Source organism: Balaenoptera musculus, chromosome 10 (assembly GCF_009873245.2).
Source record: "Balaenoptera musculus isolate JJ_BM4_2016_0621 chromosome 10, mBalMus1.pri.v3, whole genome shotgun sequence".
In the NCBI taxonomy this organism is placed as follows: Eukaryota; Metazoa; Chordata; class Mammalia; order Artiodactyla; family Balaenopteridae; genus Balaenoptera; species Balaenoptera musculus.
The window spans coordinates 61,470,068-61,542,156 of NC_045794.1; positions in this window are offsets into that span (position 1 = coordinate 61,470,068).

Sequence of the window (72,089 nt, forward strand, 5' to 3'; positions counted from 1 at the left end):
GTGCTAAAAGGAATCTCAGAATAACACTCTGCCTAACTTTCTTATTTTATGCTTTATTTTGTTTGATAAGAGAGCAGTAGAGAAACAGTGGATAATGAATAGTACAAATAAGGCTAGCTACAGGTCTCCAAACCCCTTGGCTATTACCCTTCCTATCATACTTCTCAGCATGCATATTTTGTAGAGTAGCTTACAGTATTGTCATATATGCTATTTCATTATATCTTCACACAATGTACGATGTCAGAAAAAGCACCAGTGCATTTCAAAGATGATGCATGTACTTAAATGCAATTAGTTATAGAAAGTTTAGTGTCCTAATATTAGATACATAGGTAATGATTCAAATAAGAACAAACCCCAAGCCTCCAGCTTTCCGGTCCTATATTCTTCCTACCGGCTCAGATGTCCCAGGTAAACAGAAATACTTATAACATTCATGTGAGAGCTACACTGGAGATTAAATGACTGTGCCCACTGAACATTACCAAGTACAAATATTTGTGACACTGAATTCTGTACAGTGATACCTTGGAATAATGTTCTTTTATAACAAATTCCTTGGAAAGAAGGCCATGATAGAAAACAAAACAGAGGCGCACAGCAGCAAGATTTCACAGGTAGCAAGATTTAAAACCAACCAACCAACAACTTAATTTTTTTTTTTGTCCCGACTGTTTTAAGGAAAGTATAGTGATTCAAGTTAAGGAAAAGATTGCTCCCTTCATCTTCAGCCAGCACACTTTTTTCCAACTATTCTCTTCATCACTTTCTCTTGTTAGAAAAGGAAGGGCTTCACTCATTCATTCATCTGTCCATCTGATCATCCATTCACAGCTATTTACTGAGCATCTATTCCAAGCTAGTACTATGGGAGGGGTGGGGGATACCGTGGACAACAAGACATGCCCAGAAACTCCAACCTAGTGGGAGACGTAGACAACAAAACAGCTTGTACAATACAGGGCACTAAGGGCTGTGTTGAGAACCCAGCACGCCTAGGCTGTCTCTAACCCCTGTTGGGAGGTCAGCAAAAAAGCCCCTGGAGAAAATTACTCTAAGCTGAAACCTAAAATCAAGCAGGGTGGGGAACGAGGGGAAAGCTTGTTTGAAGGAGCAAGAGGTATGAAGGGGTGGGAACAAAGGGTTTCCTGTTAAAAGAACTGAAAGAAGATGGTGGAAGAGGAGCAGGGGAAACAGTAACAACAGATGGGATTAGATTGGGAGGCTCTCTGAGTGTCAAAGGCTTAAGGGCAACTGGAGGACAATGAAAGGGCTTAATTAGGGAAGACATGAATAGATATGAGTTTCAGAAAAAAAAATCACTCAGGTCAGTTAGGGGACAGTTGGGAGGTTGTTACTGTAACCCAGGTGAGAGATAACAGTGCCCTCAAAATAGCTGTACAAACAGTTTGACTAATAGGACAGAACTCAGTAGCTTCAATTCCACACTTTGATTTTACATTATTTATCTCCTGTTGTGGAGGATTTATTCCCTGTTGAAAAATGTAAGACATAATCAAGCAAATGCAGAGGTGTTTAAGGGGCAGAAGCCCACTCCCTTGAATCCCATTAGCCTGAAGATGATGTGCTGGGAGAGTTTTCTTCGCTTTCAGCCCTGTTTTCTGCCCATTTCTTGACACAGGGCCCTTTTCCACTGGACTCATTATTTTGACCTCTGCTTTCTGAAAAGGAAGCTTGACAGAGATGTGCATTCTCTTCATTAACAAAGGAGTTACTGATCACGAGCTTGTTGGTGCAATATATTTAAAATTGCTCCTTGAACTTAGGTCTGCAAGTTTATCCTCTTCTCTTGGGCTCACACGTACCCTCTGTGCCCCCTGGAGAGTCTCTTGCTCTGTATCCACATAGCAACAGCCTTGAGCAGCACAGCTGGTCTCAGAGCTCATGTTGGCAGGGATATTCTAGAAGGAAGTTAAGTGTCAGAAGGAAAATGAAGTGGATGAGCTCTAAGATCCTGTGCTCTCCACTGGAGCGTTGTTTCCTAAAAATCCATCAGACCCCACATTCCACAGTAAAAGTCATCCTACTTTGAAGATTATGAATGTAAATTTGCCTGATTTTAACCAAATTCACATTCTACCATAAAGGACATGAAAATAGCTTTTTATTTTTGATAATCAGAATGATTTTTGGCAATATAACAATGGAAAAAAACTGCAGTGTTTGGGGCTGATTAACTCATGTTCTGGGTATTGTTAAAGGTTTCGTGGGTAAAACTAGATCCCAATACACTTTGACTCTTTGATGAAGAGAAACTGAGAAAAAACTAAGTCTGAACAAGTCCCATCTGGACTGAACTTTTAGCATCCCCAAATGGTGTTATTTATGACATTACTCTGACATTGGGAAATGCATGTGCTGAACATACCCTCAGGGTCTTAATACACTGCAATGGGTGAGAGTGACATTTCCCTGGGGGAAAAAAAATTGATGTTCCCACTGTCAATCATCCCACAAAGAGGTCAATCCTAAAACAAGAAAGGAGGGCTTGGGAGATAATATCACAGTCCCCGAGGACACAGGAAACCTTTCCATTTTTTAGATTTGGGACTTACCTTAGCAAACACTGAAGCCTAAATACATTAACAACAATTCTAGTGACTGGTTAGGGGGTGAGGTGTTCCTGGCTACCAGAAATGAAGCGAGAACCTGCTCACATAAGAAACTCCAAGAGCGACAGAGGCAGTAATTTCAAAATGTTCTACATAGGCTGTACTTCCCTTTCTTTATCCTCAAACTAAATTCTTAAAATGCTCAAAATCCGGGCTTCCCTGGTGGCTCAGTGGCTAAGAATCCACCTGCCAATGCAGGGGACACGGGTTCGAGCCCTGGTCCGGGAAGATCCCACATGCCAAGGAGCAACTAAGCCCGTGAGCCACGACTACTGAGCCCACGTACCACAACTACTGAGCCCACACGCCTAGAGCCGTGCTCCACAACAAGAGGCCACTGCAATGAGAAGCCCGCGCACCGCAACGAAGAGTAGCCCCCGCTCGCCGCAACTAGAGAAAACCCGCACACAGCAACGAAGACCCAATGCAGCCAAAAATAAATAAATTAAATAAATTAATTTTTAAAAAAATGCTCAAAATCCTAAAAATCTTAAAATGATGAAATGTACTTCCTGGCCTATGTTTTACTAAGGGAAATTAAGACAAAGAATAGCACTCACAGTTGGAGTGCTCTGGTCCAATAGAGTAGTCAAACTTTTCCCAAGACCAATGGCAATGGCAGCAGCAATCACGGTGGAAGAAAGCTGTGCCCACAGAGTGATGCTCTCACAGAGGTAGTGCAGCAGCAAAGACCAGCTGTAGATTCCAGAGCAACCGGCATCTGAGCCGTGATTGTGGTTGCCCTGCCACGAAGAGGGCTCCTGCTCCACCAGCAGCGCGAACAAGCTGGATGCCATGTTGAGAATGTTAAGTGAGCATGCGTAATGGTTCACAAGCCAGACCTCACCCAGTGTATCATCATCAGAATACCATCCACAGGCAGTTTTTTTTTTTTTTTAAATTATTTATTTATTAATTATTATTATTATTATTTTGGGCTCTGTTGGGTCTTCGTTTCTGTGCAAGGGCTTCCTCCAGCTGTGGCAAACGGGAGCCACTCTTCATCGCGGTGCGCGGGGCTCTCACTATCGCGGCCTCTCTTGTTGCGGAGCACAGGCTCCAGACGCGCAGGCTCAGCAGTTGTGGCTCACGGGCCTAGTTGCTCCGCGGCATGTGGGATCCTCCCAGACCAGGGCTCGAACCCGCGTCCCCTGCATTAGCAGGCAGACTCCCAACCACTGCGCCACCAGGGAAGCCCCACAGGCAGTTTTGACCATTATGCAGTTCTCAATAGTTTTTGCTCATGTTCACTGTTTAATTTGTATCCGTGTTGTATCATCAGTTAAAGACAGACAGCTAAAGAAGACTGATGTTGAAATACAAATTCACAAGGAACATTAAAAAGATATTCTATACGTTTCCTTCAGATTTTCTTTACCAAATCCACAGGTTGTTAACTGACCAAAATATTTATACAGCACATCAAGGTATCTCTAGTCCCACAAAAAAAAAAAAAAAAAAAAAAAAAGTGGTTCTGAAGAACCTAGGGGCAAGACGGGAATAAAGACACAGACCTACTAGAGAATGGACTTGAGGATATGGGGAGGGGGAAGGGTAAGCTGGGACAAAGTGAGAGAGTGGCATGGACATATATACACTACCAAATGTAAAACAGATAGCTAGTGGGAAGCAGCCGCATAGCACAGGGAGATCAGCTCGGTGCTTTGTGACCACCTAGAGGGGTGGGATAGGGAGGGTGGGAGGGAGATGCAAGAGGGAGGGGATATGGGGATATATGTATACGTATAGCTGATTCACTTTGTTATACAGCAGAAACTAATACAACATTGTAAAGCAATTATACTCCAATAAAGATGTTAAAAAAATAAAATAAAAAAATGATATTCTATATGTTTCCTTAAGATTTTCTTTACCAAATCCACAGGTTGTTAACTGACCAAAATATTTATACAGCACATCAAGGTGTCTCTAGTTACACACACACACAAAAAAAGAACTGTTAAAAAAGAAAACAGTTTACCAATAATACGGAGTTTGTTTGTTTTTTATTGCGATTAAAGATTATCCATGACAAAACGTCTCATTTGAGAACAAAGGCTGGCAATAGCAACACAAATCCTTTCTCTCAATTCATCTTTTAGGAACAAAATATAATTTTGTAAATAAAACACTTCACAATTTTAAGAGCAAAATACAAGAAGTTCAATCTTATAAAATAAACAGTTTTGTTGATGTTGCCACATAGAGTTAAATTTATATCTTCATTTTAATGTACAATTGGTCCCCAACTAAACATGATAGATATCACTTTACATTTCTGGCCCCTTAATAATGTGTTCAGTTACATAATTAATTTTTAAAAATTGAATAGCTGGTATTACTTGTTAAATTAGAAAAAGCTTAAATGTATTTTTTATAACTATTATTAAGATTGTATTTAGACAACCAAATAATTAAAGAGTTTGTCATCCAAATTGGAAAAGTTTGAGAATGATAGGTGCTACTAATAATCACCAGGATAATATATAAAATCTAGGGCTATCCTGAAGAAACCAGGACTTTAAGTAATAATGCCAAGCTTATAATCTGTAATAATATATTAATTTTTTAAATTTATATTTATTTATTTATCATACAACACAAAAAATGATGAAATGATTTTTAAAAACCTAAGGAAGTTAGTGAGATCATACATTACTATAGAAGGAGTTTATGACCCAAAAAATGGATACCTAAGGTAGATTCTATTTTAATCCAATCCCTTCATTTCACAAATGAGGGTCTTACACATAAATAGGCTATAAGACATGACCAAGGTATCACAGCTAAGCTAGAGGAAATGTTTATGACCCTAAATTATACCTGTTTTCTGGATGATGGATTCTAATTATGGGCAAATCCACAATCTTGCTCCAAAGAGTGAACAAAGGAAATAAAAACCTATTTTAAAAAGTACTCTATAAAATTCTTAACAATGTGAAACAACTAGCCTTTTTAATAAAAAATCATGAAAAATAATATTCTAAGGTTTTAAACCACATTTATTCATAGAAACTCTCCTATTACTCTCAGTGGCAGAAAAGATCACCAAAGGCATCAGAGGTGAGAAGGAAAGGTCTAGTTGGTGACCTGGACAGTTTCTCATCTGGAGACTTATACAGAAAGCAGACTCTAACAGAATAGACAACTGAGGCTGCAAGCTCATCCCCACCCAACCCCTCTTACATGAATGGTCCACTTAAGTAGTAATAGTTGAGCATGAGAAAGTGCACTGAAAGGACTGTAATCTAAATGTAGAAGATCCAAGATCTGGGTGAGCAGCACCAGTCCACAGCAGTGGACAAAAGCCCACCTGATTTGTGGAAACAGTTTACAACAACTGAGACAGAGGCAAATGCTGTGGCCTTTAGTGGCCAGATTAGACTTTAGTTCTCATTCTGCCTTCCATTTACAGACTCAATCCCTAAGAATTCAGGAAACCCCAGAATCCTTTGGCAATTTCAAGGAGGAGTGCAATGGAGGTCTCAATAAGAAGGCATAGGATATTCTTCTGAAGGGCAGAAGCAGCGTCTTCAGGAATTAATTAAAAAAATAAGGCATGATTATATTTGTACCCCAGGTAGGTGATCAGGTTTATACCAGTTACACAAAAACCATTCTAAAGTGGTATTTTTCATTACCTTAAATTTAAATTTTGTGAAATCTAGTGGAAATAGAATGCTAATAGGTAAATGTGGACATAGATCATTTATCTGGATAATTGAATTATTCCTACATAACTCCAGGATATTAGCTGGAAAACTGGAAAAGAAAAAGATGAAAAAAGAAAAGTTATGTCAGATTAAAGGCAAGAAATGCGTAGAATAATGAAGAAAAGTGAAGTCAGATGAGGAAAGCCAATGAGGGCATCTGATGGGGGAAAGTCCTTCCATTGTTATTTATTTAGTGGCCACTTTTTTTTTCCACATTTATTTTGTCTTTACAGTAAACATTTAACATAGCGCCTTGAGTTCTCTAGAATGAAGAACACAAGATTTGAAGACAGAAAACTTGAACTCAAATCCTTGCGCCACGCTGAGCACATCACTTAGCATTTTTTGTCCTCGTTTCCCTTTGCTAGAGAGGAGTAGGAAGCACTTACTCACAGGTCTTGTTGAAAGAATAACTAAGATGACCATGTGAGCATATTTGACATATAGAAGACCATCAAATATATATATATATATTTTTAATATATCTTTATTGGAGTATAATTGCTTCACAGTACTGTGTTAGTTTCTGTTGTACAACAAAGTGAATCAGCCATATGCATCCATATGTTCCCCATATCCCCTCCCTCTTGAAGGCCATCAAATATATTAATTTTTCCAAGAACATTTAAAATTATCTCAAAGAGTACTTGTTAAAAAAGAATGTGTAGAAAAACAGGGAAATAATAAAGGAAATATGGAACCTTAGAAAGCCTTGCAGTGAATTAACAAGCCATTTAAAAGGGCTCATTAGCACTTGATAACTTTTGCAGTTGGTAAAGTGCTGTTCTGAAGATTCTATTATTATACAAGTTGCAATTAATGAAATAAGAAATAATGAAAACTCAGTCTATCAGAAAATTGCCAGTTAGCAGGAGGAGGATTAAGAATATAATTGTAATTTGAGAAAAGACATTAATAATTAAAAGGTCAAGATGGTCCACCCCTTAGAAACTCATGTAACAGGAAGTTTATAATTAGCTATACAAGGGGAAAACTTCAGCTTTGAGCATCATGCAAAATTCTAAAAGAAGGCAGGCCGTCTGTTTTTCCTACCTGAAAAGATGCCTACCTCTCTGCCACTGGGTTTGATCATCACCAATACCACCATCAGACATATAATGAATGTTCCAGGCCCCAAGAATAAAAATGTGTAAATAATTGTCTCTGTGTTAAAATTAATAATAAAATTTTAAAAAGGACATCTAAGTAGGAATTCAGGACTAGATATGAAAGAATAAACAAGAAAAGCCAAATTTCCCAGGTTATATCAGGGTCATCATTGTTATCATCAGCATCATAGCATTTATTGTATCAACTGTTATAAAATGTAGAGCATTTCTTAAAATTCCTCCTAACAAATTCCAGAAGTCCCCAGAGATTATTTTAAATATGCTTAATATTAGCTTCATAGATACTACTTAGTGTCTGTCACTCTGCTCTAACCCTGTTCCAATAGCTATGGTAATGGCTGCTGGAGAAACTGCAGAATTTAATGAGCACTAGCCAAACAAATGCCAGGAACAATTACAGTGTATTGTGTCCTCCCCATTTCAGGTCAGACTCAGGCTAGTTCAGCTCATACTCCAGCTCTCCAACAGACAGAGAAGAGAAAACATTCCCTACTGCTTATAAGACAAAACTATAATTCAAAAGATACATGCACCCCTATGTTCATAGCAGCACTATCCACAATAGCCAAGACATGGAAGTAACCTAAATGTCCATCAACCGATGAATGGATAAAGATGTGGTACATATATACAATGGAATACTAAGCAGCTCAGCTTGAACTGCTACAACAAAATACCATGGGCTGGGTGACTTAAACAACAGGCATTTATTTCTCACTTTTCTGGAGGCTAGGAAGTCTAAGATGATGCCAGCAGATTTGATTGTTGGTGACGGCCTTCTTTCTGACTTGCACATAGCTGACTTCTTGCTATATCCTCACATGGGAGATGGTGAGAGAGAGAGAAACTGCACTCTGATCTCTTTTTCTTCTGAAAAAGCTACTAATTACATTATGGGGTCCCACCCGTATGATCTCATCTAAACCTAATTACCTCCCAAAGACTCCACCTTCAAATGTCATCACATTGGGGGGTTAGGGCTTCAATATATGAATTTGGTGAGAATAGAAGCATTCAGTCCAAACAGGTCAAATCCAACACATCAGTAACCCTCTAATATGGTAAGGAATTCAATAACACAAACCCGGTTTTTAAGTATCTCTTTTGATAATCTTGTATCATATTTTCCCACCTTGCTTTGGATCATTGTATATCCATGGCTCCATGCTTTAGGCAGCAATTTTAAGACTGTTACGTAACATATCTGTTGCAAAGACCCCTTTCCTACAACTGAGAATGGGATTAATGAAGGCAGGGCTAGAGCAATACTGTCCTCAATCCAGGCAAGCAAGGACTTGCCTCAACTCTTGTACTTCAGGGATTTGAAGTACAATTTAAAATGCTATCCTTCCTTACCTGGAGATGTGTGTTAGACTCCACCTCCCTCCTTTCCTAGGCAATCCATAGAATACAATATCCTAGACATTTCCAAAGTCTGAGCTATGCTGAATAGGATAATACAAGGACAACAGGTAGAAGACTTCAGTTCAATGTAAGGTTTATCCTCTGAGGTGGGCCATGGTCAAGTTTACCAGGCTTCTAGGACTTTTGACGTGGCATATCAAAGATAGTGTAATGACTATTGGTGGGAAAGTGAGTTGGTGCAGCCACCATGGAAAACAGTATGGAGGTTCCTCAAAAAACTGAAAATAGAGTTGCGATATGATCCAGCAATCCCACTGCTGGGCATGTATCCAGACAAAACTATAATTCAAAAGATACATGCACCCCTATGTTCATAGCAGCACTATTCACAATAGCCAAGACATGGAAGTAACCTAAATGTCCATCAACAGGTGAATGGATAAAGATGTGGTACATATATACAATGAAATACTACTCAGCCATAAAAAAGAACAAAATAATGCCATTTGCAGCAACATGGATGGACCTAGAGATTATCGTACTAAGTGAAGTCAGAAAGAGAAAGACAAATACCATATGATATCACTTATATGTGGAATCTAAAATATGACACAAATGAACTTGTTTATGAAACAGAAACAGACTCACAGACATAGAAAACAGACCTGTGGTTGCCAAGGCAGAGGGGAAGTGGGGGAGAAATGGACTGGGAGTTTGGGATTAGCAGATGCAAACTATTATCTATAAAATGGATAAACAACAAGGTCCTACTGTATAGCACAGGGAGCTATATTCAATATCCTGTAATAAACCATAATGGAAAAGAAAAAAAAGATAGTATAATGAATATTGCCTATGTGTTACTTAGTCACTACCATATAACTTGAGACCAAAGACACAATATGCACTTGTGATATAGAAAAAAAATGAAAGTAAAATTTGAATATTAAATCTAAGTGAAAAGATTTGTCAAAAGCAATTTTTTCAATCACTTAAATAATTATTCTTTAATTTTAGAGTGACATGACTGCGGCCTAAAAAGCTCAAAAAGATCCTATTTGGAACTTCCTTCAACCTTGCAGGGTGACCTCCCTCATGAAACTAAAGACAGTAGCCAAGGGTCAAGCATGTCTTTCTTGAAAGAACCAGAGAAAACCTGAGAAGTTGTACTCATGGAGCAGCCCGTAATTGATGTTATCTTGTAGCCTTCACTGAGAGCTATACACTTTAAGCTAAATACAATAAAGTATAATTCACATACACTCTATGTATTTCAGTTCATTCTCTCTCATCTTCAAGTCCAGCCTTCTGTACACTTAATTCACAGTCCAGGTCTTTACTGTTCTGCTACATCATCCAATGGATTACTGTTGAACTCCAATGGGTTACAAACACACACACACACGTACACAATGAACAAGATTTAATTTTTATAGTCAGCACATGATGTTCATTTTACTATGACCTAATAAAAACACACATACGTAAGAATAACTGAACAAGTGTTTGACACATAATACGTACCCTAACACATATGATGTATTTTGATATTTGCTATTTTATTATTAATGCTAATTTTCATAAACTGATTAGTTGATCTAATAATGGGTTTCATCCTGCAGTTTAAATCCATTTTGCTCTACATCCAATTTTCAGATTATACCCTGGAATCCATTAGTGTACACTCAATGAAATTCATTACAGAATTATCTGCTTTTCTGGCTTACCACTCAGCTTTTTTCTTTCTTTACAAAAATGTCCCAAGTGACATAATTGTGCCAAGTATTTTACAGTTTTCTCAATTAATCTCTGAATGCAAAAGGGAAGAATATATCCTCACTTTCAAGTAAATTTAAGAGTGAAAGTCTTCTCTAAGAAAGATAAATGTGCACATGCATACACACACACATATACGTAGAGAGGGATATTATTATTAATTATAGTGATATAGATTTTTGTCCTTTTTCACTTAGTATTACAAGGAAGGATATTTACCTATGTTGTTAAAATTCCTCAAAAGGATAACTTTTCATAATTGCTTACAGTTCATCAAATATGTATTTCATAAAATAGAAAAGTAATCATTTATTATTAAGGTTATTTCCAGAATATTTAATAAAATATTTGAATAAATTATAAGCCACCAAATGAAAGAAAAAATTATTAAATGTCTACCACAATACTGTGTAATACAAAAATTAACCCAAAGCACTTGTATATGGTTAAAACCCAAATAATCATTTAATATGAAGTATGGTTAGTATCATTAAACATTTCTCATCCAGAGTCAGCTCTACCCACCACCAGAGCCTCCCATCAAGTCTCTTAGATAGCCTCAAACACCAGAGGGCAGCCAGCAGAAGCAAGAAAAACTACAATCCTGCAGCCTGTGGAACAAAAACCACATTCACAGAAACATAGGCAACCAGAAAAGGCAGAGGGCCATATACCAGATGAAGGAACAAGATAAAACCCCAGAAAAACAACTAAATGAAGTACAGATAGGCAACCTTCCGGAAAAAGAATTCAGAATAATGATAGTGAAGATGAACCAAGACCTCGGAATAAGAATGGAGGCAAAGACCGAGAAGATACAAGAAATGTCTAACAAAGACCTAGAAGAATTAAAGAACAAACAAACAGAGATGAACAATACAATAACTGAAATGAAAACTACACTAGAAGGAATCAATAGCAGAATAACTGAGGCAGAAGAACGGATAAGTGACCTGGAAGACAGAATGGTGGAATTCACTGCTGCGGAACAGACTAAAGAAAAAAGAATGAAAGGAAATGAAGACAGCCTAAGAGACCTCTGGGACAACATTAAATGCAACAACATTTGCATTATAGGGGTCCCAGAAGGAGAAGAGAGAGAGAAAGGACCAGAGAAAATATTTGAAGCGATTATAGTCGAAAACTTCCCTAACATGGGAAAGGAAATAGCCACCCAAGTCCAGGAAGTGCAGAGAGTCCCATACAGGATAAACCCAAGGAGAAACATGCCAAGACACATAGTCATCAAATTGGCAAAAATTAAAGACAAAGAAAAATTACTGAAAGCAGCAAGGGAAAAATGACAAATAACATACAAGGGGACTCCCATAAGGTTAACAGCTGATTTCTCAGCAGAAACTCTACAAGCCAGAAGGAAGTGGCATGATATACTTAAAGTGATGAAAGGGAAGAATCTACAACCAAGATTACTCTACCCGGCAAGGATCTCATTTAGATTTGATGGAGAAATCAAAAGCTTTACAGACAAGCAAAAGCTAAGAGAATTCAGCACCACCAAACCAGCTCTACAACAAATGCTAAAGGAAGTTGTCTAAGTGGGAAACACAAGAGAAGAAAAGGACCTACAAAAACAAACCCAAAACAATTAAGAAAATGGTCATAGGAACATACATATCGATAATTACCTTAAACGTGAATGGATTAAATGCTCCAACCAAAAGACACAGGCTTCCTGAATGGATACAAAAACAGGACCCATATATATGCTGTCTACAAGAGACCCACTTCAGACCTAGGGACACATACAGACTGAAAGTGAGGGGATGGAAAAAGATATTCCATGCAAATGGAAATCAAAAGAAAGCTGGAGTAGCTATACTCATATCAGATAAAATGACTTTAAAATAAAGAATGTTACAAGAGACAAGGAAGGACACTAAATAATGAGCAAGGGATCAATCCAAGAAGAAGATATAACAATTATAAATATATATGCACCCAACATAGGAGCACCTCAATACATAAGGCAACTGCTAACAGCTATAAAAGAGGAAATCGACAGTAACACAATAATAGTGGGGGACTTTAACACCTCACTTACACCAATGGACAGATCATCCAAAATGAAAATAAATAAGGAAACAGAAGCTTTAAATGACACAACAGACCAGATAGATTTGATTGATATTTATAGGACATTCCACCCAAAAACAGCAGATTACACTTTCTTCTCAAGTGCGCATGGAACATTCTCCAGGATAGATAACATCTTGGGTCACAAATCAAGCCTCAGTAAATTTAAGAAAATTGAAATCATATCAAGCACCTTTTCTGACCACAACGCTATGAGATTAGAAATGAATTACAGGGAAAAAAACGTGAAAAACACGAACACATGGAGGCTAAACAATACGTTACTAAATAACCAAGAGATCACTGAAGAAATCAAAGAGGATATCAAAAAATACCTAGAGACAAATGACAATGAAAACACGACGACCCAAAACCTATGGGATGCAGCAAAAGCAGTTCTAAGAGGGAAGTTTATAGCTATACAAGCCTACCTAAAGAAACAAGAAAAATCTCTAGTAAACAAGCTAACCTTACACCTAAAAGAACTAGAGAAAGAAGAACAAACAAAACCCAAAGTTAGCAGAAGGAAAGAAATCATTAAGATCAGAGAGGAAATAAATGAAATAGAAACAAAGAAAACAATAGCAACGATCAATAAAACTAAAAGCTGGTTCTTTGAGAAGATAAATAAAATTGATAAGCCATTAGCCAGACTCATCAAGAAAAAGAGGGAGAGGACTCAAATCAATAAAATCAGAAATGAAAAAGGAAAAGTTACAACAGACACCGCAGAAATACAAAGCATCCTAAGAGACTACTATAAGCAACTCTATCCCAATAAAATGGACAACATGGAAGAAATGGACAAATTCTTAGAAAGGTATAACCTTCCAAGACTGAACCAGGAAGAAACAGAAAATATGAACAGACCAATCACAAGTAATGAAATTGAAACTGTGATTAAAAATCTTCCAACAAACAAAAGTCCAGGACCAGATGGCTTCACAGGTGAATTCTATCAAACATTTAGAGGAGAGCTAACACCCATCCTTCTCAAACTCTTCCAAAAAATTGCAGAGGAAGGAACACTCCCAAACTCATTCTATGAGGCCACCATCACCCTGATACCAAAACCAGACAAAGATACTACAAAAAAAGAAAATTACAGACCAATATCACTGATGAATATAGATGCAAAAATCCTCAACAAAATACTAGCAAACAGAATCCAGCAACACATTAAAAGGATCATACACCATGATCAAGTGGGATTTATCCCAGGGATGCGAGGATTCTTCAATACACGCAAATCAATCAATGTGATACACCATATTAACAAATTGAAGAAGAAAAACCATATGATCATCTCAATAGATGCAGAAAAAGCTTTTGACAAAATTCAACACCCATTTATGATAAAAACTCTCCAGAAAGTGGGCATAGAGGGAACCTACCTCAACATAATAAAGGCCATATACGACAAACCCACAGCAAACATCATTGTCAACGGTGAAAAACTGAAAGCATTTCCTCTAAGATCAGGAACGAGACAAGGATGTCCACTCTCACCACTATTATTCAACATAGTTTTGGAAGTCCTAGCCACGGCAATCAGAGAAGAAAAAGAAATAAAAGGAATACAAATTGGAAAAGAAGAAGTAAAACTGTCACTGTTTGCGGATGACATGATACTATACATAGAGAATCCTAAAAATGCCACCAGAAAACTACTAGAGCTGATTAATGAATTTGGTAAAGTTGCAGGATACAAAATTAATGCACAGAAATCTCTTGCATTCCTATACACTAACGATGAAAAATCTGAAAGAGAAATTATGGAAACACTCCCATTTACCACTGCAACAAAAAGAATAAAATACCTAGAAATAAATCTATCTAGGGAGACAAAAGACCTGTATGCAGAAAACGATAAGACACTGATGAAAGAAATTAAAGATGACATCAACAGATGGAGAGATATACCATGTTCTTGGATTGGAAGAATCAATATTGTGAAAATGACTATACTACCCAAAGCAATCTTCAGATTCAATGCAATCCCTATCAAATTACCAATGGCATTTTTTAAGGAACTAGAACAAATCATCTTAAAATTTGTATGGAGACACAAAAGACCCCAAATAGCCAGAGCAGTCTTGAGGGAAAAAAATGGAGCTGGAGGAATCAGACTCCCTGACTTCAGAGTATACTACAAAGCTATATTAATGAAGACAATATGGTACTGGCACAAAAACAGAAACATAGGTCAATGGAACAAGATAGAAAGCCCAGAGATAAACCCACGCACCTATGGTCAACTAATCTATGACAAAGGAGGCAAAGATATACAATGGAGAAAAGACAGTCTCTTCAATAAGTGGTGCTGGGAAAACTGGACAGCTACATGTAAAAGAATGAAATTAGAATACTCCCTAACACCATACACAAAAATAAACTCAAAATGGATTCAAGACCTAAATGTAAGACCGGACACTATAAAACTCTTAGAGGAAAACATAGGAAGAACACTCTTTGACATAAATCACAGGAAGATCTTTTTTGATCCACCTCCTAGAGTAATGGAAATAAAAACAAAAATAAACAAATGGGACCTAATGAAACTTCAAAGCTTTTGCACAGCAAAGGAAACCATAAACAAGATGAAAAGACAACTCTCAGAATGGGAGAGAATATTTGCAAACGAATCAACGGACAAAGGATTAATCTCCAAAATACATAAACAGCTCATGCAGGTCAATATTAAAGCAACAAACAACCCAATCCAAAAATGGGCAGAAGACCTAAATAGATATTTCTCCAAAGAAGACATACAGATGGCCAAGAAGCACATGAAAAAATACTCAACATCACTAATTATTAGAGAAATGCAAATCAAAACTACAATGAGGTATCACCTCACACCAGTTAGAATGGGCATCATCAGAAAATCTACAAACAACAAATGCTGGAGAGGGTGTGGGGAAAAGGGAACCCTCTTGCACTGTTGGTGGGAATGTAAATTGATACAGCCACTATGGAGAACAGTAGGGAGGTTCCTTAAAAAACTAAAAATAGAATTACCATATGACCCAGCAATCTCACTACTGGGCATATACCCAGAGAAAACCGTAATTCAAAAAGACACATGCACCCGAATGTTCATTGCAGCACTATTTACAATAGCCAGGTCATGGAAGCAACCTAAATGCCCATCAACAGACGAATGGATAAAGAAGATGGTACATATATACAATGGAATATTACTCAGCCATAAAAAGGAACGAAATTGGGTCATTTGTTGATACGTGGATGGATCTAGAGACTGTCATACAGAGTGAAGTAAGTCAGAAAGAGAAAAACAAATATCGTATATTAACGCATGTATGTGGAACCTAGAAAAATGGTACAGATGAACCGGTTTGCAGGGCAGAAGTTGAGACACAGATGTAGAGAACAAACTTATGGATACCAAGGGGCGAAAACCACGGTGGGGTGGGGATGGCGGTGTGCTGAATTGGGAGATTGGGATTGACATGTATACAATGATGTGTATAAAATTGATGACTGATTAAAAAAAATAAAAAAAAAATAAAAACATTTCTTATCCAGTTTTCAGGTAAAACAGTTTACAGAAATGTTCAGCACTTTAAAGCTATGATCATTTAATGTGGCTTAGAAAATGTGCAAAGTAATCAGAATCTAGTGAAGTTTAATAAAGTTTATAAAGTTTTTTAATAAAGTTTTTTACAATAAAAGTTTCTTAATAAAGAAAATTAAGTTTCTCATATAGATAAGAAAAACAATACCTTCCTATTAAATGGGGGGGAAAATCTAGAAAGACTATAGGTTTAAACACACTGCACTTGAGGTACCTGTGAAAATCTTGTGATAATATATACATAGACAGTGAGGGCTGTACCTGTTAAGCTCAAGAGGTAAAGCGGTCAGACTGTATGTTTAGCAATAAGGCTAAAGCCATGACTAGTGAATGAGACCAGATAAATATAGAATGTGGAATGAAAGGAGAAGACCACGGTCACATAGAAAAAGCAGGATCAGGTCCTTAGTGACTCCAGTACACCCTTAATTCTCTTCCCTTTAGCTTTAGATATTTTCCATATGTATTCTTCCTTTAAATCTACATCACACACTTTGTATTCCTAAACATACTGGGAGCTTTTCAAGGACAGATACTTCTTCAATTGTATGTAGTGCAGAGTTAGATGCTAAAATAGCTCCAGACTTACATTTGTAGTAATGAGAGTCCATAATTCAGACAACCTTGTGCAAGATGCAAACAAGCATTTGCTTTAAGGCACTGGAGACTCAACAAGATAGTAAGTAATTAGCAATCCATCATCCAGAAGAAGAGAGAAATCAAGAGATACAAGGTCAGGATTTAGGCTCACTTTCCCCCTGGGGCTGCTAAGGGACCAAGAGGCTGAGCAGTGTTCTCGACAACATCCCAGGAATAGGTAGACAAAAGCTGGACTCCAGGACCTATGTGGGAGTACAGGGAGGTGCTGATCTATTCCACGTACTTTGGGTTAGGACTCTGAAGAGTTGTCCCTGAGGCGTAAGAGTGAACCAAAAGTGGTCCTTCATTGGAACTATAGCCAAGCTTTCAATCCTCTCAGTCCCAGAAATTAAATGGAGGTGATCCCAGATTGCTAGTGCCCAGAGGCCACTGTTGAAGCAAAAGAAATAATCTCTAGAGAAAGACTTTATACTAGGTCTCAATTTCTACAATTTTTAAGTACAATGTCTGTGTTGAAATCAAATACATTCACACATGTGACAGTGCAAGATAAAATAAATGAGAGCCAGCAGAAACAACAGGCAATTTAAAAGGCCTACAGGGGCTGCAGATGTTGGTGTCATCAAACACAGACTTTAAAATAACTATGATTACTATAATTAAGGCTATAAAGATACAATTGAGAATTTCAATATAGCTGGAAACCATGAAAAAGGACATGGTACATTCTTAAACACACACAGAAATTCTAGAAATCAAAAATACAGTCAACAAAATTAAGAACCCAAGGATGGGTTTAACACAAGATTAGAAGTAATGAAGAGAGAATTAGTGAAGTGATATATAAATCAGAAGAAACAATTTAGAAAGAAGGAGAAAGAGAAAAAAAAGATTAAAAAATAAAGAAGAAAGGTTAAGAGGACTGGAGAATAGAATGAGAAGGTCTAAACTGGGTGTAAATCATAGTCCCAGATTAAGGGGGTGGGGGGCGGGAGGAGAATATGGGTCAGAAGTAACATTTGAACAATGGTAGAAAATAGTCCAAAACTGAATATTCTAAGACACAGATTCAAGAAACCCTAAAAACTCAAGAAGTTCAAATAAAAAGAAATAACATGTTTAAGCACTTCTTAGTAAAACTGATTATGGTCAAGAACAAAACAGGAGAGAAAAAAACACAGATTACCTTAAAAAGAGCAACAATTACACTGAGTGTTGACTTCTCAAAACAAACAAACAATAAAAATAAACACCACAATAAAAGCTAGAGATAATGATATATTTACAGTGCTGAAAGAAAACAAGTGCTAATTTATAATTCTAATGAAGGTGAAATAGAAACATTTTTGGATAAGAATTGAGAGAATTCACTACCAACAGACCAATATTAAAAGAAATATCCAAGAGCATTCTTTAGGTGGAAAAAAATGAAACCAGATGAAATGTAAAAAAAAAAACAAAAAAAATTAGAAGAAGAAATAGCAAATAAAATGGTGTGTGAGTAAATATATTTGAATATTGACTATATAAAATAATAATTAAAACTAACAACACAAGTAGCATTTAGTTGGAAGGGTAAGTGGCATTAAAATGCTCTAAGATTATTTTACTTTCTGGAAATAGGTTAAAAGTAACAATTAATATTATACTTTGATAAGTTAAGGATACATGGTGCAATCCCTAGGATAACACTAAAGAGTATGTAAAATGGGAAAACTTTAAAAAGTATTAACCCAGCAACCTAAATGTCCATCAACAGATGAATGGATAAAGAAGATGTGGCACATATATACAATGGAATATTACTCAGCCATAAAAAGAAATGAAATGGAGGTATTTGTAATGAGGTGGATGGAGTTAGAGTCTGTCATACAGAGTGAAGTAAGTCAGAAAGAGAAAAACAAATACAGTATGCTAACACATATATACGGAATCTAAGGAAAAAAAAAAAAAAAAGGCCATGAAGAACCTAGTGGCAAGACGGGAATAAAGACACAGACCTACTAGAGAATGGACTTGAGGATATGGGGAGGGGGTGGGGTGAGATGTGACAGGGTAAGAGAGTGGCATGGACATATATACACTACCAAATGTAAAATAGATAGCTAGTGGGAAGCAGCCGCATAGCACAGGGAGATCAGCTCGGTGCTTTGTGATCACCTAGAGGTGTGGGATAGGGAGAGTGGGAGGGAGGGAGATGCAAGAGGGAAGAGATATGGGAACATATTGTATGTGTATAACTGATTCACTCTGTTATAAAGCAGAAGCTAACACACCATTGTAAGGCAATTATACTTCAATAAAGATGTTTAAAAAAAAAAAAAAAGTATTAACCCAAAAGAAAGAGAAAAGAAATGCAGGGCTATTAGGACAAATAGAAATGAACATAATAAAATGGTAGATTTAAATCCAAGTAGATCAGAAATTATATTAAAGATAAATGTTAAATGCTCCAATTAAAAGGTGGCTTATTGGATTGAATTTTTAAATGCTATATGCTATATATAAGAGAGATGTAGACAAAGAATTAAAGGATGAAAAAGATAGAATTTGCAAACATTAAACAAGAAAAAAATAGCCATCTTAATGTCAAAGTGAGCAGCTTTTAAGGCAAAAAGCATTGTAAGAGATAAAGAGGAACATTTTTTTTTGGTTGACCAGCAACCATATATCCATAAAATGACTAAAATTAAGGAGGAAAGCAAAACAGAATATGGCAAAATGAAATTTCTCATGCATTCCGAGTGAGCATAAATAAGTACACTTGGAAGACATTCTGGTATCACTTACTAAAGATGAAAAGGTACATACCTGCTATGGACTGTATATTTATCTTCCCCTAAAATTCATATGTTGAAGTCCTAACCCAAATGGGATGGTATTAGGAGGTGGGGCCTTTGGGAGATAACAAGGTCATGAGAGTGAAGTCCTCGTAATGGGATTAATGCCCCTTGTAAGAAGAGACACAAGAGAGCTTGCTTCCTCTCTCTGCTCTCTGCCCTGTGAGGACACAGCAAGAAGACGGACACTGGCAAACCAGGAAGTGAGCTCTGACCAGACACTGGATATGCCGGCACCTTGATCTTGGACTTCCCAGCCTCCAGAACTATGAGAAATAAATGTTTGTCATTCAAGCCACCCAGTCTATGGTAATTTGTTATAGTGGCTCAAACTGACTAAGATAATACTCTATGACCCAACAAATCCACATATGGATGCAGAAAAGTATATACATATGCATCAGGATTCATATACAAGAATGTTCACAGTAGCATTATTTATCATTTCCCCAAACTGAGAACTCCCAAATTTTTATGGCATTAGAAAAAAAAGAATACTCATACAACAGAATATTATAAAGCAATTAAAATTAACAAGTTGTTACATGCAACAACATAAAAAAACTCACACATTTTTACAAATATAATTTTTAGCAAAAGACACACCAGACACAAAAGAATGCGTGATTTCATTTGAAAGCCATCATTACTAAAGTATTGCATTTAGAAATACATATGCAGGTGATAAAACTCTAAAGAAAAGCAAGGAAGTGACACTGTAAAGTCAGGATAATGATAATCTTTGTGAAGGAGGGATAAAGGAGGTAATAACTGGATGGGAGGAAAAGGGAACTTTTGAGATGCTGACAATGTTCTATTCCTTGATACAGACGATCACTTTGTAATAAGTCACTGGGTTGTACACTTTTGTCTGCTTTGCATTTTATTCTGTTTCTGTGTGTGCCTTATTTTATGTGCGTCTTATTTTATGTGTACCTTACTTTATTATTTTTTAAAATAAAAACCTTCATGAGAATTTGTAGCCTTACCTGATATGATCTGGACTAGGTCAGTGGATCAGTCAATTTAAAGTTCATTAATATAAAAATCATTTAGAGGGCTTCCCTGGTGGTGCAGTGGTTGAGAATCTGCCTGCCAATGCACAGGACACGGGTTCAAGCCCTGGTCTGGGAAGATCTCACATGCCGCAGAGCGGCTGGGCCTGTGAGCCACAACTAGTGAGCCTGCGCGTCTGGAGCCTGTGCTCCACAACAAGAGAGGCCGCAATAGTGAGGGGTCCGCGCACTGCGATGAAGAGTGGCCCCCGCTCGCCGCAACTAGAGAAAGCCCTCGCACAGAAACGAAGACCCAACACAGCCAAAAATAAATAAATAAATACATAAATTTATTTAAAAAAAAAAAAAGGTGTAGAAACATATTATAACATTTATAAAAAAAAAAAGAAAGAAAGGGGAGGGCAATGAGCAAACCATGAGGTAAGAACAATTAAGATAAAATAAAATTAAAAGCTAAGGGTCAGAGAGAATAAAAGAATAACCCAAACAAGCTAAAGTGATAAAAAAAAAGAAAGTAAATAATGATTTCAAAGCCCAAGAGGTTAGCTAAATTCAGCTAACCAGCTGAATTCACTAAGCAGTAGCACAAGTTCCAAAGATCAACCCGATTTCCTTAAGCTACAGCCGAAAAGCCTGTAACACATTTCTTCTTTAATGGCCTGGCCTCGGCAGGCAGCTGCCCGCTGGGCAGAAGAGGGGCCCTGACTTTTTCCCCATACCTCTTCTCTTCTCTCTGTAGCTCCTGTCTCCCTGCTCTTCCACAGGAACGTGTATCGGGTAGCCATCTCTCTCTATTGTGACTCTACCCTCTGGCTCTAACTGGTGGAGTAGAGGTAAGCACCTGACCCAAGTTGGATCATTCAGAGTCTCTTTCCTAGAAATCTGGATTTGTGACTGAGACCCACTCGGTTAGGGCTGGCTTCTTTAACAATAATAATAATAAAGAAATACTAGTCTGCAATATAAAGGATTATTTCACTGATTCACCTGACCACATGAGTGAATCCAGTGATGTGCTGACAAGTGAGCCTTCAGGGTAGAGAAAACCCTGATTTGTATTGTTTGCCAGTTTCCATGATGTAAATATTCCCACTTGAATATTCCCATTTCGAGTTGACAGTGATTGCAGAGTTGGGAAGAGATGCATGCCACTGACTCTCACAAACTGGTTTCAGCTCGCTCACAACTGGGTGAGTCTCAACCAACGTTATGCTGAGCCAAAGAAGGCCAGACACAAAAGAGTACATACTACACGATTTCATTTCTATGAAGTTCCAGAAAACGAAACTAAATGAAAAAAAAAATCAGAAAAGTGGTCACATCTGGGGATTCCCTGGGAAGGCGCATGAGGGAAGTTTTGAAGGAGATGGAAAAATGTTCTAGATTGTGGTAAGGGTGTGTATTACAAAAGTCTATCTGTTTGTCAAAATTGCACGGCTAAGATCTGTGCATTTCAAAGCGTGTAAAGTTTACCTCCAGAAAAGTAAATAAATGAAAGGAACCAAGGAAAAATAATGCGATTGAGTTGAGAGAAGTAGGTGGAAGCATGGGTAACGATACAGGAAAGGCAGAAAGTTGGTAATTATTGAAGCTGCATGACGGGTATATGGAGGTTCATTTTGTTGTTGTGTTTACTTTGTATGTGGTTAATATTTCCGCAATGAAAAGCTGAAAAATAACACATATAGATATGAACATAAATGCACCAATTTTTCTGAACTGGCCTTGTCTTTGATCACGGGTCCTCCTCCGGTTTTGCTTTGTCTTTGTTGCATAAACTGCCCCATACATTTCTAGTTGTTTTGCCTTAAGACAAAGACAGATGTAAAGCCATCATTGTGCGTAATTCTAGATTGTTCTGATTTTTCCTACATACAGTTTTTCCCTTTAACAATTGTCTCATCCATACTTAACTGGACAGAATTTTTAGTCACCTAAATGCATTGTGCCTTTCCATAACGTAAAAATTTAGTTGCCATAAAGTCAATATGCCTCTTTCTTTCTTGCATTCACATTTCACCAATTTATATAATTTTTAAAGTATGTAAGTAAAATAATAGCATACCTGGCATATACAAGTTTGGGAACCAAGACAAACTCAAGTAACTAACCCTTGGTAAGCAAACAACTCAACAACTCAACTGATACCAGGGTGCACCAGAACATTCCTCACCACTTCCCAGGTTTACTGGATTAACTGGCACTCCCTACACCCTCTTTTAAATACAAAGACAGATGCTTATATGGCTATTCGATTTCTCCACTGTTTCACTGAAATTTAAAACCCCAAAGTTACCTGAATGATACAAAATGATACATTTCAACCACAGCTGACTCAAATGTATCATTTTGTCTACCGGAGAATATATTTTGAGTACCCACTTACACATATTCCAGCCTTTCAATAATGGTAGTTCTACCCAGCAGTGACATTTGAGGACAGAAAAAAAGAATGATACGCTAGTGACTTATAAACTTGGTATCTCTGCATAAGACATGCCACCAAACTCCCCCAACAGTCTGAAGAAGGGTAGACACTAAAGAATAGAACATACTTTATGATTTAATGAATATGAAGTTCTAGAAAACTAATACAAAATGGAACAAATCAGAGTAGCCCCTTGGGGGATGGTGAGTGGTTTACTGAGAAGGAACATGAGTGAATTTTAAATGTATACACAGGGCATTCACCCTGAGAGATAGGAACTTTAGACCAACAATCTTACCATACATTTATAAGAATGCGAGAAAGGAAGAAAACTGGGCACAGCTCTGTCTATTTATCTGTTTATCTAGCCTGAACTCACCTTAGACAGAAGGTTGTTGTCTGCTGCATTGTTTTACTTCCTGGAGAGGAAGTTAGAACATGAATAAAGAATGATTTTTTTTGTTCCATAAGAGGCCATGGTCAGATGTACTCTGGCCAATGGATATCCTTCAGTGGCTAACAATGAGCCTTCCTCTTAGTCCTTTGAAAGTCAAGAAAGCAGAGAAAATAACAACTCCATGACTGACAGGTCCATAGAAAAGCTGTGAACACCTGTGTGGGCTGGCCATTGGGGGCCACAGTTCCATTCAGGTGCACCTTTTGGAAAATCTAGGTAATCTGACCTTCTCCATCTCTCTAAATTAAGAATACTTAATTTCATATATAATCATAATAATAGCAATCCTTTATAGAGCTTTTAATTTGCACCAGAGAATAATTGCTTCGTATGGATTATCTCATTTGACCTTCCCAAAAATCCGGTATGAGAGATGCTCTTATTATCCACAGTTTTTAAAAATGGAAAAGTGAGGCTCAGATAGTTTGAATAACTAACCAAGATTGCCTAGCTAACAAAGAGGTAGAGCCTGGATTCCAACCCATGCAATCTGACTCCAGGGTGCCCGTTATTAACTACTGACAAGTAAATTGATTAATGCACTGTAGAGAGCCAGGGAAAATGTCAGCAAAGTACGATCTCCTTCCTTAGAGTCAGTATTAGCCAGCAAGTAAAAGATTCAGCTGATGAATTCTGGCCCAAATCTGCCCAGCAACCCAATGTCTCTAAAAGATAATGAAAACAAAATGGTGTGATTACTGTCCCGAGAAACAAGCAGAGGCATTTTTAAATCACAGGATTAAAAATCAAGAAGATTAAGAAGAGTGCTGCATTTTTTCAGGCAAAGGGAAAAGAAAGAATAAAAGGTGAGGCCTGAATTTTTAAATAACATTCTCCTTTATTTTAGAACACTTTATTTTTACTCTAGCTTTATGAAAAAAAGGAGACTCGTGTGCCATTTCATATTCTTGTAGATTACATCACACATGACTTATCAGAACTTAAATGCCTCATGTAGTATATATTGGATCAATTTATTTTACAACTTTGATGTTTTCATTTTGTACAAATTCAGACGCATTTGCCTCCTGTCACTGCAGAGAAAGGAACTATTAATAGGAGCAAAACACACCTGCATGTGTATGAGTGTTTATATAGATATAGTATAAATATATATTTCTATCTTATCAAAATACAGACTTCTGACAAGTAAGAAAGAACAGGCTATATTCAGACTATCACCAACAAACACAAAGTTCCATGGTAAATAATAACAAGGACAAAAACTTCTTTGTACAAAGGAACTCCTTGTTTATCACCTTGACATTCTTTCTCCAAGATCAACTGTATCAAATATTACAAGAGGATAATGACAAAATTAGCCAGATGACCTTGGGCAAGTCACTACAATTCTTATCTTAGGACAAAGGAACTGAGTCAAGGCTCTGACACTGAGTTCTCCTTCAGTCCTAAGACTGTCTAGGTCTCTGCCACAGCATGGTTGGGGAGAGAGCGGTTCAATGAAGGAAACTTTCCAGGTGTTCATTCTACCTCCTCACTCCATCTCCCCCGTTCTGCATGGAGGCGTCTACAAGATGGCGGAGGTTGAACTACGTAAGATAATTGACATCCCTAATAGTTTGCTGCTAGGATTGCATCTGAGTGCTGAAAAGCCATTAGACATTAGAGGTATGTATTCCAAAGCCCTGTGAGGTTCAAACTGTTTGATAAATTTGTAAAAATTGAGTAGGAATAGGAAAAAGCATCTGGGTAACACTTACAGGAAGGGAATAAATGGGCTCTGTACTCAGCAACAGCTGCAACAACAGAGGGCCGAGCCTTGGTAGGTGGACATGCACAGAACAAGCTGAGCTAGGGCCTGAAATTTCCCGGAATGAAATCTGAGAACTATTTAGGTTAACCTTCTCTCTCTCAGCACAGTTGACCCTTAAGAAATAAGAGATGACACATCCCAAAGCACACTAAACTTTACAACAGCAGCTTAAAAAAAAGATTGGGAAATGCATGGGAGTTCTCTTGCAATACTGGAAGAATAAACTGGTTGACTTGACTGCCTTCTGTTTGGGGAAAAAGCAAAGAGATTATTTCAGAATCACATATGCTGGGGCTGCTGTGGAATGCACAGTTTCCAGAAAACAGATTTATCTGTTGATTATAATCAGGCTTCCTACACTACAGGACCCACTTTTACATAGCAGTCAGGGTTACAATGACATAAAACAGAATGCCTTGAACTGTAATGAGAAAAGCCGATCTTAAAAAAATAAAATAAAAATGCAGTGGGGAGAAAGATTGAAATGCTTGGAAAAATACACACAAGCAGGTACAGTATGGATGGGGAAATATGCTGTTTTTCAATAATGACAGTGTCCTCAATCGTGTTTTCTAGAAAACTGGAGAAAGAATTTTCATAGCAGGGAAATCATGTAAGTGGCACCACCTCCTGGGTAAGTATGTAAGGATTCACCTTAAAAGGTTCCTCTAAAGTAGGTTTCCCATGTGGAAAGCAAGGCTACTATGACGTATAGCCCCTAAGATTACCCACTTCCATCCAGCCCTAATATGATGGGGTTTAGGGTAGGGAATAGAGTGGCACCTAGACATACCTGTCCTGGATAAGGCTCCTCTTCCGGCTGTGACTGTGTCAATTCACTTAGCCCTCCCTTTACTCTGTTGGATCCTAAGAGCATACACCTACGTAATTTTGTAAAAACTATGCCTCACATTCACAAGCACACAAGAAATAAGTGCAGTCCCAAGGACCATCTGGCAGGAAGTGCTGGGAAATGTAACAGTCCACAACGGGTCAACGGGGAGAAACCTTAGAAGCCATCTAGGCCCTTAGCTTCCACAGGTTGGCTTGAGCACTGTGCTCTTCGTAAAGCAACGATCAGAGCAAACAGAGATCAGAGATCGCACCGATTCTACAGCAGTAATAGAATGTCTACAGACATGATGATTTTACAAACTATCTTACACTGAGTGCAGCAACACAAATGAAAGAATGGCAACACTCTAAAAGAGTTGTCCGTAATCAATACCCTCTTCTCCCATCCTCTCTAATCCACTCCGGTAAGTCTTTGGCCCCAACACTAACAACTGCCCTTATCACGGGCTCTGGTAGTCATGCGGGCAAATCCACGCCCAGTTCTTAACCTTCACCTTACTTGACCTATGAGCAGTATTTGGCATAGTGGGTCACTCCCTCCTTGAAACACTTTCTTTACTCAGATGTGGAACATCACACTCTCTTGCTTCTCCTCCTGCCTCACTGGCTAGTCCTTCTTATCGTCCCTCTATCTTTCTCCATCTGATCAGCCTCTAAACACTGAAGTGAATTTGGTAAGAGTTCTCTATAATTCATTGTACGGGATCTCAGTAATTCATCAGCTTAAGGCAAAAAACAAACAAAAAGAAAATCACTAAATATATGTAAATAGGGTGTACGGGGAAAACATTTCTTAGCAGGGGGTCCTCTCAGCAACTGCCTCTGAAATACCAGTCATGGGTGGACTCTGTGGCCTCAAGTCTCCAGAAGAACAAGCTGCTACCCATGCTTTTGTTACTTCTGCAGTATAGAAAGCAGAGCAAGTGCCCTTCATCTTATTCAAATGCTGAAGCTTCACCATAGGCTGGCCACGGAGTCTGGAAACACAGGTACACGTGTGCCCCATTTAAGTGACTAAATAATGCCTGTAGTTGATGGGCGTCCAGAGTGGTTCTATCAGGATGGTGCACCACCCCACTGTGCCAAAGTGGTAGGGTTGGAAGTCTGGGCAGAGACCGATGCAAAAGCTGTGTGAGGCACCATGGTCACTGCAGCTTTGCACAGCACGGTCAACTACACATTGTGAGTGAGGGATGACATAGTGACATACCACGTATTTTACGGTAATATCCATAAACTACTTATCATGTGTATTTTCCTGTGTTTCTAAGATCTTATCCTCACCTTGTATGCTATAGACCGAATGTCTGTGTCTCCCCAAAATCCATATGTTGAAATCCTAATCCCCAGTGTGATGGTATAAACAGGTGGAGGCCTTCAGGGTAATTAGTTTATAAGAGTGGAAGCTTCATGAATGGGATTCGTGACCTTAGAGAAGAGGTCCCTTGCCTTTTCCTCCCTGTGAGGATCAACTGTGAACCGAAAGTAGGCTCTCACCAGACACTGAATCCGCCAGCATCTTGATCTTGGACCTGCCAGCCTCCAGAACTGTGAGAAATAAATTGCTGTCATTTATAAGACACCCAGTCTACGGCATTTTGTTATAGTAGCCCACATAGATTAACACACTGGAGAATCCAGGCATGGTGATAAACGTGTCCGGACCTGTTCTGGGCCTCCAGTTCAAAACGCTTACTGACAATATGGGCAGGGTCCTTAGCTCCTGAAAAAGAAAGGAGGTTTGACCTCTACAAAGCTGCCCAAATAATGAACAAGGAAATTAAACTCGTGTAGTCCTTGCTGTCCTATAGGCATAGCTCCAGCAACTTTCACACATCTACTCCATCTAACGTTTACACACTCTCAAGGCAGAGACAGTGCTTAATCCTCATTATGGCCATATGAAGTGAATACTAACACTTTCTTAGGCTCCAAGAGGCTGAGGAACTAGGATTTAAACTCATTTCCTCTGCTTCTAAAAAGAATGGACTCTCCTCCATGCCACAGTATTTGTTCCAATTTTACACGTGAGTCAACAGGGACTCTGAGAGGTTAAAAAGTTTGCCTAATATCGCATAGCTAATATACGGCAAAGCTGCAATTCAAACTTGGGTTTTTCTAACTTTAGAGTCCCATGTTCTTTCCACTGTATGGCAGAACAGTTACATATCTTTTTTAAACCAGGGATAAAGAGAGAAGATAAAAGAAAGTCAGGAAGGAATGTGGCGTCTGAAATCTTCATGCTGGACCAGAATGAGTTCAACATGTTAAAGAAAATGGCAGATTTCAGAACATTTGTTATTCTGTATTTGTACAGCCTTGAGTAGTTGAGTTGGAATTTTCTCTGTTCTAAAGCCAACCTGCAAAGTTCCCCCTCCACAGTCAGCTCAGAAACTTACCCTGTTGGTCACAAGTAGGACCAGGGAGAGAGTACAAGTCAGCACACTAGTAACACTGCCAGAAAAACAAAGTTTGAGCGTATGCCCTATAGCCAGTAGGTCAGCGCCACTAGTTTCGTATTATAATCCAAGGAGAGCCTTCTATATTGAGCAGAGGAACAAACAACATGAGCTTCATCTGTGGATTCTATCACATGCAAAGCTCTAGGATATGTAATAGAACCACCAGAGCCTATAAAGCACACACTCCTCGGTGCTGCCCCTCCAGGGATTCCTGTTCCCCTCCCCTTCCCCTCCTCTCACCATGGGGGCACAGAGCTCTCTGGGATGTGAACTTGATCCAGCTGGAGATACACAACAGAACACTGGGCCACTGAACCATAATATTTACAGCAGCACTAAAAGTGATCAGTCCTTTTCTTCAAAAACAGTAGGAGCTCAGACCAAAATTTTCTTAATGAAGTGTAGTTGATTTACAATACTGTGTTAGTTTCAGGTGTACTGCATAGTGATTTAGTTATTTTTTTCTGATTATATTCCATTATAGGTTATTACAAGATATTGAATCTAATCTTCCCTGTGCTGTACCGTAAATCCTTGTTGCTTACCTATTTTATGTATAGTAGTTTGTATCTGTTAATCCCATACTCCTAATTCAGACCAAATTTTTTAATGATGAGTTACTTCAGAAAAGTACTTTTTTAAAAAAGAAAAAAGAGCTAAGGTTTTAAGTCTAGTAGAACCTCTATTAGACTGAAAGTGTCCGTTCTCTGTGCAGCTCTTGTACTATTTAATGAAAAGAGGTCAAGACACAGATGAGTGTCTTCATGGAATAGAGGGTAGAGCAAGGTACTAGCCTTTATTTTTACATGTTCATAAAAATCACAAGTGACTTTTTTTTAGAAAGTTATAACAAAATAGTGCAGGAAATATTACATAAAACTGTTTTCCTTTTAGGGAGGAGAGCTAGGAAAGTAATGCATCCCTTTTGGAAGATTTCACTCGGAGAACAAAAGCAGCTCTGTGTGCACTTTATTTCCAGGTGACTGCGATTATACTGACTCATTCTTCTGCCCTAAAAAAGGCTGGTCTCTGAGAAAGAATGACTGGCTCCCTTGGTTAGATTTCCTGGCAGCGGGGGCCTAGGAGAGTCTTGGGTACTTTTTCACACCCAGTGCATGTGAGGCCAGTTTTCTAAAAATAAGTATTAGTTACCTGCTCTGGGAATCAGGGTTGTTTTAGCCCTTAGGTCCTATAACCTAATAGACACGGCCCTTGCTTCCTGCCTTTCCATCTTAATACATATATTTGCACATGTCTACTGGCAGCCAAGGGTTGATCTCTACTTTCTCCAAAGGGCTTGGTTATCTGTATAAACATTCCAAATGCTGATGGGAACTGCACATCCTAACTTTCTGTCTCTGGCCTGCCTACTACTGTGGCATGGGTGTATTTAATGCTCTGGCTGTCTTTCCCTACCCTGAGTTGCTATCCAAACAACAATATCTAATAATGCCGGAAAGAATCATCAATTCTATATATATCCGCAAGAATGAGCTCATGTGTAAACAAAGGAAAGAAGGCACCACAAATCTCCAAACTTCCAATGGTTTAGTCTAGTAATGCCTTAAAATGTCTCAAAGTACATGGGAAATATGTCTGTGGACATCAGACATTGAGTCCAGTGAATTAGTCACCTACTTATTAAAGAAACACACCCTACTTTAGTGCTTGGCACATCTATACGTGCTAAGTATTTCCTGGCTCAGATGCTCTCTGCTGGCTAGAGGTCAGTTGGACAAATGTATTTGTGTACGTGGGCACTGGCTCCTTCCTCAAGGATCACTGTCTGAGCCTTCACTTTAATTACAAGGAAATGATCAAACTAGTCAGGATCATGGTCTGTTGCCTCAGTGTGAAAAGGGCAACCCCTCCTTCTGGAATGTGGAAATTGAAGTTAGCTCCATCACTAATTGAATCAAACCGACCACTAGAGCTGAATTATCTGCTTACAAAAAACTCTTGCTCTTCTAGCCATGTGGAGGGAGAAAAGGACCCTGCTCCTGGCAACTCAGACACATCTTATTCCACCAGAGAAAAGGAAAGGTATTCTCTGCAAAATTGAATGTCCGGAACGTCCCTTTGAAATGACTTAGGGAGGATGGGCTGATGCAAGCTCTGCTCGAAGGAAAACATGAGCTGGATTGTCTAGAGGCAAGTTATTTCCCACCTATATTTTCAAATGATCTCCCTTCTTGACTCTGATTTGCCACCAAGCTCCCCAGTTTCTTTTGCCTGGTCAACAAAAATAGAAGCCAGTGCTAAGATTAGGACCTGAAAACTAAAACTAAAACTGAAAACAAAGGGGAGTTGAAAGTTGAACCTTAGAACTTGTCTATTTGTCCTTCTTCACATGCAACATTTTCCCCCTCATGCCATAGTTCTTTGTATTATATGACAATATACCAGCTTCTCAAAATGCTGATTGTTATAGGTAGACAAATGTCATCAATTAACCAGGTAATAGGCAACTGGTTTTATTTTTTAACATCAGTGGATGGTTTTTATTTTCTTTTTAACATCAGTGGAATTTGGACAGAATTAATTAATATGGTATCGATACTTCAGGGTTTTTTTAGGTGTCTACAAGACAACTTGCTAGGGAGTGTTCACAGGAAATACATTTATTATTTGGTCACTCATTTTCTGGTAAAGGAAAGACTGGAGAATTTCAAGTCACAATTCAATTCTAACTTTTGCTTAATTTATCTTTGGAGGTCATGGCTAACTTCCCTTATAGTTTCAGCCTTTCTATATGAGGATTTAACTGGAACCCCGTAATCTATCCTGTCATCTGTACTTCCTGTCTCAATAGTCTCACCTTGAAACTGGGCACGTTCCCAAGGATACAATAAGTCAAAGTCAAGTTGAACTACTTTTCAAAGGCTTTTTTGGTGCCCTTTTCTAACCAAGGGACCTTTATTTACCTTGACTCATAGTTCCAGGGGCTTAGAAAAAATGAGCCTTGCTAATGCTGCTAATACACAATAACCCCTTTTCAAATTGCCTAAATGTTAAACAAATGTCATTCATAATTAACTGAAAATTATCAAATGCCAGATCTGTAGCATTTGATAGCTATCTTTTTGACTTTGTTTCAAAAAGTTGGTTGTTTACTCTGGCAAACAGAAAAAAACAAAAGAGCAGCATTTTTTTTGTTTTTAGTCTAAGAGCTACAAAGGGATGAAATATGCAGGAGACTCTAGTGTATTTTCTACTTATTTGTTGAGTGGCCTTAATCTCTTTAAGCTTTCATTTCTGCATCTATAAAATAGGGATAATCTACTTTATGAGAAATGAAAAACATGCCTGGCACATAATAAACACTGATTAGACAATCGTAATTATTACAAAGGTGTTTTATGCCATCATTTCCAGATACTACCGGACCCAGGGAGTAGAAAATGCAAACTGCCTGTTTCTTTAAGGGTTGATGAAACACCAGCCAAACAGGAGCACTGTTCTGCCATCTTTGTCTTCTTTGCTGGCTCCATTCTCCCCCTAACCTACACCCCATCAGATATCTCCCACCTGTCACCCAGCTGCCTCTAAGCTACCATCAGGGCCACAGCTTCTATTCCCTCCTACAGGTATCCCCGCTTTTCAAAAGTTTGCTTTATACCACTTCACTTTTATGAAAGACCTACTTTAGTACCCGTTTTCCTAACCGAAAGAAATCTGAAGAGGATTTTCCCTTTACAGGACAAGGTGAAAATCGAGAAGAGCATTCAGTGTTTGTTTTGCAGGGAGCCGTTAGAGAGGCAGTGCAGTGAGAGTAGCACCACAAAACCCCTTCCCCAGGAACTGCACTCAGCATCTCACCATCAAGCTGCCATCGCTTTGAACTGTGTCTGTGAGCATCTGTGCTACATCTCGATTTATTTTGTGCATCTGTTAGCAAGATGTGTCCTAAGATAACTGCTGTTTCGATTCACACCATTTTGGTTCACGAAAGGTTTCACAGGAATTTTCTACTTGCAGTTAACTGAAGGAACCTGTATTTCTTTTTCCCCTTTCCTTCTTTCTTTTGCTTCTGTCTCCTGTTTTCCTTGACTTCTCTGCAGATAGACATCACTAATTAGCATATGCTTTACCTTCTCTTCCTTCTAGTCAGAAAACAGACCAATCATGGCCCACTGGCCTTTGGTTCTTCTGCACTATTTTCATGCTAGTTGTTTAAAAGCGCTCTCTTCCTACTACAAATGTCTCTATTTCTTTTTCTATTCAGAATGCTTGAGGGTGAAAACACATCTGATCACTAGTTGCCTGAGGTTTTGCTGTGTTGAATGCAAAAAGTTATAACCAAAGCCAGCTAGCTACTCACTTCGATCATTTGTCCTTAGTCTACAAGTTCATCTCTCATACAACTGCTAAGAACATCAATGGCTTTTTTGTTAATTAATAATGTTGATAACACTCATTGAATGTTGCATGTGTGCCCAGTATTATGATGAGTACTTTACTTGTAGTATCTCATTTACTTTTCACAGTCCCAAGAGATGACGATGATGATGATGATTCCTATTTCATAGAAAAAGAATCTGAAGCTCAGAGAGGTTATCCAGCTGTTACGTGGCTAAGGATACAATCACAGATCAGTCTTGATTGACACTCAGTCCTAACTCCATATACTATATATTTCATACAAGTTTGCCAGTAGGAAGGCTTTTAGGCTTATGCAGCTTCAAATCAGAGAATTCTCAACTAGGATCCTTTCTTTAGAGAAACAATATTCCATCTAAGAAAACGGATATAGAAGAAAACAAAGTCTGCCTTTCCCCTCCTATTAAACTGTGTCATCCATCTCCAATTAAAGACAACTACAAAAATCTAACCAACAGTTTATTTCAAGACCTTACCTATGGGTCATAAACCTTTGAATTCCCAAATCCATATGTACACCAAGTATAGTACATATCTGTTCTCTGAATAAAAAACCTAAGTAGGGACTGTTGAGATGAATAATAATACAAATGGATTTAAAACACTTACTGAATTCATAGTCACTTAGTCCCTTTTAACCATTTTGTATTTTCTCTATCAACGGATGACTAAAGTAAAGCAGTCATCATATGAATATCTGATAACATATTTTACCTTAAAAGTATTTACACTTTAAAAAGGGGAGAAGGGAAATTCAGATATGACTGGATTTGAGGCTTACTTTGTTATTCTGAAAGGCCAAGTTGTCCCAGCAGCCTGAAATTATGTCAGGGTCTCTACATTTTGACATCAACTCACTGCTTTGTGGGTATGGTAGAGCTTAGTTGCACTAAGTTGAGATACTAATGAACTCTGTCATCTTTGTCAATTTACTTAACTTCTCTGTTCCTCAGATCTCTCTTCTGTAAAATGTAGGTAATAACAATGTCTGTCTGTTGTTGGAATTTTAAAAAGTATCCTATCTGATGCTCTTAGAACAGTGTGGGGCACAGACTGAATTTTCAGTCAACGTTTGCTTTTTGTTTGGTGCTCTTGGTAGAAACAAATCCAGCCGCATTAAGGGCTCACAGTCTGAACAGCGGGGTTACCCCACTTTGGGTATGAGCAGAATCCGAGATTTCACCTAGCCCCACTCCCCTCGCCTCAGCGCTCCTGACTCCTCTTACTATACTTCACTTTCTTCTTTTTGTATGACACTTATCAAATTCTAACATACGATATACTTTAGTTATTGTGTTTACTGCTTATTAACTGTCTCCTCAGTAGACGGTAAGCTCCACAAGAGCAGAAATACTTATTTTTTCCACTACCATATTCCAAATGCATAGAATAGAGCATGGCACAGAGTGATTACTCAATAAATATTGGTTAAAAATGAATAAAGATAGTCTGTCTGTCTTTCTCAAAATTCCTCCCATCTCCCACTTTTCTCTAGCCTCATTTCCCTTTCAAACTCTTTTCCCCAATGAACAATAATAACATAATGGCTAAGATTTATTGAGTACTTCCTGAATTCCAGGTACAATGGCCAGCATGACAAATGCATTATCTCATTTAATCCTGTTAAAAAGCAGACAGCAGAGCCAAAATGGAGTCCCTTGTGCTTAATACCTAAACTAATTGCAGTCTCAACCCCCCAGGAATGTAACCTTTAACCAGTCAAGCTGGAATTACCTGGTCAGCACTAAGAGAGGTAATCCAGCCCATGGGCCCTTCCGTTCCCCTTAGGAGGGCAACCTTGCCTGAAACAATCCATTCTTTGCTAATAATTTCCTCTTCCTCCCCCTTTCCACAAAACCTTTCCTTTTCTACAGCCCAGTGAAGCTTTTTTCTATTTGCCAGATGGATGCTGCCCAATTCATGATTGTTTAATAAAGTCAACTTGATCCTTAAATTTACTCAGTTGAATTTTTGTTATTTAACAATCCTATGCAAGAAGTGCTGTTATTCCCCTGACATTACAGAGATTCAGAGAGGTTGAGGCACTTATCTGAGGTCATGCAGCTAGTTTAAATGAGGAACCAGTTTAGAGCCCTGGGCAGCCTTACTGTGGCATCTGAGTTCTTAACCATGACACTGCAGTCTGTGAATATGACTGTGGGCCTGGCACAGGGTTCTTTCCTATGAATGATGGAATCCGAGTTCAAAAGATAAGACCTGGTCCCATAGGAGATGCTTTATCTGCACACAGCAAGAGCAGAATCCCCACAGAGTCAGTAAAGTGAAGCTGAGGCCGACTATGTTTACTGGCAGGCTAACATAGCATTCTATGGTAATAATGTTCCTATCTTCCATTTCAGTGCATTCACTTCATCATTGTGAACAACATGTCCCAGCGCACGCTAATCTACCAACCTAACCCCAGAGTAATGATAAAATGAAATCCTGCCATACATGAAGCCCTGAATTTTCAGCAGCAATTACCACTCAATATTAATTAATTTGAATGATCCATGAAGATTTGGCTTTGCAAGGAGTTTGACGTATAAGATTCCATAAGAATATGTCTTTGAGCTATTGACATAATTACTTCCACTGTCAGTAACGGAAAAGCCTTGGGACTTGCAAATAAGACTTGGAATTTAAGCATTTCCCCGTTTCTGTGGCAACAGTGGCTTCAATGACAACCAGTCAGGGCATGGAGTTACTGAACTCCTGTTCCCCTTGTCTAGCCTTGGGCACCTCCAGTTCGCTCCAAGCAGAATTGTTTAGTACATCTAAGAATATGCTCATCTTCCAGGTCTGTGCAGGATTCAACAACACAAGGTGGCATGTATTAGAGTGGTATCCTAGAGCTCCCAGGCAATGAAACTTGATAAAGGATACACCAGAGAGGAAGTGATGGGGTTGAAGTTAGGTGGTGAGAGTTGCAACAGTTAACAATCAAAAATGACCCATGGAGACCCAGACACAGCTAGCCATCTATCTCTATTTGCTTATGACCTAATAGCAGTGCTCGATAGAGACGGTGGAACAGGGGAAGCTGGGTGGGACCTGAGCTGCACAAAAGTCCTCTCTGCCATTATCTTCCCATCCTTCCTTTAATCCAACAGATTTTAAATATCCATTCAATGGAAAAGTGCCCTTTTAAAGACTGATTCCTCTGTTCATGACTTACCTATCTTACTAGTAAATCAAACTCATTTCAGGGGTAAATAACTCCCTTGATTATTGAATAATCATAGATGAATTGGTATTTCCATGAATGAAAGCTGGAATTAAAAAAGAACAAGCCGGGGCTTCCCTGATGGCACAGTGGTTAAAAATCCGCCTGCCAATGCAGGGGACACGGGTTCGAGCCCCAGTCCGGAAAGATCCCATGTGCCAAGGAGCAAATAAGCCCGTGTGCCACAACTACTGAGTCTGTGCTCTGGAGCCCTCAAGCCACAACTACTGAAGACAGCGTGCCACAACTACTGAAGACAGCGTGCCACAACTACTGAAGCCCACGCACCTAGAGCCCGTGCTCCGCAACAGGACAAGCCACCGCAATGAGAGGCCCACGCACTGCAACGAAGAGTAGCCCCCGCTCGCCGCAACTAGAGAAAGCCCACCTGCAGCAACAAAGACCCAACACAGCCAAAAATAAATAAATAAATAAATTTATAAAAAAAGAACATACCGGTGCTGCTGAGTGAAAATTTACCAAAACTGCTGTTTGGCAAATATACAGTCGCTTAAATGATCTTCACCAGAAGAATAACTTTTTTTTTTGGCAGCAGGATGGTTAAATAAAGAGAAAAATGCAGTAGTCTGATATACTTTAGCACCTGTTCGAGCTGTGTGAAATGGCAGAGCAGGAGAGCTGCTTTTTAGTCATCTTAGAGGAAACCAATATTTTTCCTTCTATGCACCTAAAGATGCATGTACCTTACCTGAGGGGTGGTAATCATTGGAAGGATGGATGGATGAATCAATTCATTCAATAAATATTTATTGAGTACTTATTATGTACCAGATACTAGTAAACACAGTGATCAAAAACAGATAAAAATCCCTGTACTCATGGAGCATACATTCTAGTGGAATAACAACTAGATGGCTGAATAAATTCTAAATGGATATGGGAGCTCCTAAGTCTCTATTATATTGCTTCACAGGCCATAAGAGTGCATTTACCTTAACGTGGATAGACCCAAAAGAATTAGTAGCCTGATGCTATAGAGTTACTGCTGACAATGCGATCAAACTCCCCTTTATACTGATGAATGCCAGATCCCATAGATGGAGTTCAAGGTTAAAGCTAAGGGAAGGTGTTACAGTGAAAAGGGCATTTGTTCCTTCTCTGTGAGTGCTAAAAGACCTATCTAAAAAGGAGCATGTGTGCTCTGAGCTGAAATGTGATTGAAGGCAAAAAAAAAAAAAAAAAAGACTGGTATTGGTCAGCTGTTTATGAGAATACACTTGGATTTTGCTTAAGCAAAAGGAATTGGAGTTATTCATGAAGGGAGATTATGGAATCTGTAACTCTTGTTTCCAAAAGAAATTAGGCCTGCCTAGGAATCCTTGAGGTGATTTTTTTTTTCACTACATTTTATGGTACAACCAATAAAAGAGTGGGACCAGATCTTTAAATACTAATATTCACCATCCTTGTATGTATATTTTAATGACGAAAGCAAAGAAAGAATACATTTTTCTCTTGAATCTATATTCCTTCTTTGGAATTTTCAAGTGAAGTAAGAAAAACTAAGTGTATAAATCCTTTAGTACAGAAAGAAACTCTTGTGGGGCTGGAGCAGGGAGATAATTAGGAGATGGAACTTAGTTTGCTGATAATACCATGGCAAAATTACCTGGGGTCAGCTACTATCCTCAGGTTTTCAAGTTTTGAAACTTAATTTTAATCATGGTACACAGAGCTGTTCAGCCCTCTAGGGGCCCATTTACACATTGCTCAAACTCACAAGATTCTGATGTATAAACCAGAATGCCAATTTATGAACCTATGTTGGAAGTTATCTCCTAGTAAGAGTTTATGCCTTGTGATGGTCATGAATACTCAGACCTCCAAATTTTCCATCAAAAGACTTATATTAAAGCCAAGTAAACTGTATAATCTTAAGACATCAGAGTTCCACCAAGTGAAGAAATTAATGGGTTGTTTTTCTCTAGGGAAAGAGTCCAGCACAGAAGCTAAGTGATTAGGATATGGCTGAGACTAGGGTTGGATTCAAAGCTCATCTACCACCTATTAGTGACTTTGGGAAAGCTCACTAGTGCTTATTTCTCTCTTCTGAACATGGAAATAATGAAAAAAAGACAATCCATCTAAAGCACTAAGCACAACAACAGACACATAGGAAACAGTCAAAAAATGTTCAGCATTATATTTCTAACTAAAGAATTGATATTGGTTTTCTGGGAAAAGTTTATTTTAATAGGGTTGTTGTGAGAATTAAGATGCTCTAACAATATTAACTATTACTGTTTCTAGCTAAAGAAATAGGTTTTATGGAATCAAAATACCCTCCACCTGGATAGCAGCGCTTGACAGATATTAAAACTTCCTACTTTCAAGGCTGTTTTCATAAGACACCACCAAACACCCTAGCATTACTTTTTCGTCAGTCTTCTTTTCACCAGTCACATTCTAGGCATGACTTTCTGTGCCTGGCAGCCCCCTCTGGATTTAGGGTTTCCTAGATCTCTGGGGAAGGTTATTTTGATAGGGGTGTTAAGTTTATTAATTATGTGACTACTTCTACTATTGAATAGTTTCAGCCTCAGAACTACAGGTGAGTTTTTCCTGACCATGGTACCAAATCCACTAATTTTCAAAAGATGAAGAAAAGCATACACGTCCAGATCACTTGAGCTACTGGTTAAAATTGCAAACTCTTGGAGTCGTTAAAATGGTGGTTATCTCAGGACAGGGTGGGGTAAGGTTGGCCTGAGAAGGGGCATGAGCAAACATTCTGGGGTGCTGCAACATTCCACAGCTTTATCTTGGTGGTGGCTGTGTATACACAGATATATACGTTTGTGAAAATTCAGTGAACTGGAAGGCTGCTGGTTCCCGGTTCTTCATGTCAGGAGCTTGGAATTTGCCACTCCATCCTTTTGTTTTTACTAAAAACAGGTAAAAAGCTGAACAGACTGAAAAAGCAATAACTCTTCTTGGATCCATAAGAGAGGGGAGGACACAGGGCAAACTGCTGCCCTCAAGACTGGAGAGACAGGTAGGAGAATAAAGGGAGTCACAGCTTACTGGAGCAGACACTCCTGAAAGGAAACCGCCCCAGGTATGGTGATGCCTTTTTAAATACGACATCAAAGACAAGATCCATGAAAGGAATAATTGATAAGCTGGACCTCATTAAAATTAAAAGCTTTTGCTCTGCTAAAGACAGTATCAAAAGAATTAGAAGACAAGCCACTTAACTGGGAGAAAATATTTGCAAAAGACATATCTGATAAAGGACTGTTATCCAAAATATTCAAAGAACTCGTGAAACTCAATCATAACAAAACAAAAATCTAATTAAAACACGGGCCAAACACCTTAACAGACACCTCATCAAAGAAGATATACAGACGGTAAATAAGTATATGAAAAGATGCTCCACGTCATTTGTCATCAGAGAAATGCAAATTAAAGCAACAATGAGATAGCACTACACACCAGTCAGAATGGTCAAAATCCAGAACACCCACAACACTAAATGCTGGCAAGGATGGGGAGCAACGGGAACTCTCATTCATTGCTGGTAGAAATACAAAATAGTACAGCCACTTTGGAAGACAGTTTGGTGGTTCTCATAAAACTAAACATAATCTTACCATATGTTCCAGCAATCAAGAACCTAGGCATTTATTCAAACGAATTGAAAACTTATGTTTACACAAAAACCTGCACATGGATATTTATGGCAGCTTTATTCATAGTTGCCAAACCTTGGAAGCAACCAAGATGTCCTTCAGTAGGTGAATGGATGAATAAACTTTCCTACACCCAGACAACGGAATATTATTCAGTGCTAAAAAGAAATGAGTCATCAAGCTACGTAGTAATGGAGGAGTCTTAAGTGTATATTACTAATTGAAAAAAGCCAATCTGAAAAGGCTACATACTATATGATTCCAACTATATGACATTCTGGAAAATGTAAAACTATGGAGACAAAAGATAAGGGGTTGGGGGGTTGGAGAGATGAATAGGCAGAGCACAGAGGATTTTTACGGCAGTGGAAATACTCTGTATAATATTAGAATGACGGATATATGTCATTATACATTTGTTCAAACCCATAGAATGTACAATACCAAGAGTGAACTCTGAGGTAACCTATAAACTTTGGGTGATTATGATGTGTCAATGTGAGTTCAACCTTGGTAAAACATGTACCATTCTGGTGAACGATGTTGGTGATATGGGAGGTATGTGTTGGGGCAGGAGGAATAAGGGGAATCTCTGTACGTCCCTCTCAATTTTGTTGTCAACCTAAAACGGTTCTAAAACTATGAAGTCTTTTAAAACTTCACTGAACTGTGAACTTGAGAGCACTTTACTGTGGGTATTTGACAACTCAATAAAAAGATTTAAGCATCAAATAAAAATGTCTGGCCCTACCTCAGATGTTTTGAATCAGAATCTCTGGGCAAAGGGCATGTGAATCTTCATTTTTAATAAGCACCCTCGGATGACTGTAATGTACATTGAAGTTTGAGAACCACTGGTATAAAAAAGCACATTTTCAATATTGAAGACCAAGAAAAATCATCTGAAATCAAAACCATCCCAGGAGCTGCGAGATAAACGCCACATAAATATCAGTTTTCATATATTCTGAAACCTTAGAGCTTTGAGTCAAGGAACCAACATCTGTTTCTTGTGCTATCTGATAGGTCTCTACATGCAGCTCTAACATAAAAATTGAAATGAGCCGTTGGGAGGCGAGGACCCACAGAGAGGCTGCAGCAGGGCTGGACTCTTAACAGCCACCTTGCGGCCAGAGCCTCAGGCTGGAGTTCTCCTCTCTTCCGATCCGATAACGTCAAAAGCTGGTCAAATTACTGGGGGTTGAATTACAATGCAGTGCCATTGGGAAGAGCACTTGTCAAGAACCTACCTCCTCCCAAATAATCAGGGGTCTGTTTGGAAAAGAAGAAAAAGGATCTGCCTAATGGAGCTTTTTGAAAGCTGAGATAAAAAGACTTTCTTCCGTGTTACTGCCTGCAGAGTGTCATGATTCCAAATGAAAAACTCTCTGGCTCACAGACAGATCCTCTAATGTTTGAGTGAATGAATTGGGAGAGTATTTAGAGATCGTCCAAGATCTCTGCAAGGATTTGTTTACACAAGGCTCCTTTGGCTTTAGCATTACTTTACACTGCATCATTTTCTTGCAATATTCACTGCGGTGTTATTAGGGATGTACGCAGGAAAAGGCGAGCTTGCCTTCAAGGGCATCGTCTGCCTGCATCTCTGCAGACTATGGGAGAATACATAACATCCACTCCACTGTGGAACAAACCACAAGACTCCGGTTACCCACCTCTTGTGTTTTCCTTTTACAGTTCTGGACGTGTGTAGCACACTTTTTATAAAGCGGGCCCCAACTGAACAAACGTTTTCTGGGCTGCAAATCGAATGAGAAAATGCAAATCTAGGATCTCCCTGTGGACAGTATGGATAAGGTTACAATGAAAAGTGATCCCCGGCGCAACTCTCATGACTAATTCTCTCCATCTATATCCCCTTACCCCACTCACAATAATCATGTCCTTCAGTTCGTGCCCCACCCATCAACAGCACACCTGTTAGTGCAAACCTATAATAACAGAGGGTAGATTTTCCTGGGAAATGGCAAAATGACTCAAGGTATTTATCTGTTGGCAAAACTGTGCTTCCTTCTGAGACTGTTGTATGTACACAGATATTTCTCCTCGCATGAATCACAGCATTTTCCAGCTGGAAAAGACCTTGAAGATAATCTAGGGAAACTTCTCGTTAATAGATACAGAAATACAAGCCCAGAAAGCAAACTTACTTCAGGTTATAGAACCAGTTAAGAATAAAACCTGAGCTTCAGTTAATATCCTTTCGCCAAACCAGTACGGCCTCGATCAGACTTGGTCAACAACTCCCAGTCCTTTTCTCTTTTTTTGTTTTTTTTTTTAATAGACAATTTTTTAGTGCAGTTTTATATTTGCAGCAACACTGAGTGGAAGGAACAGAGATTTCCCATATACTGCCCTGTCCCCACGCACACCTCCAAGTCCTTGTAAGTTTCCCAGTAACTCTGGACCAGTCCATGGAGGTTACACCAAGTTAATACCTTTTTTCCTCTATATTTGTCAGATATTTTTACAGAATGAGATACCAGACAGGAGATGATATCCTATCAGAGTCGCATTAGGAAGAACTTCACAAACGTTCCCATTCTCCTGCAACCAAAATACATTTGTTTACTTCTCCCCAGCAACTAATGCTACTCCCTCCCTCTTGGTTATGGGTCATGCCTTCCATTAGCAATATTACACTTCCTTCCTAAATTCTGGAATTTCTCCACCTCTACTTTCCTGGGACTCATCACACATAGTCTCTTTTCGTCCATAGCACATCTGTTGACTATTTCGAAACAATCCAGGTCTTTTTCCCAATGTTTATCATCAGTTTTCTCACACAAAAGCATTGGGGCACTTTGGCATTCTTATTAGTCTGTGGTTGCCTTTCAACCGTCTCCTACAAACTGAATGACAAAAATGTCCACAATATTCAAGAAGTTGAACATTTTCATCATGCCCCATTGTCCCAGGCAATGAAAGCACATGTTCAGGATGAGTCATCCCATTTCCTGCCAACAATAATTGGCAGGCATACTGTGGCTTCCTTTAGTTCATCACTTCTTAGTGTCAGCCTTAAAAATTTAAATCTTAAGTCATAAGAGTTTACGATTTTAATCGATCTGCAATTATTATAAGCAAGTGCCTCGTTTAATCTCTTGCCAGAGATACACGTGAAATATTTAAGCAATTCAGAAATGGCCAGGTATTGATAATATGTATCTTAGCCTCATTTGTTTCTTAATAAGCATCAATGTGGCTCATGATACTTTCAGATAACCTAATTTAAGATGCGAATCTTAAACATTTTCCTGGTGAAATATCCTTCCAAAGTTTCACCAGTGTTAGCTAGTTTATATAGTACTGTGCTTCAGTTTTGATGAATGGAAAAGTCAAAACAGCAAGCCCAAGGTCATGAGGCATTAACAGGAGAACAAGGACTAAAATGTGCATCAAGGTCACCTAACCAGTGATTCAAAATCTAGCAACAGATCTTGAAATCTTTCATGATAGATCCCTAAACTGTCACCACTACACTCCCTACTTAACCAAGCTCCCCCTTCATTACCTTCCATGCTGTTTTTCCTAAGGGTTCCCGGATATTAAGCGGAGTGTTCTGTCTCACCCAGACTCTCAAGACCCTCATTTTAGCATCACCCAAGGTCTACTCCTCCTCTTTTCACTCTCCATTCACAAAGTGATATAGCAAGGAAATGGATATGAGCCACAAAAAGGCTAGAGCTCCTTGACCTAGGTCTTCCTGTTTTTAATTATTGCAAAGAGAGGCAGTATGATTTAGTAGAAAGAACAATAGATTTGGTGCCAGAAAACCCAAGATGAAGTCTGGTTCTGTCACTTTACAGCTCTGTGACTTTGAAAAAAGTCACTGAAGTGAAATACTCTTGAATTAATCTTACAGAGCTTCACTTTCCTCATCTCTTACGAGTGTGGGTATGGCATGCTGGTTTAATGTGATTTGCAAAATCCACTGAATGCACTTTTTAAATGCACTCTTAGTGTTACATGAATGTAAAAGAGTGTGATGCTGGATACCTCTAATCCTGAGGGCAAAGTGGCACTAAAGGGCTTACAGGGCTTCAGTGACTCCTGTACGAAAAGCTGATAATCATGTCCTAGGCCCATGATCTCAAATTTTTTTTTCCCTAAAAGTCTTCATTAGGAGAATAGAGAATGAACCAGTAACTGGGCTAAATGAAAGAAATTTATTTGAAAATTTATTTCTACTTTTTAACCCATGTTTTATTTTAAGAGAGTTTAAATTTCCAGTGAGATAAAATGGATGCTTTGGGAAGATGTGACACATTTACCACATTTTCTTTATGCCCTCTGGAACTGCACCCCATGGCACCCTTGTGTCATTAGTTGTAGCCTTCTGCCTTCCTCATCTGTATTTCCATGGGACATTATTAGAGCTATATTATAGCCCTCTGTTTACTGGTCTTCCTCCTCCAGACAGGCACTTTGGTTTCTTTCTTGTATTATAGCTAGAGCCTAGCATAGTGCTTGGTATATTGCAAACATGCTATACACATTTGCTGAATGAATCAATTAACTTCCTCTTTTCAAGGATATGTTTTGGGTTGGTTGATAATTAATGTCCTAATTACTATTGATTTCCACCGATAAAAATGAAAAAGGCAAAATGAGAGCTTTGAAAGTCAAATGGTTAGACCTAAATCTAAGTCCAATGCTGGCTTTCAGTTCTTCCATCCAGCGCCCCAGCCATCCTTCCCTGGTGCTCAACAGCCTGACGCTCAGTAGAGGTGTTCATTTCATCGCTATTGCCTGTCTTTGCATATGAACAGTATTGGTGGTTTATTCTGCCATTTGATTTCTATAATCTTCAATTATAAATATAAGAAACCTTGCTCCAGTCCTTGTTCCACATTCCACAATGTCTGTTTCACATATACACAAATTTCCCTTTGAAACCAATGAGCATTCTGTGCCAGAAGATATCATGGAGATGAGGGAGGAAGGCAGGGAGAGGAGAGAGGGAGAATCAGAGTCACCATCTGTTGACAATACTCATGTGTAGAGCCAGTTTTGAAGGTTAATGACATGTCACGCATCCTCTAGCGTCTGGTAACAAAAATAGGCTGCTCTCCCAGAATTTGATAGAACAGTTGTTGCTCCGTGGAAGATGTAACATGTCAGCCAGCACTCCAGCAGGGTCCAGGAAGGCAATTCCTGCCAAAAGCTGGATGAAATTTAACAGTGGTCCAGGAAAAACAACTTTTACCAAAATTCAAATGTGGAAGTGATCATTTTTCCCTGAGGCCAATAAAGGGGCTATAGAGCATTGACCTTCCAAAATGACCCTGCATAATGGGTTGTTTTTTTTTAAAGTGCCCTTGAATTTCATCAGGAACTCTTCAATATACATCTACTCCTTTGTCTACCTATTTTCAGGAAGAAAATTTAAAAAGGTTTGTTGGTTTTTTTAAAAAACAAATTTTATTTATTTATTTTTGGGCTGCATCAGGTCTTAGTTGCAGCACAGAGGATCTTTCATTGCGGCGTGCGGGCTCTTCGTTGCAGTGAGCAGGCTTCTCTCTAGTTGTGGTGTGTGGGCTCCAGAGCATGTGGGCTCTGTAGTTGCAGCATGCGGGCTCTCTACTTGTGGCTCACGTGCTCAGTAGTCGCGGCACATAGACTTAGTTGCCCCGCGGCATGTGTGATCTTAGTTCCCTGACCAGGGATCGAACCGGCACCCCTTGCATTGCAAGATGGATTCTTAACCACTGGACCACCAGGAAAGTACCCCCCCTCAAAAAAAAAAAAAAAGGGGGTTTTAAGACTATAATAAAAATGGGTCCAAGGGTTTACCAAGGGTCCACCCACGGTTTCTTTGGGTGGTTAAATTATTGGCATTGAAGCTGATCCAAGGAAAATCTGGGTCTCAACTTCATCGACAGCCTACTGTTTAATGACTCGCTTTGCTGTCTCATCAAGAATTCACCCAGGTGAAAGGCTGCACCTTCTCAAATGTAATAGCATGCTTTCCCCACATCTCATCTGGGCTCTCTAATTTTCAAAGCCCTGCTGAGCAACCTTTGAAAATCCAGGCCCTTTACCACCTGGCACTCCAGGGGTGTCTTGAGAGGGGGCAGCTCTGCCTATTTTGCTGTTAACCTAAGAACAAACTGTCTGGTCCCAGCATGGAGTACAGTAGATTGACCAGGAGCTTGTATAAAGGGACAGAGCAGAGAAACTGGAACGCTCCCAAGCTCCTCCAGATCATGTCTTCGTAGTGTGACATCATTGTTCTGTTTGAAGTAAAATTTCTGGACTTTAGCTCTGCCTAACTTCAAATATAAGTGTAGAATACAAATAAAAAATTAAATGATTGCTTGATTACTTGCCAGTTTGACTATATCCAACCCTCTCTTATTTATGAGCAGACATACTGTAAGTAGCTCTTTGCAGGAACCCGCCCTCAGCATGAAGCCCCTTTGCTTGTCACTTTAGCAAAGCTGTATCGTAACTAACTTGTAAACCAGGCAGCCCCATGCACTACTCATCTCCGGCCCAAGCACACCTTTCAAATCTTTTAATCACACAATACCTTGCCTAACTTGTCGGTTCTTTCTGACAAGAAGAAGAAATGAAAGAATCAAAGAAGTAGAAATGAAGAATAGGTAAGTAAGAGATGACCAGATCTCTTCCGTAGCTTCCCTTTCAGTAATCTCCTGAACAAATTGTGCGACCAAACTGTGTGAACAAGATAACATCTAGCGGAAGATCATACCAGCCTGTATGCAGTGGGGGATGGCAACGACTCTGACCTCCCATCTCAATGATTAACTGAGATTACTTCCCTTCTTTCCTTCAAAACTTTCATGGCCGAGTGGAATCTTGGGAGGTGGTTTTTGGGGGACGCTGAGTCCACCATCTCCCCAGATTGCTGGCATTCTGATTAAAGGTGACTTTCCATTCTATCAACATTTCTGAGTTTTGATTTTGTAAGTAACGAGCAACAGGACCCTATTTGGTAACAATACAAGTTAAAATTTGGGTACTGAAATGATCACTTGCACAGAAGTTAGGAGATCTGGGTTCATTTTCAGGCTCTTCTTGTGTGACTTTGTGTAAATCATTTAACCTCTCTGGGCCTCAAATTCCTCAACCCTAAAATTAAACTCAAGATAATAAATGTGTTTTCAGCCACTAAAAATGGGAGGGAATTTGTCTAGATCAGTACTGTCCAATAGAACTTTCTGCAAAGAAGGAAATGTGCTATCCAAGATGGTAGCCACTAGCCATATTGAGCAGCACATGAAATGTGGGTACTATGACTGAGGAATGAATTTTTAATTTTATTTAATTTCAATCATTTTAAATTTAAAACAAACACATGGCCAGTGGTTGCTATATTGGACAATGCAGGTTCAATTATTTCTAATTTGATGATTTCTAAACCTAGCTAATGGCCCACAATGAATCTTTCTTGTTATTTTGCCCTGAAATTTACTTCATAAATTATTTGGTATATATTAATAACTAATCTTTATCAGTGTAGTAATTAATCATTATAATAAAAAATGGAATCCCTACATGAGCAAGATAAAACATATGTGAAAGAATTTTATGAATTCTAAAATACTACACAAATATAAAGCATTACTAATCAACTATCACACCTAACTGCACACCTTTGCCAAGTGCCAGCTGGCATATACAGACTAAAAACTCTTCTATTTCATAGCCCATACCAATGGAAATTCCTTAATGGAACCCTGTGGTAGTCCTGAAAACACACTTTCTGAGCACCTTCTTCCACTGACATTTAAATAAACAAATTTTAGATTCCTTTTCTTTCCTACTGCATTAATCAAGGGTTTTAGCCTGTATGTTGCCATAACCTATGCAAGAAAAAGATTTCTATTGATTATGTAATGTCTTACAATAGTTGAGTGAGTGCATTTCTTTTGCTTCTAGGCTTTGCCTCACACCTGCAAAACTCATTAAACATTGACCAGAGGAAGTTCAAAGGGGTGACTCACCAGAAGCTCCCACTTTGGCCTGTGCCTGCATTTGCCTCTTTTCACCTCTGTTTAATCCTGTTCGTCCCCTTGGTTTCCTCTCACTGACCTTCAGACTCTATTCTAGCCCTGCCCATGTGGCTTCTAGACTGATGTTCTTCTCGGGATCACAACCCTCTCCATTTCTTCTCTATTCTGTTGTCTCCCCAGTCTTGGCACGTTTGCTCAGTTCTGTACACTCTGACTATCCCCTTTAAGATGGCCCTGAGATTTTCTCCTGGGTACTGACCCAGTGGGCAGCTTAAGCTAGCACAGCCTAGAGACCATGCCTCTGGCCCCTTCTCAGCTCTCCAAGGTCCAGAAACCAGACAATGGGTTTTGATTTGAAGGAAAGGCCTCTCTTACCAATTATTTAAGAACAAATCATTTCCCATTTTATCTTATTTTTAAGTGATTCTAGAGTCTCCTATAAGGTATATGGTTCATAGTTTGGAAAAAGTGATTTTTTAAAATAGCTTTATTATATGTATAACTGACCTGCAATAAATGACACATATTTGAAGTGTACAATTTGTTAAATTTTTACATACGTATACACCCAAAAGCCATCAATACAACCAAGAAAATGAGTATATCCATTACCCCCAAAAGTTTCCTATGCCCCTCTTTAATCCTTCACTATCACCCTTACCTGCTGCCCTTTGTCCTGGATTCAGGCAATCACTGATCTGCTTCCTGTCACTATAGATTACTTTGCATTTTCTAGAATTTTAAATAAATGGGATCATACAGTATGCACTATTTTTTTCTCTAGCTTCTTTCCTTTTTATTAATAAGTAGTGTTTATTTTAGGATATACCATAAAATGGATCAATTTATTATCCATTCATTTGTTGATGGACATTTGGGTTGTTTCCAGTTTGGGCTATTACAGATAAAGCTTCTATGAACATTTATGAACAAGTCTTTGTATGAACACAAGGCTTCATTTCTCTTGGGCAAATACCTGGGAGTGGAATCACTGGATCATACAGTTCTTTAAGAAACTGCAACATTCAGCATACTCAATTTTTAAAATTTTAGCTGTTCTAATAGGTAAATGATGATTCACTGATGCTTTGTTTATTTACTTTTTATTCCTTTTTGTCTTTATCTTTCATTTTGGACACTTTCTATTGCAATGTCTTCCAGTTCACTAGTCTTTTCTTTTGCAGTATCTAATCTACTGCTAATCCCACTACAGTGTGTTTTTCATCTGAGACATAGTTTTCATCTATGCAAGTTCATTTTGGGCCTTTTTTTATCTTCCAGCTTTCCTCTAGCTCTTGGACTATGAAATAGTCTTTCCCCTAGCTCTTGGACTATGAAATACAATTATAATAACTGTTTTAATGTTCTTGTCTGCTAATTTTAATATCTAGGCCAATTCTATTTTGGTGTCCTCATTATGGGTCATATCCTCCCACTTCTTTGCATGCCTGGTAACTTCTTAATAGATGCCACACATTTTGAATTTTCCTGTGGTGTGTGCTGGATATTTTTGCATTCTTATAAATATCTTTGAGTTTTGTTCTGAGACACAGTTACATTACTTGGAAACAATTTGATACTTTCAAGTCGTATTTTTGAGATTTATTGGGCAAGACTAGAGCAGCACATTTAGTCTTGGGTTAATTATTCCCCACACTACTGAGGCAAAATCTTTCTGAGTACTCTATCCAATGTGCCGTGAATTATGTTTTCCAATCTGGCTGATGGGAACAGGTACTATTCCCAGTTCTATGTGAGCTCCTGGAAATTTCTTCCTAATCTTTCTGGAAGTTCTTTCCAGAGCCAAGAATAGTTTTCTCACACACATGTGCTCATCAACATTGTGCTTAAAACTTAAAGCTCTGTAGGCCTCTGAGCTTCTTTCCTTTGCAGTTTCTCCCCTCCAGAACTCTGCCCTGCAAACTCTGCCTTTGTCTCTCCAGCCTGTCAGTTCCATCTCCTCAACTCATGGGGTCCACTGGACCAACCTGGGTTCCCCCTCCCTACACAGCAACCTGACAACTCATTCAGAGCAGTAAGTTGGGGCAATTTTAGAGCTTACCTTGTTTGATCCCCACCTTGCAGGTATCACTTTCCTTAATTTGCCTCATCTCCAATGTCTTAATAACCTTCATTTCATACATTTTTCCTGGTTTTTTTTCCTCATTGTTTCAGGGTGAAGGGTAAACTTGGTCCCAGTTTCTCTATCTTGACCAGAAGCACAAGTCAATTATTTCTTTTTGAAAATTATTTACCTCTACCACACACCCTCAATATGAGGAGGAGAAACAAAGAAAAAATAATTGTGTCCTTACAGCAAAGTTTATGAGTTAGGTTAGATCTACCCGGGCTACCTAGACAGAACGAAGCTTCAGTAGGAAAACGGGAGAAACTGACCGGTCCTTCTACAGTGTTTAGACCCAGAGGTGCACAAGTTTCTGGAACAGGGTCACATAGAGAAAGACAGTCAGAGAAAAAGCTGCTTCTGAGGAGAGATTGTGAGTCCATGGGATTGTGAGCTCACTGGAGAATAAAAGGAGACTATGGAAAGGAATTCACATTTCATTTATTTAAAGATCCTCCCTTTTCTTCTCACTCTCTAACTGATGCTTCCATTGGTGCACTGAGCAGTCTGAGCCTTTCCTGCCCTTGTTAATGTGCCTTTGCTCTAGTCTCTAGCTAATCTCATGCCCTTCTCCCATTTTTTCCCAAGCCAAACCTCTTGTCTCTTACATCATTTCTCTTACTCAGTTAAAGAGGTGGGCAGGAGTTGTTCCAGGAAAGCTGCCCTCCATTATAGGTCAAAGGGCATCAACCTTAAGGGAGAGGACAAGACTGTCCAGGACCTTTATCAATTTAGAGGGCTCAGTTGTAACTGGCAACGATCTTCTGATTAAATAATTTTTTTTTTTTTTTTTGTCAAGTGGATGTGAATTTTAGTTTTAACCTAGAAACATGTGCCTTCTGGGAGGGATAAATTAGGAGGTTGGGATTAACACAGACACACTACTATATATAAAATAGATAATCAATAAGGACCTACTGTATAGCACAGGGAACTCTACTCAATATTCTGTAATAACCTATATGGGAAAAGAATCTGAAAAAGAATAGATACATGTACATGTATAACTAAATCACTTTGCTGTACACCTGAAACTAACACAACATTGTAAGTCAACTATATTCCAATATAAAGTTTTTTAAAATAATATAAAAAAATAAAAATAAAAAAATAAAAACATGTGCCTTCTAAGTACCCACATTTAGATAAAGGTAAGACTGAAAAACAGATAATACCTTACTTATTTCAGGTAGAAAAATGAGATTCCAAATAGTGTCTTTCAACTGATCAGTTTTGCACTGACTTCAATATTCACTCTACTCTGACACCACGTCTTTTATCACAGTTGTGTAAAACTTATGACAGAGAGTTAACAGAAATAGAGTAAAGCTCAGAAGAAACACAAGACATTCTTGAATTAATGGAAAGATACCATAGGTCAGATCACATTCTCAAAACACAGCTCCATGCATTAAAAGCCCATAATAAAATAACTAACACACAGCAAACATTAGTTCTAACTGCAACACTGGAACTATAAAAGAATGACACCTTTTGATCACAAAAGCATCCGGTAAAAAAGTACAGAGGATTTTCTCCTCTTGGAGTCATCACAAATTTATTTCTGAATGGGACTATGGGACATAGAAACAAATGGCTAAAAATTTAGTCCAAAAAGGTACTTGGTATCATACAGAATTTTTAAAACTTGATTTGAAACTAGTTTCATTCAAACTGATTTACATATGTAGACAGAACCAATGCTCTAAGATATATAGATAGATAAATTATAGATGGATGGATACATAGATAATGCTCAAAAATGTCATTATTTTCACATTATTTTCTTCTTTGCATTTAATAGTATATTGGGATAGTAGGAAACATCAGGGGACAACCAGAGTCTCAACAACAGCAGCAAGAGACAGGCTAATGTTTGATTTAGAGCGGTGTTTCTCTAAGGATGGCCTGAGGAGCACCCCCATCATAAGCATATGGAGCACTTGTTAAATATGCAAATACCCAGGCCCCTCCTGGACATATTAAATCAGAATCTCCAAGAGTGCAGCCTGGGATTCTGCATTTTAACACACTTCCCTAGTATTCCTTCTTCACATTAAAACTTAGGAACTCCAGGTTTCAAGCATAGACTCTGGAGCCAGACTTAATGGGTTCAAAATTCAACTCTACTAAATAGGCATATTATTCTGCATCAGTTTCTTCATCTGCCAACTGGAGGTGATGATAATAACAGTACCTAGCTCATAGGATTATAAAAGAACTAAATGAGTTACATAGAAAGTCGTCAGAACTGCATTGCGCACAATATAAGTGCTACCTATACAAATGCAACAGGCATAACTAAGTCAACCAGGCTCCAAATTACTACATCCGGTAAGTATAGGAACTCAACAGGAACACAGTATTAACAATGAGTTATGAGGAGTAAAAACACAAGTTGGACTCACAGCATTCCCTTTAGCTTATCGTTTGCGGGTCCTTTGTTGTGTTGTATTTTGCTTTTATTGGCAAAAGACAACCTTTTGTGAAGCTGTCCCTTGCTGCCCTAGAAGATATGGCAGCACCAAGTAATTCCCCTTTATCTGTAACCAAAACTTCAGCGCTCTCCCTAAAGTTCTAGTGAATCCTTGGGCATTGTCTTCCCCATATAACACCATATGCCTCTGAAGGAAAAATGATTCTTCATTTAGCTCTTGTCTTGTCAAGATGCCCTGGCTAACACAGAGATATCCCGGTTGCCTACCTGCCCTCTGGATCTTATGTGACTCAGGTGTTCCAACCTCACTCATACTGTCAGGATTCACGCTGGCTCAGCTCCACGGTTTAAATTTTAGTGTATGTGCTGCTGATGTAAGCACAACTCCACAGTTTCTGGCAATGACTAACTCTTGAGAAAAATGGGTGGAGAAGATTCTGAATAAACAGGGTTCAGAAACTGTTCTTGTAAGTCCTTGGTTCAGACTGGATGGAGAGAGGAATATAATAAGCCAGTGAACGATGTTCAATTTTTTAAATAAATAAATAAATTTATTTATTTATTTATTTATTTATTTATTTATTTATTTATGGTTGCATTGGGTCTTCGTTGCTGTGCGCAGGCTTTCTCTAGTTGCGGCAATCGGGGGCTACTCTTTGTTGAGGTGCGCAGCCTTCTCATTGCAGTGGCTTCTCTTGTTGCGGAACACAGGCTCTAGGTGCACGGGCTTCAGTAGTTGTGGCACATAGGCTCAGTAGTTGTAACTCGCAGGCTCTAGAGCACAGGCTCAGTAGTTGTGGCGCATGGGCTTAGTTGCTCTGCAGCATGTGTGATCTTCCGGGACCAGGGATAGAACCCGTGTCCCCTGAACTGGCAGGCAGATTCTTAACCACTGCACCACTAGGAAGTCCCCAATGTCCAATTTTTGATTCTACAATTTCATATCCACTGCAGGTCAGGATGTGACACATGGGACAATGAGAAGTCTGGCAAGGTATGTGCCAGTCTCTTCTGAACCAGTTTCAAATTATCGGCCTCCTCCAGATTCCTCTGCTTTTCCATGCAGCCTGGCCTCCCTGGTCCATGACTTCTACTTCTCTCTAGCTCCCTTGTCCCTCTCTAAACTCAGTCCTATCCTTAATCAATATAAATATCCACTATGATAAAGCCCAACTTCCTTACCTTCACCCCAAAGCTGCACGCTCTCCACTCTCTCCTCTCTACACGCCCCAAACATACTGAATCGCTTGCAGGTCCCCAAATATGCCCCTATCTCTTTCCTTGCAGATCTTCCCATATGCTGTGCCTTTTCCCTAGGACATCTTTCTCTCCCACCTCTGCCCCACCCATTACTTGACTCATGCCTACTCATTCTTCAGAATTCACCTAAGGCATCACCTCCTCCAATGTCTTACCTAATCCAGACCCTCCCAATTACACATCAGTCAGACCCTTTTCACATTGTAAGTCCCACATATTCATTTGTCTTTTCTTCTGAACTCTTAAATCCTTAAGGAACCATGTTTTGTTCATTCTTGTACCGCCAGCCCCTAGCAGAGGGGTTTACACTGGTACGCCGCTCTATATCTATCAGAGACAAGTACGTGCCACAGTGACCATGAGTTTGAGAGCACCACGGCTCTGTAGTTCAATGGAAGGAACACACGCTTTGGACTCAGGCACATCTAGGCTTAAATCACAGCTCAGCCACTTGCTGTCCACGATGCTGGGCAACAAATTACATGAACTCATTTAAATCCAAGTGGTACATCTGCAGGTGAGGAGGATAATCCTTACCTTGCAGATACATTGTAAGAATTAAGTTAGATAATACATATCAAACACCTCCCAGGGTCTGATAAAAGGTAGCTTTTAGTATTATCATATTAATGATGAAAATCAGAATTTATTCCTATACAAATCAGATCAAAATCAATCGTAACTCACAGACAATATGTTACAAGTACCTGAAAGAGACTCTGAGGTCTCGCTCAAGTATCTGAGAATGGCTGCACACACCTGAGGGAGACTCTCAGGATACGAGTTCCTGCAAATAAAATATACATCGGAGTCTTTTCAAAAGCATGATTAATTTCAAGTCATTTGGTTCAGCTTTCAGTCAGTGTCATTATGGGAGAAATTCCCACATGTGCTGAAAGTAGGGTGGTCAATGTAACATAAGGTTGCTAATTAATTACAAATTAATATTACTAACTAAAATCCTTACTGAGCATGGTGCTAAACGCTACATATGCCTTTTTTTTTTTTTCCTTTTTACTTAATCCTTAAAACCAACTGATAAGGCACTCCCTGTTGCCCCTATTTGACAGTTGAGCCTTAGGTTAAGCAACTTTCCAAGGTCACAAATTGAGTAGGACACAGCCTCCAAGATTTCAGAAGATCCGCCTGCCAATGCAGGGGACACGGGTTCAAACCCTGGTCCGGGAAGATGCCACATGAGGCGGAGCAACTAAGCCCGTGCGCCACAACTACTGAGTCTGTGCTCTAGAGCCCACGAGCCACAACTACTGAGCCCACATGCCACAACTACGGAAGCCCGCGTGCCTAGAGCCCGTGCTCCACAACAAAAGAAGCCACTGCAATGAGAAGCCCGCGCACCGCAACGAAGAGTAGTCCCTGCTTGCCGCAATTAGAGAAAGCCCACGTGCAGCAACAAAGACCCAACACAGCCAAAAATAAATAAATAAATATTAAAAAAAAAAAAAAAGATGTCAGAAGATCCTTTTGACAGCAGACTCAGTTCGTTATTTATCTTTCATAGTGTGATAACTCACATTGACGGCTTGTGAATAACTTGAAAATTTCTCATCTGAAAGTTCCTCTACCGCTAACTTGGTTAATTTCACGATTTGAATAGCCTGAAGCAGGGGCTCGGAGAGGCTTTTGACTTCAAACTTTCCACTGGAGCTGGCATTACACATGGTCTGGGATCTGCTACGGATGACAGCTCAAAACAACAAGGTTTTGGCTGCTGCTTTTTCAGGCCTGCAGTCATAGACTAGAGACTCTGAAACGGCATGGCAGGCATTGTAATTAAGAGTGTAGGTTTCAGTGATGGTGGCAGAACTTCTCCATCCCTCCATGGCAGCACGAGGCTATTTGTCAATTGGAGCTTATTACCATTGTGCAGCTAATCTTGTTCTTTGAGCAAAAGCAGTTGGTTTTTCTGTGCCAAGTGGCATGATTCCAACCTCTCTAGTAGGAAAGTGGCTTATTCTTAGTACATTAGTTCTATAATTCATCAGTTTTTTTCCATTAGTAATTCATTGATTTATTTTTAAAGTAATTAATTAATTTAAAATTCATTCATCAAGCACTTGTTATCTAATGGCATAGTGAGAGGCATCACGATATAGTGGCAAGAATGGATTTTTCAAGTCAGGTAAACATGGCTTTGCATCCTGCTTTGTAATTTACTAGCTAATAACCCACACTGGTATAAATGGATGTTAAGGGCATTAGTTCTGGAGTCAGACAGACTTGGCTTTAAAATTCAGCTCTGCCCACTTATTATATCTGTGACCTTAGGAAAGATTCTCTGAGCTTTAGTTTCTCCACCTAAAAAATGGAAAGAATGGGGCTTCCCTGGTGGCGCAGTGGTTGAGAATCTGCCTGCCAATGCAGGGCACACGGGTTCGAGCCCTGGTCTGGGAAGATCCCACATGCCGCGGAGCAACTGGGCCCGTGAGCCACAACTACTGAGCCTGCGCATCTGGAGCCTGTGCTCCGCAACAAGAGGGGCCACGACAGTGAGAGGTCCGCGCACCGCAATGAAGAGTGGCCCCCGCTCGCCACAACTAGAGAAAGCCCTCGCACAGAAACGAAGACCCAACACAGCCAAAAATAAATAAATAAACAAAAATGGTTTACTGAAGATAAAATTTTTAAAAAAATGGAAAGTATAACAAATACCTTATAGAATTCTTGTGGAGAATTAAAATGAAAGTGAATATAAGGCACCCAGTACAGTCCCTGACAGACAATAGATGCTCAATAGGTTTACTTCTCTTCCCTCTCCCACTAGGTTCCAGGCACTATAGAAATAGATATATTTGAAATGTATAACTTCCATAAAAAAAAGAGAATAAAGGGAAAGGAAGCTAACATATTGAATACCTACGTTGTCCTAGGCATTTGCATGTGATGATACCACTGAATTTAAGTAAACACATACCTACATTTATTCACTCATTCATTCATTTATTCATTCAATAAATATTTATTCAGTACCTGCTGTGTTCTAGGCACTTGCCAAGGCCCTGAATGAATGAATGAATGAATAAAATGGACTAAGTCCTGGTTGATCTTATATTCTAGAGATCCATATCCTTTCTGCTACACCTTGACGCACAAATAAAGAGCTTTGGAAATTAAAAAAATAAAAAGAGTATTATTTCCAACTTAGAAATCAGAAAAGCTTCATGGAGAAGGGAAAGTCTAACCTAGACCTCAAAGGACCACAGGGTTCAGAGATGTGCGGTGAGAGCAGGGGTGGGTGGAACTGAGTATGCAATAGCCCAAAGGCAAGAAAAGGCAGGACCTGGGAGGAAGCAGTGAGTTTGATTTGGTCATCAGGTGGGGTGGGTGAAAGTGAGTAATAGGCAATCTTTCAGAAACGTATATGGAAATCAGATGGTGGAAACCAGATGATATTGAAAAGCAGACTGAAAAGTCTGGACATCACTTGTAGACCATAGAGAGTAATTTAAGTTGATTGAAGGAGGTAATAGGATAGAGGATATGCTTCACAAATATTAATATTCACAAATATTAATTGGGCAACAGTGTGTAAAATGGATTAAGAGAGGGAGAGACTAGAGACAGTCTTAGGAGGTTGTTGATTAAATATTACTGGGTATGTTAGGGTGTTTTTTTTTTTTTTGGCCAATGACAAAACAGATCACCAGAAAATTCAGATAGATCCATTTTCATCAGAGTTTACAAAGGTATAAGTGGGTTTTTAAAAAAAAGCCAGGAAAGAAAACCTGTTCAGCAGAGAAAGCACTACATGCTATCATGTAAGGAACCAATTCCTTTGATGTATGAAAGACACTTGGTGTCTTCAGTAGAAGAACAAACTAAATTAGACATAAGGGAGGGTAAAACCTGAGACAACAGGCCTTATGGTATAATTTTCACACTAAGTTGATTCTTAGGCCAGAGCTTTAAAATGTCTGCAAGCAAATTCTGATTCCTCAATGGCTTTTGTAATAAAAGTCCTATCATAAAATAAGAATAAAGTTAAACATTTATGTGAGAACACTTGCAAGGTGACAAATGCTTCCAGCCCCTTTTTGGTGATTAAGAAAAAATACATGTTCAGTGCCGTTGATGCTGTTCCTGGCCAGGCGTGCTACTGGTCCAGGTCCAGCTCTCAGCTGATGGAGAGCAACCCATTCCCAGGCCAGCAGGTGTCACACAGCATTCTGCCTTCAAAACATTACCTGCTTTTGCTACCTTCTCTGAGTTTCTGCAAAACCAAACTCAAATACCCAGATTGAGGTCATTATCTTCCCTTCTCCCATCTCTTTCCAACCCCATCTGCTCTTCTTCCTGCCTTTCTATTTATTCAACAAAAACTTCTTTAGCACTACTCTGTACCCAGTTTTGTACGGATCACTGGGATCTCTGCTTAAGGCACCACTAACCAACAAAACCTTGTTGTCATCTTCAACTTCTCCCTCTCTCCCAGCTCTCACTTCCTCCCAGCAACCAAGGCCTGCTGAGCCAACCTCCCAAAAGGCTCCTAACTGATGGTACTGCTCTCCCCTCCATCCTCACCCTCGCTCTCCAATCCGGGCTCTCTTCCATGGATGGATCCAACCTGGGATCTTTGAAAGCCTTGATACTCGAGGTGTGATTCACAGATCAAACCTTGCTGCCGAAGTATCACCTGGGAGCTGGTTAGATACACAGAATCTCACAACAGAATCTGCATTTTAACAGAATCCCCAGATGATTCATATGCACATTTGAGTTCCAGGCTCACTGGCTGAAAAATGCAAACCTGATCGTGTCATCCCAGTTGACATTCTATTATAGGGACCAACAGATTACAGCCCACAGGCCTCATCCGGCTTACCACCTATTTTTGTATGATTTGCGAAGTAAGGATAGTTTTTACTTTTCTAAATGAAAAAATAAAAAGAAGAATATTTCACAACACAGAAAAATTATATGAAATTCAAATTTCAAGGTCCATAAATACAATTTCATTGGAACACACTATGCCCATTCATTTACATATTGTCTGTGGCTGCTTTTGCACTAGGATGGCAGAGTTGAGTAGCTACAAGAGACTGTTATAGCCAACAAATCCTAAAATATTTACTATTTGGCCCTTTACAGAAAAAGTTTGTTGAGCCTTGTTCTAGGAAGAAAACACACATGGTAAAAAAGAAAAAGAACTGCAAGTTATGAGATATGAAGGAAAAAAGAAAGGCCTGAATAAATGCTTTCTCTCCTGTGTACCCATAACAGGTGCAAATGCCCTTTTATCGTCCCACGTGTCATGTTGTTGGTATAGTCTTTGAAGAATGGAGATAGATTCTGTTACTTTCGTTCAGTTTCATGGCTTGCTGATTTCTTCCCTTAGAAGGATAGAGGGTAGGCTTTAAACAAGATGAGAGCGGGAGGATTATCCTGGGGGTTCTGATATGAAGAGGGAATCATGAGGGATTTGAGTGGACTGTTTCCACTTAGGTCCTTATTCCCAAGGCCAAAACAAAAGGCATCTTCTGGCCCTGGAGAGCTAAACAAATCACAGAAGGGACTCAGTACTCTGCCACGGGCAGCAATTCTTCCACTAAAAGGAATGTTTGAAAATTCCAAAATTCGGTGTTTTAAATATCAACAACACCCCACCTGCAGGTCTTCCCCTAGCCACATTCTCTGATTTTATGGCCCTATGAGACATTGAAAACATCAGTTCAGATTTCATTCATTTTCCAAACGCAGACCCTTTTGGAACAACACTGTCAGAGCTATTTCTAGTGGCTTGCTCTTTGCTTAATTGGTACATTCCTTCAGAGTCACTTTACACCACTGAAGAAGCAGGTGTAAGAAAATAGTTCGAATTCCAATTCCAATTCCATTCCAGAATGAGAAAAAAGGGGAAGTTCATGGATCAGGAACCTTCCAGAGAAGTTGTCACAGAAGCACTGAACAGCTTAAAGCCAGAGTGGTTGCCTTTCACTCTTCTTCCCCCATCCTTATATTCTCATTTTCTGGAACAGCTAAACAAATGATATTGCACGCACCTGATAGCAAATTATGCTACCAGCTGACAGCTGAGTCAAGTACTAGAGTAGATCCCTGGGCTACGAGAGTGAATAGAATATTGCTCCTGTCCTGGAGAAGTTGACTGCCTTGTGGAAAAGACAGATGCAGAGGCGGACAATCGCAACACAGCCTCGTAAGCGCTATAGTCCAGAGTGAGTAAAGGAACCATGTGAGCCCAGAGGGACACTTAGCTCAGAATCATGGGGTCAGAAAGGCTTCCCAGAGACAACGTCTGAGCTGAGCTCTGAAGAACAAGAAGAAATCTGCCAGATAAAGGGCCCAAGGTTAGGAGTAAAAAGGGTATTCAAGGCACAAAGATATTGAAGATGAGGCAGTGTGATCCATTTGAACTGCAGGAGAGTAAAAGGCACAAGGGAAGGGGTAAAAGAAGAAAGGAGAAAGGCCACGGAGTCAGGTAAAGAACGGTGTGTTTGCTATTCCAGAAAGTCCGGACTCCATAAGGAAGACAAAGGGGACGTATGGTAGTGTTGCTGGTGGGGTCAGCATGATCACAGTTAAGAGAACGCTGCAGGGAAGAAATGATGGTGACTTGAACCATGGGGAAGATAATGAAGGTGGAAAAGAACAAGGCCAAGGCCACCACATATGGCTGTGCAGGTTATACCCTGCACAATACACTTTTCCAAGAGGTGAGCAGTTGCTGAAAATCAGACTGTGGTCTGCTGACCAAGTATTGTGGACCAGCCCTCGGGAGGAAGGGAGCCCTTTCTTATGCATCAGCCAGACGTTTTGTTATCAAAGGTACCATTTTGTTATTCTCACAATGTCACCATATGTACGGGCAGTGTTGAAGACCCCATCCAAGACAAGCATATTCCAGAGCTGATCAGCTATAGGAATTAGAGGGAGAGAATCGGCGGTCATTGCCACGTTTGGCCCTAGCACCTTGTCATTCACTAAGGCAGGAAGTGTTTTTTCAGTCCTAGCCCAGCTCCATTTTGCCTGTTCAACCCAATTCCTTTTTTTGCTATCACAAATTTCATACACAAGTTCAAATAAATCCATTCAAATAAATAAGAAATACATTTTATTTCTATTTAATATTTTTCACCTCTTTGATTCTTTGTCTTTTCCTGGTTATATTTACACCACATCTGAGACAATACGGTGTAGCAGGAAGAAGGTAAGCTTTATTGTGGAACAGACCATAAATCTCAGCTCTGCCAACGGTTATAAGACCCTTCACTCTTCTGAGCCTCAGTTTATTCATTTGTAAAATGGAGATGATAAGGCTTATTTGTAGGGTTGTTATAAAACGCAGTGAATATAAACCACCTCACCTAGAATCCAACACATACAAGTGAACACTCAACACCTTCAGCTACTGTTGCTATTATTTACTCATCAAACGTTCTGTAGCTTTCTTCTTTCTCCACTCCCATTTTCTCAGTTTCTATTTCAAGCTTTATAGTCCTGTCAGCCCTTCCTTTTATATAGTTAACATTATGATAACAGTCAATAGATTGCAGAAGTGCTTGCCTAGTTGCCAAAGCTACCCACCTAAAAAACTTCTCAAATGTGCAAGTTCATCTAGTGGAACTCCACTGAAAATTCTAAAAACAGATCAAAAATACAACTCCTGAAAAATAGCAGATTTCCAATGATGAGGATTAATAATACATGGACTCATCTGGGAAGTTTCCCTGGAATTTATCAGAAAATGAAGGAAGAAGAATCCAGATCTTGTTAGGCCATGTAGCTTACATGACTATTTGTAAGCAGTGATTCTACCTTACATAGTTTGATTTAGAGAGTGTTAAATGTAAACTGTGTGGTTGGCACTATGTTGGATAATTAGGGATATCTTAAGGAAAAGGAAAGCATGGGAAAGCATTTCTCCTCTTGGGAAATGGGGCTTCAGTTTCTGTTTCCAGTTAGGGTATTTGAAAAGTTGAATTCTGTTTCAATAAAACTGTGTTTATTCAAACATTTAGGTAGGAAGCAAGATCTTAACCAAGAATTTTTAGTTAATCTTCAGCAGCCAGTACATAACAAGATGTTACTGGAAACACTTCCAGATTTGTTTATCCTTAAATAATGTGGTCCATTTTCATTTTGAGAAAAAAAATAATGAATTCCACAGGAAAAAAAAAAAATGCTTGCATGACTGGCTGAGTCATACTGTGTAGATTTTTTCCAGTAAGCTACATTATGCCGGATGCTGTTCAAAAGGGAAAATGTCAAACACACTGGGGTTCAGTCTGGCATGTGGGTGGGTTTACTCAAGCACAGAAATCAAATATAGGCATTGCAGCCAATACTTTAGAAAACAACAGAATGGCTTATAAATCTGAGCTGGAATTTCCAGAAGTTCTTTTTCAGCTGAATCCTACAAATGCAATATAAATGAGCAATACACAAGGGTGCATTCTAATAACATTTACTGTATTTCTTTCTTAGAATCCTAAAGTAGAAAAGAATTTAGACATTGTAAAATTCAGTCTTCCTCCATACAATAACTCCTTCTACAACACATAGCTCTGACAGATGTTCATACCTCTGCTTAAAAACTTCTGGTAATGGAGAGCTCACTACTCTGTAGCTCCCCTTCCTTGGTAAGATGATATATCGCAGAGGAAAGGACCTGGAATGAGGTAAGTCAAGGTAATAACAGTGGTTACCTACCGATGGCAATATTATGGGGTTTTTTGTTGTTCTGCTTTTGCTTCTCTGTATTTTCTAACTTTTCTCTAATGAGTTTCCATTTTTTACAATAAGAAAAAAAAATAAGTACTTAAAAACTGTAAAGAATTCAAATACTAACATTGAGATTGTTCCAAACCTTTAAAAATCAAGGCAGAGGGACTTCCCTGGTGGTCCAGTGGTTAAGACTTCGCCTCCCAGTGCAGGGGGTGAGTATTCAATCCCTGGTCGGGGAACAAAGATCCCACATGCTTCGTGGCCAAAAAACCCAAAAAACATAAAAAAAACAAAAAACAAAAAAACCACAGAAGCAATATTGTAACAAATTCAATAAAGACTTTAAAAATGGTCTACATCAAAAAAAAAAAAAAAAAACAAGGCAGAGTAAGATTAATTGGCTGAAAATTAAGCACCAAAATGACCAATGTTCCAAAAATCCATGATTAGGAAATACCAATTTCAACCACATCATTAGGTCAACCAAGGTACTTCTGATCAAGTTGTTTAGAGCCCAACTGCTCTTGGTCAAATTTTATGCTACTTTATCATTCCTATGCAGTGCACCCTCTGTTTCTATTAAAGCCTCCTAAGGATGCCACGGTTTAGAAGCTGTATCACTCTGTGGACTGTAATGAAGCCGATCCTGAACTAAGCCAGCATATTTACTGTGTCCTATAGTTATCTGAATAAATTTTTAATGTGGAACTTTACATTTATCTTTGGTAAGTTTGATTGTATGGTCTTGATTTCTTCCTCCTATGAGGTGTGAAGCAGAGTATTTAAGATGTTGTAAGGGATAAATCATCCCTGAATGAGAAAGACCATGTTGTCCAGAATCACTCATTTCTCCTCATGACTATTTCCACTCCCCTGCCTTGCAGGTTCTTGGCCTTCCCATCCTGTTCCCAGTAAATTATTACCCAATTCCTAGTAAATAAATAATATACTTTAAAACAAATCATAGGCATTGAACATCTACTCTGTGCCTAACGCTTTCACAGAAGTTCTCCCACTTATTCCTCAAAACAACCCAGTTGGTAGGTACCATCATCTCCATTTTTAAAGTGGAGAAACAAAAGATCTGAGATGAAAGTAATTTTCCTTCGGTCACACAGTTACTCATTGACAAGGGTAGGATTTGAACCTACATCTGTGTGGTTTTAATGCTGGTGCTGCCTCTGGGTATTTATTGACCTTGGCTGCCTGCCCTTACCTTTGCCTCTCTGGTCTCAGTTAGATGCTGTCACCTATTCTCTGATGTACAACACTGACCTGGATGCTTCCACTTTTTTCCTCTGCACCATCCACAGTCATGCTAGAGGCAGTGCTTTCCACTTATCTAGAATCTGGGTCTCCAACATATGAGCATTATCTTGAAGATCTGTAAGAGTTCATATTTGCTCATTTATATTTTCTCCTAACTATAAAACTTACAGATTTCCAGTCTTATGTATCTTCATAAAGATAATTTGAGCACTATATACTAACTCTAATTCACCCTCTTGCCCATGAGCCTATTTTAATAAATGTTGTCAAATACCTTGCTGAAATCAAGGCCAACAATATTCTCCTGCTGTATCATTTTAGTAATTTTCAGTTACTAAACAGAAAATCCAAGTCATACTCAACTGTACCAGCTCATAGTCCTAAATAGTTCAAAGACAGAACTAAGTTGATGCAGATATTCCAGTAATGTCACCAAAACGTGATCTCAGTTCAGTGAAGTTCTCGGCTTCAACCTCAGTCTTCACATGGTACAAAATAATTGCCAGCAGCTCCCAACCTACATCCTTCCATGACCACAACATACAAATCATTACCATTGTTTTAGGGACTATAGGAGGCACACATATAAGTAAAAGAGAGCCCTTGATCATACAAAGGCAGCATGGTCTAATAGAGAAAACATGTGCTTTGGTGTGAAATTGAGTCTGGATTGAATCTAGCACTTATCCTTGAGCTAGTTATTCAAACTCAATTTCCTTAATTATAAGAGGGAGGTTCTATGTAGTTCATAGAACTGATGTGAAGCCTGAACATTTAAATGAGATAATGTAAATAGAATGCCTAGAATAATGCCAGGAACATCACAGGTGTACAACATATTAGCAAAGACAAGTATACAAATAGCAATAATACTAGTACAGATACATGCTCTATAATATCAAGATAAACTAGGAGTCAGAAGGCTCATATCTGGTTGCCATAATGGGATTGGAAGAGATTTCATGAATGAGATGGTATTGGAAGTGGATCTGAAAAGGATAAATAAAATTTTGAAAAGTAACTCTAAGAGAGAAGAGCTTAGGGCATATTCGTGGTATGACTGGAGCAGAGGTTGTCAGTAGCGGTGACTGGAGATATACTCAGAAAGGCAGATTGAAGCCTATTTTTGTGGGCTTTGGATGTAAGGAGTCTGTGTTTAATTCACTGAATGAGACCTTCCTGAAGGTTGCCAAGCAGGAGAGTGACAGGACAAGGGTTGAGGAACAGAAGGCAGAGACAAATTGGGAAACTATTTACAATGGGCATGCAAGTGAAAATGAAGGCTTCATCTCAAGCAGTGCTGTGGTAATAGGGGAGAAAAGATTCATGTAAATAAGATTTCAGAGGTAATATCTATGAGATTCATCAACTGACTGGATGTTAGGAATAAAAGAAAGGGAAGAATCAAAATGTACTCGTTTTCAAATCTGGATGTCTTGAAGAATAAAGATGCCATTTACAGAACTAAAGAACAAAAACAACTTGGGGATGTCTGGGGGAAAGAGGAGCAACAATGAATTTGGTTTGTGACATGGTAAACTTAGACGCCTATGAAATATCCAGATGGCCGTGTTTCAAGGGCAGTTGAAAACATTTGATTAGAGCAAGAAAGAAAGATTTGGACAGGAGATAGTTCCATTCTTTATTCTTCCGTTATTTATCTTCTTTTTTCTTCCCCTTCTAATTTCTAGTTTTATATATAACCTAAATTTCCCAGCATTCCACCAATCTATGGTCACAGTAATGATAAAGACACAATTTTCACTGGTTCTTGCCCACACAATGACCTCAGAAAGTCTCCTTGACCCCCATCTCCAACCCCATCAAGAAGGGTGGTCCAAGGACTTCCCTGGTGGTCCAGTGAGTAAGACTCTGCACTCCAATGCAGGGGGCCCAGGTTCAATCCCTGGTCGGGGAACTAGATCCTGCATGCATGCCCCAACTAAAGAGTTTGCATGCCGCAACTAAGAGTCCACATGCCGCAACTAAGAGTCCACATGCCGCAACTAAGAAGATGTCCGCATGCCGCAACTAAAAGATCCCGCATGCTGCAACTAAGACCCAGTGCAGCATAGATGAATGAATGAATGAATGAATAAATAAATATTTTTAAAAAAAGAAGAAGAAGAAGGGTGGTCTACAAGTCTTCTTCCCCACGGGGTGTGGCTAGTGCTCTGTAGGACCTGCCGTCACCTTCTGGCACTGCCACCAGCACAATGATACCCTCATGTGCGACAGTCGTGGTCTCCAGAGATCTGAGAAGAGCACGTCTTTCCTCTTTGCATCACTCCATTCGAAAGGATCCCCAAAGCAGGGCTACCTGTGCCCCAGTGTTTTAGAGAAACGGCTAATTCAGTTTATATTACAACTCTTGTATGGGATCCACACATGGATCGATTAAAAATGGACCACAAATTCTGAACCTAGATTAGTTTTCTCAGAAGGCTTCCCAAGCTGGAGCTGTGTCGGGTGGATCCCGACTAATCTGCAATACACTTAGCTCTGAGTCAAAATTCAATCCTTTTAAATGATGGTTGAATATCATTCATGGATATCGAATCATAACTCAATAATTCAATCAATATTTAAATCAAACATCTAGGGTCTCTGCTCCAAGAGATTCATTAAAACTTCACCTTTTCATCTGTTTTATCTTCAAAATTTTTGCATTTTAGTTATGAGAAATAATAAATTAAGAAAATAATAAGCATCAGAGTAAAGGGCTCCTTTCCCTGAGCCATGAAAGCCCACAGCAGAACACATAGATTTATTCAATGTTTTCTTCAGTGACTAAAACAACAAATGAACTGTATCAAATGATTCATGAAAAGCCATGAAAATAGAGTGAATGTTATTTCCTTTCTTAGACACACTCATCCACAGCGCAGATAGAATGGTAGTTTCACACTTCAGAACTCTGACTCTGAGCCAGGCTATAGATGCAGTGAAAATAGAAATTCTATAAAATCGGAGGTGAGAGAGTGCAATTTGGTACAGAAACCGGCACCAAACCTGAAGGAATCAAGTATCAAAACAGACGAGGCACGTGCTCTTAGTAAGCTTGATTGTCAAGATAAAGTTTAAAAAGGGGAAAAAAAGTTTTGACTCTAAAGACCTTTTTGCCAAGTGGCCTTTGCATCTGGGACTAAGTTGTAGGTTACTATAGGCAGCTAAGTAAATCAGTACATTATTATTCTGACATGTGCATAGCATTTTAACTTTAAATAAAATTTTCTTTCCTATTCCTTACCTTATCTCACTTTGTTAAACAGAGCACAGGATGGAAGACAGAGGACTGGAAAATGGTTACACATATAATCAAGCTGCCTAATAACACTTGTTGGTATGCAGCTAAAGCAACACTATAAATTCCAATCAATTTGTACCTAAGTGAAATCTGTATGCTTTGAATATCCCAATGACCTAGAGCTTGTGGTTTGCAGATGCTGAATTTAGCAGATGTGCAATCAAGGGAATCACCTTAACGCAGGGTTCATGTAAAATAACCTTCTGAAGCAATTCACACAAATTCTCATGTGAGGGTGAAATATGGGGGGAACATCAATCTGTCAATGGGAGAGAGGGAGCGCCCTGCCTTCTCTTTCCAAGAATGAAGCCATTTCATATACAATCTCCCGCACCATTTAATTCCCCTGGTTTGTTTGTCCTGGCTCAGAATCATGAGTAAAAATCTAAACACTATAGTGTTGCACCTGAGAGGCTTTATATCTCTCCCTGGGAGAGAGCCAATGTCAAAACTATAAACCACCTGATACCTGAAATAGGCGGATAGCTTTTAAAAGTCATAACCCAAACAGAGCCCTCTGTTTACATTTCCTTATGTGAGTGAAATACCAAAGCAAACCAGAAGTCCTTGATGAGCTTGGGATTTTTCCATACACACACACACATCCTGTCTCATACCCAATCCCTTGGTCTCCTCCCTTTCCAACACAGCCATTCAGCCCACTACATCTGTTTTGTGGGAACCGAAGCCTTCAGGAAAGTAAACAGAATGTACACAGATGTGTACACATATTTTCCACTCCTTTATTCAATAGTTGGAGAGTGTTTACTGTGCTCCAGGCACCATAGGATCAGTAGGTACTATATGGCTGTTGTTTTGTGGGCTACTCGTAGTCTTTAGTAATTTTAGTAACCCTGAAGCAAAGACAAATTATCCAGAACAACACTGGGGAGAAGATACCACTTTTTCCATTTTATAGATGAGGAAACTAAGACTCAGAGACATCAAATAGATTGCTCAAGGTCAAGTGGCTCGTAAGTCACAGAAGTGGGCTTTGGATCAGGTGTTCCTTATTCCAAAGTCTATGTTCTTACTGCTACACCACTCTGACTCTTCCATCTCTTTTCACTTATCTATTGATATGAACCAGTATTTGCTCTGATGCTTAAAAAATAATCCCGTCCAGTGGGCATATAAACCAAATAAACAACTTAATCCACCCCCCCCCAAAAAAAGAGTAGAAAATCAGCAAGCAAAGCACAACATTCCTTTTCATCCACCAAGACAGTCCATTTTAATAGATCCTGTGATTCCTCTCACATTCTCTGAGAAGCAATGAATGGTTACTTCTCTGAGCTACTATTCATTTGCCATTTGATATTTATTTCCGAAACCCATCTCTGGACCACAATTCCTACTGAAATGAAAACATAATTATCTGTTGCTCAGAACAATAAAGCATCAACTTACACATACTTTTTAAAAAATCACTTTATTGAGTTAGACACCCAGAGCTAATGATCAGAACTATCACTGTTTCCTGTCCAGCCTTTGCAGTCTTCCCCAGCCCTCCCCACAATATTATTAGGATTATGCTCTGTTTCTTGTGTATACAAGGAACGAAGTTTGGGGTGATTCTCCAGACCAGGACATGATTTACCGACTTTGAATGCACACAAGTCAGAAATGAAAAAATTAGCCATGGGAAAACCTATCGTATTTTCTTAACAATTATAATGCTCACTTGAGAAATAACTGAAATAACTGAAAGATGCCAACACCATTCTGGAATTAAGAAATAAAATTAATCTACATTAAGAACAGTACCAACCAATTCTCCATTCTCCACAGAATTAATCCCATCCTCCCATTAACCCAAGGGAGGAATATTGAAACATTTTAGGAAGCCAGAGGAAAACACTGCAAATCAGAAAATAAGCGATCTGGGTGAAAAGCCTTAAAAAAGTGATTTGTAGAATTTAACACTACAGGTAGAGGAGAAATTTAATAAGTCTGGCCTACTACTTGAAAAGGATTTTTTTCAATATATATAGAGAGAGGGAAATGCTGCATTTCTTGTCTAATGATTCAGAGCACATGGGTGTGAATCAGTATTTGTGTAAATTAGTTGCAGCTGCAAATGACAGAAATGACAAAATAACAAAGACAGAAGCATACTTCTCACATAAACAGAGTCTGGAGGAAGACAAGCCATAGCTAGCAAGCAGTGTCTGGCCTACACTTTAGTTTCCAACATAGCTGCTTAAGCTCCAGCCATCATGTCTACAGTTCATACAGCAGCAAAAAAAGATGGAGCAAAGAAGAAGGCACGTCCCTTCCCTTTAAGAATAGATCCTAGAAATCGCAGGTAACACTTCCGCTAACATTCCATTGGCCAGTCACATGATCACAGCAGGCCAAAAGGGAAGCCAGTCCTAATTCCAGATAGGCAAATGCCTTGCTAAAAAACTGTGGTCTCTGTTACAAAAGAAGAGGAGAAGCAGATATTAGGGGGCAGCTAGCAAACTTGGCCTCAGAAACACAGGGAATTTCCTTAGAAATAAAGAACAGCCTACATAAGACCTTAGCTGATAAGGTCTACTGAAGGCTGGAGTCGTTTATTTAAGGACACAATGTCTCCATCTTTGACTATTTCTAAGAAAAGATAAAGTTAAAACCTCTTCTTCCTAGAGTTTTATAGAGGCAGAGGATGTGGGTGTAGTGTCTTGAAAGTCTCCACCGAGTCTCTATGACCCTAAGGTCATTGTTTTCTCTTAATTATGCCCCCATCACTCTTTTACTTAAAACCATCTAGTGTCTCCATATTGTCCACAAGAGAAAAAGCAAGCCCCCTGGAACGATTATTCTAAGCCCTTCCTATATTATGTGGTCCCCACGCCACTTACTTCCACACAAATTTTATTCAAGTGACACCAAACTACTTCCATATTCCTGAAGATAACATGATATTTCAAGCTTCTGTTCTTCATCCATTCAATCAGCAAATACATACTGATTGTCTGACATGTGTTCTCAAACATAGTAGCAAGCAGGAGGGATAGAGTGGTGGCTAATATTTAAATAATATTAGCAGCAAATGTTTATTGTGTGTTCAGGATATACTGAGTACTATGTTAAGTACTTTACACATATTGCATTATAATTGCTTAAAATAATCTTATGATGTAGAACCTATGTATCCCCATTTTATAGATGAATAAACTAAGGCACAGAAAGTTTAAGTAAGTTGCAGCAGATCACAGAGCTCATCAGTTGAACAGTTGGATTTGTCTGATTCTAGAGTTGCTCAAGCTTATAACCACAAACTACCTTGCACTGTCAGTTTCCTCTGTTCACCCACCTTCCTTCCCCTCCTGCATTCTTTTTATAGGCTCCTATTGGCCCTATAAAACAAGCCCCAATTACCACCTCTTCTGAGAAGCCCTCCTTAATTCCCTTGGATGCTAAATCACTCCCCCTCTGACCAACACTGTATCTGGAGACACTTGCTTTTTTACCCATAAATCCAACTCTGCCTCATCCCTGCTACACAAAGAAAGCAGCACAAATTGGTGTTGGAAAGAATTATTCAATAAGCAGTTACCTATTTGGAGGAAAAATCAATCTAGATGTCTAATCAGACCATAAACCAAAATAAATACATGTGGATTAAAGCATTAAAGTTTTGTTTTGTTTTGTTTAAAAAAAAAAAAAAGAACTCAAAGTGTGAAAGAGCTAAAATAAGAGCAAATATTTATCAATACCATGGAGGGGAAGGACCATCTAAGTCTCAAAGGGATGAAAGGCATCATAAAGGAAAAGATCAATGGATTTTACTAGGTAAACCTGTCTAAACTGTGTGATGTTGAAATATAGCCAAAATTACAAAGAATTTTTAAAAACTGAAAAAACATATTTGCCTCAAATGTGATAGAAACAAAACTTTCTATCGTATTTGAAATTACTGAAATGAATGGAAGTAATGCTGTGATCCACAACAGCCCCCACACAGCAACATGAATGAATTCTACAAACAAAATGCTGAACAAGTCAGTCACAAGAGTTTAGAGCAGGATTCCATTTATGTAAAGTTCAAAAACAGGCACAACTGAAATCAGTTGTTCATGAATGTCCACATAGGTAATAAAAATATTAAGAAAAGCAAGAGAATGGTTAATCAAAAGTCAGGATCATGTTTACCAAGGATGGGGGTGCGTAGGACACAGTGGAGAAGAATGTGATGGTCAAGGGGGACATATAGGTCTTGGGGGCAATGTTTTACACGCCATTTTTAACTTGAGCCGTGACTGCATGGGAGCTCACTGTACAATTATTCTTTAAACTGTTCATATGTTTTACACGCTCTTCCATATGTACAATACATGTTTCACAATAAGAAAGGGAAAAGGATCTCAAAAGATGAATAGACAAAGGATGTGCATAGAAAAACCACAAAAAGAGGATATGCAAATGACCAATCATCTTACAAGAAAATATCTGGCTTATGGGAATCAAAGACATGCAATTTTCCAAACAATACAGTGCCATTTTCTGCCCAATTTTTATTTTTATCTTTTTTTTTTATGATAGTACTCAATGCTGAGGATAATGTGGTGAAAAGGGTACCTCAAACACTGCTGCAGGAAGTGAAAACAATTTAGCAATATGTATCAAGGATCAAAAGAGGTCTTTAACCTTTAACCCACGGATTCCACCTTGGGGGTGTCTATGAGGAAAGAGCCCTAAACCAGAGAGGAAAAAGCAATAAATGTCAGAGAATGACAGCTAAAAATTTGTAAACGCTAATCTTCTAAAGTCTAATAAAAGGAAAAAATAAATAACTATACAAGTGATAGAACATCAGATAGAAAATAAAACAATGTTTATAAAGAATTTTGATAATATAGAATATGCTTATGTTATATTCAAAGCAATAAGCTGGACACTAAACTATATATATTTTTGGCACATCTGCATAAAAGTATATAAATCTTTCACCTAAAGGAGAAAAAGACTAGAAGGAAATATACTAAAATGTT